We start from the raw sequence: 71,936 nt of genomic DNA, 5'->3' as shown, positions 1-71,936 counted from the left end.
ATGAGCATATATCCATCCATTTTTAATACATAAAAAAAAAAGCTTATAGATAATCTAGAAGGCAAACAAAAAAGCTATGCATCACCATTATATTAAGTTAAAAAAAAACAAACCAGTCTACAGAGGCAAAATCTCGTTCCTCTCTGCCAAATTGATACATACTTTCTGGATCTGAAAACTGGTGGAAAGAACTCCTGTTGGCTGCTGGACCGTATAATTGGTCGAGTGTCTGCTTGTAGATGGAGCACTGCTGTACAGTCAACATTATGGTCTACGAGGAACTCCAGCTCAGTGAAAAACCCAGGCGAAGAGGAGGGTGAAGAGGAACAGTGCTGCTGGCAGAAGTAGTGGGTTTCCTTTGGACAGAAAGGTGCTGAAAAAGCAGGTGTTCCACTTTCTTGATGTACATGATTTACATTATTACGAATCTGTTTCTTATTGAAGAAATGACAGAATAGAATATAGAGACAGATTTTGTATTGCTGATACTTTCTGGAGGGAAATGCTAGCAGTGGCAACAGATGCTTCTGAATGTATTTGGATTTAAGCAAATTAAAGGGGAGAGGGTTCCATGAAGGCAGAGGACAGTCCAGAGATACACTGCACTGCATAGAAATCAAAGCAGCTTTGTTAAACTGTAGTATACAGTGCAAATATAGTTGCTGGGCCACATCACAGCAGAGCGTGTGCTGCTGTCCTGCTCTGGTGCTTCGTGTGAGGGAGGTATGTGATGTATCTTTTTTGACCCAAATAAGAAAGCCGTAACTTTCTAAGGTTCTATTGTTCTGATGGCACAAAGAAGGTAAAAAAGCTGTCAAGCTTCTTAGCAGCTGGTAGTGGCCATACAGATGACACTTTTGTTTCCTTTAATCCAGACTGTTGTGCCCCCCATTGGCACAGCAGATAGATAGGGACTGGGGTGGAGGGAGTGTGTAGTGCTTGGACCATTTGAGCTGTTGGAAAGGCTTCCGTGACCCATGACCAGCACACTCTGGGGTTTCTGCCACAGGGCTGGCCTCAAATCAGCAAGCCCTGGTGGAAGCTAAATACTAAACCTGAGCATTCCGTCTTTTCCTTCCTGCTTGCCTTGTTCGGACTTGCACAAATAAATGGATCTTTACAGTTTAGATCCAACAGTGCCTACAATCTAACTGCAGTATCCCACCCTTGCATTTCATTTAAGTGCATTCCTTTTTTAGTTAAGATGAATATAAATAGTCAACAGGTATACCAAGCTTTCCATGGTTGGAGACAATCTGCTTGAAACTATCAATCAGGTATGTTACCAATCTCTTTTTTGTTTGTAGAACCCTTGAAAATTTCCAGTGGAGGTGCACGCAATTCTGGGAATTTTTTTTACAATGTAATTGTGGAATATATATGATTGATAGTGATTTTCTTCATCATTCTTTATAGTGAAGTAGTCGACAGACCCACAGTGTAGACTTCAGGTTGAAAGTGACTGAGCTAGACTTTGCATGTTTCAAAAAAAGAGTTGTTCTTCCTACTTTTACTAAGCTAAGTGGACTTTTTTTAAAAGTTGGTGTAAATACATCTTTGTAACCTTAACTCTAAGCTGAAGATGTTTTTAAGGCTTGTTCTGGCTGTGGCAAAATTCTCACTGATTGAGAGTGTTGTGTGGACTTTACGAGTGCAGTCAGGGGCTTAAAAGTGCACCTGATGTGAATCAGTCTTTGCTCATTGTGAACCAGCTTATTGGGAAGCTGCTTTTCTGTCTGCTTCCTGCTTGCATTTTAAACACATGTGTTTACTTGGAAGGCATCCCCTCTGTATTATCAGGTTGCCTCTTAGGCAGTTCTGGTTCTTGACTATTGGAAGAATTTCTTGCCTAGGAAGAAAACTTGAGTAGGTTAGCTGTGGATAACATAAAACTTGCTTTTCTCTTCAGCAGGTTCCTGTTACAGCCTGTAAACAGAGGTATTCTTAGAGTTCTAAATTCACATCTTGCCAAGGGGTAAATATATTATATTAATGAAATTGCAAAATCAAAGATAATTCTCATTAATCTCCATTCCTCACAACTGCATGTAATTCTAAAAAGACACAGTCCAGTCAGTGAATTAGTCTAAAAGCAGTTAGCTCTACATTGTATAAAACCCCAATATTCAGACTTACTCTGTATGATATTCTCAGCCAGTTCACCATTCTTACCTGTCTTGTATCTTGCAGAAAGATCAGGAGAATCCTATAGAGGAGCTGTGGTTTAAGAATATCGGAATGAAAATTCTGTGATGCAGGAGAATGAAACTCAAATGATGCGATGGAAGAGTTGCTTAGATACTACAGTGATGACAGTGGCACAGAACCTTATATAGAAATAGAAATGAAATAGAAATAGAAATGGTTTTCCTGCAGGCATTCTGCTATACAGAATTCCTACCAGTGTGAACATGAATTTTGCATACCAGCCAGCAATGAGATAGCACCTTATAGTTTTAGAAACTATATGAGGGAAAATGAAAGAGAAATTAGGGTTGGCTTGTGTAAAATTGTCAAAGCTGGAGTGATCTGGGACGATGCCTGATGGTTCATTGATTTGGTTGAATGTGGCTGAACAAATAAGGTCAATTAAATTTCAGAACAACGTGACTGCGTTTGGTTTCCAGCCGTTTCTTTATCCAGTGTCAAAAAACGGAGGAAATTGGTTGACCATCTTCAGTATTTTCCACTCTTCCTGGGTTGTTTGTTAGAGTCATCTCCTAACTGGTACATCTGGTCTTAGAGAAACAGCCTAAGTAATGGCAGGGCCTTCAGTTTCCTTAGGTGAATGGTTGAACAGGCTGCAGGATTACAAAATGCATTTTTACTTGATATCCTTGCCACATTTTTCACTTCTCAGCTTCATGCAGCTGCTCCTCACTCTGCGTTTCTGGGCTGTGCAGAACAACTCCTTTCCACGCTCAGTCATTATTTGCTTTAAATAAAGGCTTTGCAGACCTAGATAGAGACAGGGAACTGAAAAGCAGCACTTAAGTCCTTGAATCTGGTCTTTTGTTAGCATACTCTCTTTTGGCTTCATTATTATCATTATTATTGCAGCAATTACCATTGTTAGAATTCTTCTGTAGCATGGTGGTATCCTGGTGCCTCAGCCCTGGGTGATGGAGCACCTGGTACCAGGCACAGAACAAAGAAGTCAGCCTGCCCTGAGTGGCAGACAGCCTGTGGTAGTTCTTCTGTCTTTATCATTCATGTATCTTACATGGACGTCTCTTGAAAACTTACATTAAAGCATTTCTTAAATCAAAAATATTGTGTTAGTGATTCTTAACAACATGTACCAAATAGATATTTTTCCCTCTCTTTAATTTTTCCCTTGTCTTTAGGAATTGCAGTTCTTTGTGTTTCATGGCTGTTAAGTGACATGTATCCCACTCCACATGCCTTGATCTCCACTTCTTTGCATCTTCCTTGGTTAGATATGCCTTTGCAAAGAAGATATAAAATGTTACTATTCTAACTTCTGCTGATACTGTAAAGGCCTGAAGGTTGTGAAAGATGTCAGATAGTAAATAATCAAGCCCTGCTCCTTTTCAGTCCTGTCCATCAGATTAAATGCCTGATTCATTTGAAAATTTGAACATAATAATGACCCTGTATTTCTTTTCTTCAGAAATGCAAACAAAAAAGTCAAGGAGAACAGAAACAGGGCAATCGAGAACAACGACAGATGCCATTCTGGTCTTTTGCCTGGCAACTGGAATCATTGTGACTGTTGGTGTGATCTTTGCCATGATCTTTATGATTCTTCACTGGTAGGTGGACAGCATACAATGTGATTTACATTTTATTTGATGAAAATATGGTATTACTGATGACAAACAAGACCTGGGGTGAACTATTTAAGTTTCTCTGTAGTTTAATATTTGTGTTGCCAGCAGAGAAAACAGGAACAACCTTCTGGAGATTGGAAAGAAGTACATTACAAAGCAGTTGCAGTGATTGTGGATGGGAAGAGAATGATTCAGAGCAATTTATGTAAACCTACTTAAAGGTATGTTTTTGTTTAATTCTTTTGTCCATTTCAGGGCTGCTATAAAAGCTATTTGGAAATCAAAATCCAGGCAAGACAACCAAGACAAGAAGCTGGTGAACAAAAGATCACTGTGTAACATGGAATAAATAGTGCCCCCCCCTCAGGGTCCACACTGGCCTTTCAAGGAATTGGAGTCTCCACCTGCAGCTGCAGTGTTCTCACCATCTGCATTAGCCATAATACAAGAAGTGGCAGAGCCCTCACTCACAGAAGATGAAGTATATAAGTCCTTCCAGGACTTGCTTAATGAACAGAATTAGAAAAAAAAAAAATTGGATTACCTAGAAATATGATATAAAGAAGATTAAAATATGTTTGAAATACTGGTTTTAAGAAGTACTTTTTAGAGTTCATTCGCTGTCTTGGATTACTGGACTTTAAGTGAAATGGGTAAGAATACTATTTTAAGGTGGATATCAATCCCCAGGTAGTTTAATAGTCTGAGCACTTCTGAACTGGAGAACCAAAGCCAGGTCTTTGTGAGGATGTTAAAAATTATATACTTAATATGTCTTAATTTTGTGAAGATGTTAATCTAGACTAGATGAAACTAGGCATATAGTCTAGGCAGAGACCATTTTTTGTAAAGTGCTCCTTATCTCCTTGATGATCCTCAAGCACAGCACCTACTATGTAATCACTATAATCCAGTTTCTGCTTGACACATGGAAGGATGTGTAATGGTAGGGAAGATCATTAAAAGTTGCTTCATAAGATTCATTAAATTTTTACCTGCCCATTTGCACACGTAACCATTTCTGCTATCAAGGGGACCAAAATATGTGAACAGAAGAGCAGCTGCATAGGGTCAGGCCAAGGATTCATCTACCTCTGTAACCAAATCAATAGACAAAAAAAGGATGTCTAGGGAAGAGTACAAAACCAAGACAAGGCTGTATGATGTTTTCCACGTATTCCTCCAGCTTCCAGGCATTTGCAGGTTTTCTAAACCAGATGCAATTTCTAAGCAGTTAGCAATCTTGAATGGATTTCTTTTCCATGGCTTTGTTCAGTGTCCCCTTGTTCCTGTGTAAGCTTCTGTCATGTAAAACATCCTATGGCAAGATCCACAGCGCAACCACATCTTTTGTCCAGCTTGAACCCACTTCCCGCTAGCTTTGTTTGTCACACCTTACTTCTTGAAAAGGCAGTGAGCTGTCTATCCACACTATCCTCTCCCTGAAAGGGACTGTCTTTTAGACCTCTAACATATTCCCTGGTTATTTTCTTTCTGGACTGAAAAGTGCAATATTACTTAGTGATTCTTCATCCTGAAACCGTACCATACCTCTGACCATCCTTGCTGACTTTCTCTAACCCTCCTCCATTACATGACTATCTTGTTTATGAAGGTGCTTTCTGTTTCTATAAATAAACATTGTTTGATGCAAATAAAAAACCTGAGCTGATGACATGTTGAAAAATGGACTGTGGACTGATTAAAATGTTTAATAGATTTTATGATTAAGATTTTCTCTTGAGTATAATAGAAGCTCTGAAAAGAGGCCAAATATTGAGCACTCCAAGGTAGAAAGTGCTTCTCAGTGAAGAACATTGCGAAAAAATTGCAAAAAAATAGATTGGAGGTAGTAACTCATCCTCTCAAAGAATTCCTGTTCTCTTCAGATCCTCTGTTGCTGCAGATGTTCTAACTGCACCATCTGCACATCCTTAAAAAAGCATTATCATATTTTTCAGAGATACATCATTTTGTTTGCTGTTTAGTGAAAAGATCATTTACATTTTTGCAAATAAAACATCATATTCAAAAATGACGTGCACTTAATTCTATAAAAATATCTTTTTTTTTTAAAAGGAAATGATATTTTTGGTAACACTGTCATTAGCTATGTCATTTTATGTCATTGGGTGGACAAACTTAAAAGTCTTGCAACATTAGGAAAAAAGTGCATCGAGAAGGAAAAAGCAGACAATAACAATTCTGCAGTTCACAAAACTAGCTTACATGTTTGAGGTGAGGTTTTGATCCTATGCAATCAAAGATAGCATTTTGTGGTGAGTCTGGGATTAGGTCTGGAATGCTGGTCTTAAAAATATACCAAAACCAGTTGTTATTACTCAGGAAAATGTTTCCACTGAAAGTATGGTAAATATGAAGCCCTGCCATCAGGTCTGCGATTGACTTTTGAACTCTTGCTTTCATGTTGTGATTAGGGTGTAGCAGAACTGAAAGAGAGAGGGAACTAGAATATTCTTTTCCATAATGATGGAAAGGTGTACTGTTATACAACCGTTTTGTATTTTAATAACATTTGCAAAGAACCTCCAGTCTTATTTGGGTTGATATTTTGAAGGTTTTAAATTTCCATGGTCTGCTGGCAAATCCACCAAAAAGTAATAGATACATAAGCACAGTAGTGCAGAAAATGAAATTCAGAAACAGCTGAACTAATCCTTACTGGTGTGTGGGGCGGTCCTTAGGGTAGATCAAGGAGGTTTTGTTCTTTTTTGGCTTATATTTTGTGAAATATGATTATCTTCTGCTTTTTTTGTTCTCTTATAACTCCTTAAAGCCACCTACAAAATAGGAAAAAAGATTGCTAGAAAATTTGATGCAAAAACTGTAGCATAAAATACAGAAGAGTGCCTTGCTGCTCAACAGATGGGGTAAACAGGCTGTTCTGTTTTTGAAGCCGCAATCAGAAACTCCCAAGAAGTGAGGAAATTCCTGAAGTTAAGATTCCTCTGACCAAGCAGCCATCACACAACCACTATATTATCATGCTCTCACCCTAAATATAAACTTGAATGAATTGCTCTTTGTACTGGATGCAGTATAAAACACATAGGAAGAGCAAAATTATTATCTTAGCACAACCCATAACAACCTTCCCTGACTTTTGATGCCATAATCTGAATAATATACTTATTAGTTTGGTAACAGGGTGGACAGCCATGACAGATAAAGGACATCCAGAAATAAGTGTTTTAACTTAAGTATTTTTAAAGAGATAAAGAACGTGTTACAATCTGCTTGATCACTTCTGGCAAGAAGTATTCACCTTCTAGGATATACAGCTGTACTTGTACTTTTATCTGCAGTGCCTGAGAAATGTAAAGAATGTTTCCACTGTTACTTTCTGGTAGTGAGTTAATGAAGAGAACCAACAAGAGTTTCTCCTTTTCCACAGATTTAAGTATAGTATTTCTGTCTTCTTCTGCTTGCTGACTGCAGTGGAAACATCATTACTGATCACCCCAAGGTACAAAAGTATTCTTATTCTCAGACCTTAGGCATGTGCCCGACTCCTGTTTAAGCCAGTGGTATTTAAGCTCTTGAAGTAAGAATCTGCTGCATTTCTAAGGGGAGAAGCACAGAAGAACTAGAAGAAGGGACAAAGGTCACCTAAAAATATCTTCATGATCTTGGGAGCCTACAAGAGCTTTTGGCCAATGCAGATTAGGCAGCCTCCCTAGTCTGCTCTATAAAGTGCGATCTGTACAGAACTCCCAGCGCTCTGGGAGCTCGTAGGTTTGCCCTCATTCAGACACCCTCCTACACCACTTCTTGGAGGGCCATCAAGCTCAGTTCGTCTGCCAGGAGACCTTTTCACCTGCCTTTGCTGTACAGAGGATTTCTAGTATCTCCTCCCACTACTCCAGCTGCTGAATCCAGGATACAGGGGCAGAGTGAAGGTGAAAATCTCATCATGCTTAAATTTAAGCTTGTACTTACATTCTTTCCTGAACTAAGATGTCCTCATACATGTGTTTAAGCAATTTCCTGAATCAGGGCCAAAATGACTGTGTCATCCCTTGCTTTCATTTGCTTTGCATTGTCTAATATTGCAGCATAATCTTGTGGGTTTTGTTTTAATTTAATAGCATTTTAAACATTTCCCCACTATTCTTTCATCCTCCCTTTCTTATTCTTCTTAAAGAAAAATCTTTTCGGAATGCATATCTTGTCTGTATATGATCCACCATCTGTCTCAGGAAATTTAGGATGCATTTATATAGTTATTTAAGTCTTGATGTATGTGCAGTTTCATTTATGTATGGTCTAATAGTACATACCATGGAAATGAATTTTTTTCTCTGACAGCTTTACTGGCTCTTTTTGCAAATGAATTTTTTATGGTGAATTGCAGAGATTTTCATTATTTTTTTATAACTTCATTTAGTCAAACACACTTAACAAAATAATAAGTACTCCTGTTTTTTCTTTCTTTGCTGCTATCCACACAGGAAAGAGATTGCCACAGAAATATGGGTCGTTTTTTAACCTGATGCTCTATAAAATAAAATAAAGAAATGCTAGTTGAAAACCGATTCAGTGCTCCATGATTGGTGGCAAAATTGTGCGGCTATTACAGGGAGCAAATAAGCAAATAATTTGATTTATGATTCTATGAATCATAAAGCTACAGCTAAATGTTAAGTCAAATGTACAGCATTTTATATGGGTTTTGGAAATAGAGCTGTGCAGTTTCCAGTTGTTTATCTGTAAAGTGTAGAAATGGATTTTTCAGGAGCTGAGCATTCAGCTTCTACTTCATTATGAGAATCTCATTATATTAGGCCAATATTGTTCACCTATGATTTAGTAAGTTTTGTACTTAGCTGCATAGAAAAACTTTTGACTCAGGACTGGGTCAGAGTGCTCAGACTGGAAAATTCATTATGGTGAATTTTCAGGACAATGCTACTTTAATAGGAAATTGTGTTTGTGGGCTGTGAAAAGATAACTGGAGAAGAAGCTTGCATGTCTGAAGCAATTAAACCCCAAATCCAGCATGGCTGGATATGAATAATTGATTATTTAAAATTACTTAACCTACATGTGTTTTGGACTCTATCCTCATGTTCTTATAATCAGAAAGTTACTGGGCAAAATGGGAAGACTTGAGCTGATTAAATCTTCATTTTGGACTGTAAGCCCTTTCCCAAAGGGATGGTTTTGTAGTATATGTGCCTACAAAGTCTTATAACATGATGTCCTGATCCTTATTGAGGGTATCACATGTTATCACAACATAAGAACTAAATAATAGTATGAAGTTGTCATGCAGATGAAGCGGTTACTATTTTGGGATAAGATTATGTTGTATTACACCTAGAATAATGGCAAATTGTTAATTAAGATCCCTTGATATTTGCAATGATCCAATTTTCTGCTACTTATAACTGCCAAATTTTAGTCTTTAAGGCAGAAATATTCCACAATGAATATGCGATCCTCAGGCTACTATCTTTCTTTCTGGGTATGCAGAAAGTGCAGTCAAATGTTTTATTTTTTCTGGGGACCCACTCAATGGAAAAATAGGCTGCTAATCCCATCCTGTCCCTTTCTTTCGCATTCCTAGTTTCTGCTCCCATCCCAGTTTCCCCCCTCCCAGCCAGCTCTCCCATCAGCAGCTCTTCATTAGTGTGGAAAGACTAAGACTGAACAGGAAAGGAATGACACTATGACTTGGAGATGGTGGAGGAGAAGTAGGAAAGAGCAAGATTAAGACAGGCTGGGTGAGTATTTTGAGAGGGGCTGGTGAGAGCAGGCTGGGAGGGGGGGAAACTGGGAAGGGAGCAGAGACTGGGAGTGGTAGAGAAGTGGTCATGGAAGGAAGGCTGAGAAGAAAAAAGCAATTAAGCAGCATCCTGCAATTAGTAGGACAAAGAGGCTGTGCTTAGAAACCTTATGGGAGCAGGGAGAAGGAGCAGATACTGTGAAAAGAGAGATGCCTGTGAGCAGGACCGTCACTGAGGGGAAGAACTGGCTGGATAGAAAGCCAGACAGGAATTGTGAGGAACATGGGGAAGGAGACTGGGATTGTGAGACCCTGGGAGGCAGAGAGAGAGATCAAACAGGGAGCCAAGCATGCTGAACATGAATATGGAGAGAAGAAAGGCAGGATGAAAACATTGAAACTGGGGAAGCAACCTGGGTCTAAATGCTGGGATGGGAGGGCTGGGGGACTGGACTGATGAAGAAGAAGGGAAGAGGGGAAGACTAGGACTGAATGGATAAGAAAACAGAAACTGGGGTGAGAAACCTGAAGAGTAGAGACTGGAAGTCACTGGCAAGAGACTGGAAGAATGAGGAAGGGAGACATGGGACTACAGCAGGCACAGTTTTTGAAGGGACAAGACAGCAGAGGTCAAAACAGAGGATTTGGTTGGAGATACCTGTGTCCACTTGAATACTCTTCCATCATGAGCCTGGATTAGGAGCACTTTTTCTGAGCTGCTTTGTACCTCTGCTGCTAGCAAACATCTATAAAACCCATTAGCAAACTATGTCTCTTGCCTCCTGCGTTTGCAGTTAACTTGAAGAGTGAATGTTACTGCATTAGCTCAAGTATCCAGAGCCCCGTCCTGTAGCTGAAAGTCCTAACCCTGTCGATGGTGTATGTTGTTAAGAGGATGGTGCCACCTGGCAGAACACCTGAATTGTTAGTACAGTTTAAGAAATCACAGAAAACTTTAAATGAACTGCAAGTTTGAGTGTTAAGAGGTGTCAGTGTGTATGTGGGCTGTACAGCACTGGTCCAGCCCCTGTCTCTGGTGTGCCCTTGAAGACAGAGCGGGGTGCAGGCTTGTTCCTGCAATACACTCATACAGAAGGGGCAGAAGAGCTGGGGAGCAGAGGACCTGCCAAAGCTGTCAGGATTGGCAGGGCTGGTTAAGCAAACCTAGGGAACCCAAGCAGATTAGCAGGAAGGCATTTCAAAGGCAAAACAGAGGCTGAAAGACTTGCTCCCTTCTGCCCTGTTAAGTTTGGCCATAGACTGATGTGGGGCTAGGACTTCAAAAAAACTGGAAAGGACAAAGAGAAGGCCAGTGAGGAATTTAATGGGGCAGGATGCTGAGAGACAAACCTTATAAACTGGTAGATTAGTGTGTGTATTTACTTCATTGTAAATGGTCCTGAAAAGGCAGTCAGGTTTTTTACCTGTTTTTCACTTTTAAAGCCTGCAGACTTTTATCTTTGTAGATAAATGGATAAAGGTAAATTCCTTGTCTCATAAAAAGTTCATCAGATGAATGGTGTAGTTCTTTCAAAATGTCATCAGTCTTCCTGGTCCAAGTGGTATTCACAGCAGGTTCTTGGCCAGTGGAAGTCAAAATGCCAGTTCCCTTTGGATGGCGTAGAGGCAAGTCATGTATAGTTGAATCTCTTATTTTTATTGTTGAAGCACTGATTTTATCCAGGCTGCCCATGTGCTGCACTTGCTAATCTCAAGGGAAGATATTTGTGATTTTCTAAGAAAGCTTTAAAGACCTTAAGTTCATATGTTCACAGAGCACACATCCAGAAGGACCCACTGGATCATCTGGTCTGATCTTGTGTCTGTAAAAGGCTCTTCCCTGTCTATTACTCTTGTGCTGAGGCTGGTAACTCAAATGAAGTCTGTGTTTAAACAATACCTGCCAGAAAAGCACCTAGCCTTGCTCTGGGGACACTGAAAGATTGGAAGTCCAGGACTTCGCTTAGTAATTTGTTCCAGAGGTTCATTGCCTTTGGTGCTAAATAAGAATAAAGAAAGGATAAAGAATAAGAAAAGAATAAGAAAAGAAAAGAATAAAGAAGAATAAAGAAAAAAATATGAACACATCTGGCTTCATCTTTCAGCAACTGTTTTTTGGTTCTGCTATGATTCTATGATTCTATGATTCTAAAATCAGCAGTCTTTTAGTGCTTTATATTTTTCCTTCATGGAAAAATTTTTCTGCACCAACACACACTAATCAATCATTTTTCAGTCTTCTTTTATGACTAAGTTTCTTAAGGGTCTTCTCAAAAGCTTTTCTCTCTCATGTTAGGGTAATTCTTCTGACTCTTTTTGACAGCTTCTAATTTTTCAGCATTATCTGCTCAATGAAGAACCATATATGCCCTATGACACTGATGCCTGTGTTCAGCTGCTTGCTATGCCTACATTCTAAATCCTTTGGAGAGTCACATCTTTACAAAACACAGTTCCTCATTCAGTAGCTACAAACTACATTCCTTGTTCTTGAACCAACTTGTCATTTGGCCCTGGTAAATCACATGGGGATAAGATTTGTTCCTATATGTTCCTGATTGTTCCATATGCTTCTCCCAACTTCATTTACTGCTTCATCCATCTTCATGTCCTCCACCCATTTCATCTTCACCAGGAGCGGCTGTTGGAGCACAGCCACTATTCAGAGAAGGATTCAAGATTTGTTGGCCTGGATGTACAAAGGTGCTGGTAGGAACACAACCCTGAATCCTGTTCAGTTTGAAGGGGATGCCTGTGTCTGCACTTTACATTAAACAGTTGTATGATAAGAAGCACAGACTGCTGTTTCACCACTCATAGCCTCTTAGCAGTGAGGCTGCATAAGGGCAGGTCCCTGATTCCCTTCATGCTGTACCCCAGGAATATCTTCTGTTTCTACACACTGGTACAACTTGAGTAGAGAGGGTGGAGTGTGGAATGCAGGGAGAAATCCTGCATGTTAACCCCTAGCCTGGTAGCTGAAGTGCTTTCCTGGGAGATGTAAGTCTGCCTTTCCTTCAGCTGAGAAAATGGATCTGGGATGGGGTCTTCAGTCGCTGCACAATTGAGCAGAACAGGAGGTTAGTTTATAAAGAGGACAGTCCATTAAATTGCACACAAAAGTGCTTTTGGATGCTTTGTCATTGCCTCTTCTCCTTGGTGGTTTTTTTTCCTAACTTTTAACCCTCGTGATAAAACTTCCTTGCAAATCCTGGAAAGGACTTACCATACCCTTCAGTGATGTCTTAAAATTTCAACTTGTGTTTGGCAAGATTGGTTCATCAAGCAGTGACACGTCAGACCTTAGCAGAGAAAGAACTATATCTATCTGTCTCTGGCAGACTGATTCACAGTGTTGCTTGAAATGCGAATTGTATTGCTAGACTTTTTCCAATGGGAATGAAAACACATTAAATAGGAAGCAAAATGGGAGGATCAGAACACAGTGTAGAACTCTTCTTTTCAGGTGTCACCTGTAAATGCAAGAATAATTCACCTAACCTTGCTGCTGGTTACAGAGCATATTTCCTTCCTTCCTTCCTTCCTTCCTCCCTTCCTTCCTTCCTTCCTTCCTTCCTTCCTTCCTTCCTTCCTTCCTTCCTTCCTTCCCCTTCTCTTGTTTTTTCTTTTTTCTCTTCCTTTCTTTGTCTTTTTCTTTCTCTCTCCCCTTCCCTTTCCCCCTCCTCCTTTCTTCTCCTTTCTTCCCTGCTTCCTCTTTTCCTCCCTTCCTGCACTTCTCTGTCTCTCCCTCCTTCCCTCCCTCCCTTGTTCCTTTCAAAAACTATTGACTTTGGGTAAAAAGAGGCAGTTTTTAAAATTAAAAATGGCATAGGGAAAAGTACAATGTCCTGCCACCTCTCAGCCTCAGTTCTGAGGATTCCAGGACTGTCAAAAAATAGTTTTTGAAAGCACAGAATTAGCTCAGAAGTTTGGGTCAACTCTCATAGGTATCAGTTAAAAGTCAGGTCATGATGACTAAAACTGCTCCCTAACAATAATCTCAAAGTAATAATCAAAGTCGAACTCTTTGCTTTGAAAACCGTGGCTGAGCTCCTGGGCTGTGTTTTGGGACCTGTGTGCCGCTGGCTGCTGGCAGAGCGCGGGCGCTGGCGGAGGGCGCAGGACACAGCCAGCGGGAACCAGGCATCATCTGCTGCTCCCGTGGGCTCTGCAACACCTCCTCGCTTCTGTTTGCCTTCGGGCCAGTAATGGACTTCACTCAAAAAACAAAAAAAAGGGCTTGTATCAGAGTCAGCATTAATGCAGGGGGAAGCACTTGAGGAAAGCAAGCCATCAAGCTTGAGGCTGCTGAGCTGCCCGAGCTCATAGGGGCAAAACCTTGTTGTTAATAAGGTTTGCATCCAAACTATTTCCTGATGAGGAGGCTACTGGAAGGTTGTGCTGAGCCTCAGTGGCTGGGAGGACTCTGGCTGCAGAGAGGAGAGTAGGGTAGGACCAGTGCCAGCCTATGGCTGGACACATTTTGGTGCCTGTGCCAAGCCTGTGCTGACCAGCATCTGGCCAGCTGGAGGGCTGTAATCCACACAGGTGGCTTTAAAATCCCCTTTGCCTGGGGAATAAGCTGCATTGGCACCAACTCACGCCCAGTTGTCCCCCACATGCTGATCTTACGGCTGAGCTTTGCAGGCAACAGCGACAGACCAGGCGTAGTCCCTCCTCGGGCTCTTCACCCCATGCTGAGGATGAGCCTGAAAAAGGCCCAAGTTTCCTTGCACCACAGTTTGGGGTCATGGGTGTCACCTCCTCACCCCAGGAGTTCCTGCTGCCAGTCCAGGGACATCACTGGCAGTGTCCGTGGACTTACCCGTCTCTGCCAGAGAAACAGCACCTTTCTTGAGATTGCAGTGAGATACCATGCTGCCCTGCATACCCTGCTAATAAGGGCTGGGGACAGGTATCACCTATGTGGGATGAACTCTTTGTTTTGTGTGGTTGTCCAAGGTATGCCTTCTGCTTTGGCTTTCTATTTCTGATGGGTGGGTGTGCTCCTAGGGCTTTGCACATGGGCAGCCATGGGGGACTAATGCCTTCTGGCTGGAGGGGAGCTGGCCGGGCCTCATTTCACCACCCCACACGTCCCACTGCCCCACTGGGTGTGTTTCCCCAGATGAACCTCCCTGCACAGGAACTACCCACGGGGTTGGAAACATCCTGTTGCTCAGATCATCGTCTTGTGCCTCAGATGATCTCTCCATGCAGCAGGGCATGCTGAGAGCTTCAGGTAGCCAGCAGCCCTGGTGAGCTGGTGGGTGCAAAGGACTGCAGGGTCAGTTCATGAAGTTTTCCTCCTGCCTTTCATAGTCAACTCACAGGAATTAATGCACTGCAGAAGATGGCAGCTGTGTCGGAGCAGCACCAAAGAGCTACACGATTTAAATTCTGGTAGGGTAAACACTTGTCAGATAGCTCACACTAATCAATAAATGTCATCTAATAACAACACAATCTGCTATCAGACATGAACTCCATCCATGAGACATTCACCTTGGATTTACAAAAAACCTTGTGGGACCAGCAGTTGGGTTTGGTACATTTCTTGTGAACTACAGCTCTGAAATTCTTGGTTACCTCTCTCTGCATGTCAAGGCAATTAATGTTTTTTTTTTTTTTTAATTTCAGAGGGGGCCAGCCTACATATACATAGCAACGAAAATGATGCCAGTAGAGTCACATGGGAGGAAATATAATGTTAACTTGATCCTGGATGTACTTTTTATGCTTAACAAGAGAAAATCAGGAAATAAGGAGAGTGTTGGATTTAATTTTGAATTTCCTGGCCCCTTGCTGTTTGTTGTCTTGAAGATAACACCATCTAAACATACAGGGTCTTAAAAATTCAATTTCCTTTTTCTATTTCCTAGTTCCTATTGCTCAGGCTTTCAGGCTTCTGTTGTGGCTCCTCTTGAAGTAGAGACTTCTTATAATTCTGAGTGTGTTTTCTCTTTCACACTGCATTTACATTCCTCTTGTTCCTTTCCACTTTTCTCCCAAGCAAAAGCTCTCCATTCCTGCACGTGGAGTCAGCCTGTGGTGCTAGAGGGAAGGCACAGAAAGAAGAATTTGTTGATACTGCCAGACCTTTTGTATTTTCCTTTTCATTCTTCTCTCCCTGTCACCAAATATGACTGTTGTCACACCTTACGTAGGGTGTGTTTGATCTCGGTGTCCAATATGCTCTTCAAGAGGAAGAAATCCTCTTTCTAGAGGCCAAAAATAAACCCCATCTTGTCATTGCACCTTGACACCAATAGGCACAAGCACAGATGCTTTCCTGTGATGTGACTGAACTCACTGGTGTCATTTCCAGCTGCTGCCACCTCAGTGGAGGAGGGACCTCTGTCAGGATTTTGGCCACAGTTGTGTCCTTGCTGCCCTTGCTATCTGGGGGCTCCCATGGGCCAGGGAGCTCACTTCCCATCTTGCAGTGGTTTCTCTGCAAAGAAGGACCAGCAAATTCAGAGGGATTCTGGCAAGGGACATGGTCACCCCATCCAGGGCTCTTTGAAGTTTTGGTGTTTACCCTTGCTTGGTTAAAATACAGGGTCCACATATAGAAAAGTGTCTGCTGTCCCCACACATTTGTCTCACAGTCTGTGCTTTTTTGTGCTGACTCCTTTAGTGATTTAAACGTGCACAATGTTTCTCATCATTAGATTTTTCACACAAGCCATTCTTTTTATCGATGCTAAAAGGGCATCACCTATTCTTTTAGTGTGGCCTGGCAAGCAGCCCTCTGCAGAGAAGGAAAGCAAGCTACATTTTCATAAGAGAGGATCTTTTGCTAACTCTAGCCAGGCACTTTACTTCCCACTAAAAATCTAAAACAAATTAAAGTAAATGGCTTGGTATATGTGGAAATTATTTTCTAATAATGAGTAGGTATTCTTGTTTATTATTTATGTGCATATAATTCCGGTAGCAATTAACATCTTAATGAAATCTTTATATAGAATAATTTTTTTAATGAAAACACAATTGTGAATATGATCTGCTGCTCCTAGCAAACCAAGCATAATTAGATCCAGTTTAATAATGTGCAAAACTATTAACATATGAAGAATGTACTCTGAAAACATTCCTGTGATGACACAGGATCATCAGAAGAAGCTGAACTTACTTTTCACAAGGTCCTGCAGCACAGATGAGGCTGAGATGCTGTTGCAGTTGCATCATCATGCTGATCCCTTTGGTGAGATACTCAGACATTTATTTGCAGAAAGCCTGTGCACTGTGAACCTTTATTTTCCTTTTCTTGCCAGATGATTTTACCCCTTGAGCAAGGGATGAAACCTCTTTCAAGTTTAGATTTCAGGAAACTCAAAACTCAATGAGAAATTAAGGTCTTGTTTGGTTTGGGGATTTTGCCATATTATATCCACTGGTGACAGCCGCTGATGGGGCTTTGTCAGTGTTGTCCCCAAGTGCACACAGGCAAAGATGCTATTTGCACTGGTGGAGATTAGCCGGCCCCCAAACAGGAATAAATTGCACAAATGCAAATCGCAGCTTGCTGTGCCTTGCTGACTTATGTCCCTGCCCATGGCAGGGGGAGTTGGACTAGATGATCTTTAAGGTCCCTTCCAAACCAAACCATTCTGTGATTCTGTGATTCTGTGACTTGCATAAAGGGCTTTGCCAGTGTCAATATGTTGGCTCTGCAAGTGGAGTATTTCTCCAGGGCAACTAAAGGCTAGTGGCTAGCACGTATTTGGATGCAACATATCACACCTAAAGCAGAGCAGTGGAGAGGACAGGCAAGCCATGAAATGTGCTTTGGGGTGGCTTGATGTACACACAGGCCAGGCAACTCATGGTCCACTACCTTCCCTCCCAGATTACACAGAAGCCTCTGCAAAACTTCTGATAAGCCTGTGCCCAAGATCTGAGCTTATAGCAAAGCTTTCATGACTTCTGTCCAGGTTTTTCTTTGATTTTTTTTCAGTGAAATAATCATCCTGTTCTGCTCAAACTCACATTGGGCAGACCAGGAAAGGAGTGAGTTGGGAATCCTCTCTGGACGTCTTAAGAATTTAGAGGCCATTACAGGCACTTTAGCAGGCTTTGGCCAAGGTTAAATCCAGATGGGCTTTCTCTTGCTGAGATCCATTTTGCCATGGCCTCACAATTATTTATACATCAGGACTCACATTTTCCAGTGTGGCTATGTACAGCGGTTTTTACACACCTAATTAAGCCCAGAAATGCATGTTTAGTGTTCTAGCGATGACAGAACCACCCAATAATCTTTAGCACTTATGTACATATGAAATGGTGCATACAACATCAAAGCTGTGTACACACATTAAATAATTCATCCTTATAATAACTGCCGGAGGCAGGGGGAGAGGAATTAGCTAAATAGCTCATCCTCGTTCTTGCAGCAAGCCACTGGCAGAATCAGGGTTAAGTGCTGCGAGGCTTCGGTGCCGAGCTTTGTGCTTCATCTATTAGCTCTCACTTCTCTGCAGTGAATGTACGTAGCAGCTCATATGTTATTTGGAACATTTCCTACTCCAAGACATTCTCCTGTGGGAAGCAGCTACGAGTCCACATGAACAAAATATTCCATAAAAATAAACTAGCGATCCCCGGGTTGGAGTGGCTGGTGCTGTTGAGGAGAGGCAACACTACACAGATTAACAATGCTGCTTGAGTTGCTCATGACGCTAACACCGACAAATGTGTTGTGATGCTGGGAGGCCACGCACCCACCCGCTCCAGCGGTGGGCAGGGGCACCCGGGTGCAGGAGCATCGGGGAGCATGGCGCAGAGGAGGGTTGGGTGCTGGGCAATGTAGAAAAACCCAAAATAAGATGAGCGTGGCAGCTGTGTCAGTGGCTTTCTGCTCTGCCATGCTCATGACCAAAGAGTACAGCCCTACCTTGGTCACCCTCCTACTCGCTGTTGTGATCAAATTCAATCAGCTGTCACCAAAAATGACATAAAAAGCGACCCCAAAATCCCTTTCAAAACATTAGGGTTTTGAGACTAGTGGGGGGCTCCCTTCCCCCTCCCTCAGCCTTCAGCCAAAGTGAGCAAATGAAGCACTACTGGAAAACTGAATTTCTCTGCAGACATCCTGTAGCTTTACGATCGAGATGCATCCTCTCGCATGATATTATTTGCACGGTTCAGTTCTGTGTCACATGCGTTGGCTTTTGTTTGTCTCTTCCCCTGAGCAGTGAGGTGTACGACACCTCTGAAAAAGCCCATCTGCAGAAGGCAGCTTTCTGAGGCTGGTAGAGACAGTATCCAATGCTCTGGGAAAGAGCCAGCTCAGATGCAGTAATAATTTGATGTTTCACTGGCCAAGGACGGTAACTCTTGCTATTCTGCTGGCAATTTGCAGGGGTATGGTTCTCTACATCGTGCATTTCTGGCAGACATGGCTATTTTTCCAAGAAGCCTTTGGACTTCAGACATTATAAATGTGTTGCTGTTTTATTTTAATCTAGGTTGCCATTTGGTGTAGTTATCTTTCTGCTCAATACTAGTTTACTTGTGAAGTTTATATTGCCCCTTTGGGATGTTAGCACCAAGTCCACATATTCTTTAAAAAGCCACTTTATCTTCAAAGAAAACACCCTAAGATTCCTGTACATATTCCAGAGCTTTGCACAACATATGAGAGGCTCTGGAGAGACCTAGATAACAGGGACCATTTTCTATTTAGATATGTTTGGACATTCCTTTATAGAGCACGTGGAAATATATTCCATTTTCAAATAGATACACCCTCCTCCTGTAACATGAGTCAAGAGGAGAAAGCCCACACAGTTGTTTTGGTTACTTAGGAACTTCCATGCCTGATTAATCAGTTTCTCTCCTCTGTTTCGAGGAACCTAATTGAACTTGTCATTTTATTCCTCTGAAATGTACTCATAGATTCAAAAAATTCTGGCATTTCTAATATTTATATTCCACACTGCGGTTGCCAAATGTACCTCCCTTGGGGTTAATATAGATTGGCTTCCATATTAGTGAAGATCATCCTGTACATTTTCTGGTCCTTGCCTATGGGGAATGGAGCATCTTCTGCTCTTCTGGTGCAGTTTGGCAGGAACTGAGCCCATGCCTATACCATGGGGTCTTCCGTATCAGCAGTGCACTTCCTTCTCTTGCTCCCACCATATCTTTTCCCTCCAGCATCTTCCAATTACAGTATTCCTTCCATTACCATTAAATTTAATATAATCCATCAAGTTGTCCCAGAGGGGATATCTTTCACTTTGGATTTATCTGCTAATAGACACATGGTAGCAGATGATCTCTCTCTCTCTCTCTTTTCTGGGAGATTATTAATTACTAACGCAATTTTATCACAGAAACCTGACAGTGTCCAAACATAGTCTTGTATCTTCCCATTTCATTAGAATTTCTCCAGTGTAAATTACTGCCTCACAGTCCTGGTTTCTATAGGTGCTCATTGCATTCCAGTAAAATTAATAAAAAAACAGAAATAAATTATTTTATGGGTGTGTTTCTTCATCCTTAGCCCCCCATTCATCGTTTGACTCTATTCTCTTCAGTGCATTTACACACTCATTTTTCACAGGTTTATAAATGTTGCAGTGGGGGCCTTGGATCAAATTCTCAGCTATAGGCTCAGGGCTCCCATCTAGATGAACAGCTTCTTAGGTTTAAGGCCAGAAAGAAACATTAGATCATCTGTTCTTACTTCCTGTATATCACAGGCCATTACATTTCACACAATTACCCATGTATTGAACCTAATAGCTTCTTTGGCTAAAGTACATCTTCTAGAAAGGCATCCAGCCATGATTTGAAACTCTCCAGAGATAAGAATCCACAGCCTCCCTTGAAGATTTGTTCCAGTGGTTAATTACCCCCACTCTTAAAAATATATGCCTTATTTCCCATTTTAATTTGTCTGGCTTCAGCTTCCAGCCACTGGCTCTTGTTACGCATTTTTCTGCTAGTTAAAAAGCCTTTTAGTAGCTGGTATTTCCTCCCATGGAAATGCTTCACATGCTACAAGAGAGTCATCTTTCAGTCTTCTCTTTGATAAAAAAACAAATGTTACGAGCTAGGTCTCTCACAGAAAAATGTATTCTCAAGCCATTAAATCATTTCTATGGCTTTTTTGGCACCTTTTCCAATTTTGCCTCACAAGAAATGACATTCATGTGTCTGACTGATCTGCAGGAGGAAGCCCTGCTGCCTTCTCCTCCATCCATTTAGGATATAGTCCAGGTGCCATCAAGACATGGTCACACATAAACACAATGCTTGGGTCCAGTCCTGGGAGGTGATAAGCTTTTTCAACCAGTTCAGCACACCCTGAAAACTCAGTCTTGTCCTTCCCAGGACAAGGAGGCTCAGGACAGTAATAGTCTTTGTCCAGATGTGTATGCTCCCTCCTGCCCTCCCAGCTCATCGTGAGATTGGTAAGAAGTGCCATGCTGCCATGTGTTCCCTTGGCCGAGCTGGCTGAAAAACCTGTTGCACCTGGCAGCGTGTCTTTTCAGGGGCCAGGTACGCATCAGGGGACTCTCCTGGCCTCTGCTGCTCTCCTTCTGCAACAAACCTCCTGTAATGGGGTACAAAGTGTGGGGTGATGGATGAGCAACCACACTGTGGTGTGGTAGATGGGCTTCCTGGGCACGGTCCATCGGGGATCTGACATGGAGAATCTCTTTTGGGTTTTTGTGTTGTTTTGCTTCCCCAAGAACTGGCAACTTCTCTGCAAATAATGGTACTTCCAGAGAAAAGGCTTTTGAGTGGTCATTCCCATCTGGTACTCAGGCAAGGAACAAGCAGCTATTGAACAAGTGTACTGATGTACCTAGCCTGTCCAGGTCTAATGTTTATTTTTATTAGCGATAAGTAGCTGTGAGTGTCTCTGAATGTCTATTCTGGATAACGAAAGCTTTGTTTCAAAAAACAAACAACAAATAGCTTTAAGGAAGTTTTATGCCTGAACTGGAAAGCACTGCTGGTTTTGTGGCTTGCGGACCCTAAGGAGAAGTGAGGACTGGAAGCACCTTGCATCAGGCTCAGGCTGCCTCAGTTCCATTTGTGTTCAATTAAATCCTGGCCAGCTAGCAATACCCATCATCATGCCTGCTGCTGAACCCGGCGCTGCTGCTGCAAGAGGTTAGATGTGGCTGGAGTGTAAGGCAAAGGGTAGATGACCGAGGCAGCCATCCCTTGCCCATCTATTCAGACCAGGACGAGGGTGCTGCCCCAAAGCCCCAATTTACGTGCATATAAACCTTTATGCTCCAGAATGAAGGTACTAATGGTGGTTGCAAAAGATTTTAAGTGCCTTTAGATATTAGACGTTGCCAATCTATGCTGAATTAACGAGGCTTAGGGTGCCTGAAGTTGGCAGATGGTGGGATTTAGGTCTGCTTATGGCTCGTGGCAGTACAGGACAGGGAAGGCATCAGGCAGAGTTGCCTGTGCAGGGATACACAGCCCCAGCCCTGTGCCTGGCCTTAATGTGCGGTGTTTCATGGCATTGTCTTCTAGCACACATGCGAGGATGGCAACTTGTGCCAGGTAGTTTCCTTCCACCTGTGCCAGCCAGCATTCAGAAAGTGCTTCGACTCTGCTCTTTGAGCTTCATTAGCAGGCTCCAAGCACACATCCCCAGCCAGGAAATCAAAGGCAGTAAATACATACAGACTTTCAAAGCAAAGTCAGATACTGTGAGAAGCACTGGAAAAGACTGTGTTTACAGGCTGCTGAAGGCAGTGGGGAAGGAGGAGGCGATGCTGAGTGCTTTGCAAGACCTCACCCTAGCTGACAAGCCATCAGCCTCAAGGTTTGGTTTTTATCTTGGACCCCCACCAGAGGGGTTGAGATGTGGTTTGCTGTGTCACTCCCAAGTCTCCCCTGGATCCCTGAGCTCATGGATGTATTAGAGAGAAAATACCTGTACTAATGCATAGTCCTTAGATCTTGGTCTTCTGCAGACCTCGTGGCCATGGCGTAAGGTCCTTCCTTTGGGCATGTGGAGAGGAAAAGATCAGGCAGGGAAGAACCCTTCTTTGATATTGAAACATTTTATTTTTCAGGGAGGGGGGATAGCTATTTATTTACTTTTGATGGAGCCAGGGCAAACCATTTGTTTGATGGATTAGGCAGTTAGTTTTAATTTGTCAGGTTGCCTAGGGTACAGGACAGGCAGGTTAGCTGGAGCAATTGTCTCTATACAAATGGAAAGAATAATGTCCTGAAAAGACAGCATTAAGGGGACTGCTCTCTCCTCTGCAGACCATTCCACAATACTTACCCTTTAAATCCCAGTAGTCAGGTCTCTTGCGGAGACCTGAGTTAGCAGTTAGAAGTAAAGGTTTGGGTGGCCTTTTAGCTGCAGACTAAATACTGCTCTAATAATGCAGCCTTTGACATATGCAATGCTGTTTTTTTCCCTCATAGGAATCGTTTGATAAAGGCTATTTTTTTTTTTTTTGTGCTGTTGCTAATACCTCAAGCCTCTATTATCATGAGTTGCCAGGTGTAACAGCAATATATGTAAAACCAGGCCATTAACTCAGTGACTTGCAAAGGAGAATATTATGAGTCTACTCCTCTTTGGCCAGACAGCTTACACATTACTGGTAATGCCTGGCTCGTTTGGTCCCCAGTTTAGGTTAGGATGGCTTAAGGGTACACGAGGTACACACGTATGTTAGTGTGAGGAGAGGTACAGTCTGGACTGCCAGGAAGATGATGACTACCAGCTTCCCATGTGCATCTTTGCACCCCAGGGAAAATGTGGGGTACTTTGCCCTCCTGTGAAAGGATATGGTTGCAATTACTTTTGTGGAGTAAACACATCCACAGCTCCGCAGTGTGACTGACTGATGTATGACTGGCCTCTGTCGCTCTGCTTGTGAATGTGGTAGAGCTCTTGTAATTTAGAGCAGCTTCTCCTCCGGATTTATTTACCAACCCAGCCTCTAGAGAAGATTGATTTTTTTTGATACAGAACTAGACAGTTTCTTTTTTTAACAATACAGGCCTGTAAAATCAAAGTTTGACTTGTTTTTTCTACAAGTTGAACATTTCCCAAGTGCTCATGTTGTCATTGGTAGGGATTCAAATAAAATTTGAGGAGCAAAAAGGCACCAAGTGCTCATGCTGCTGAAGAGGTTGTAGTGGTTGTCCTGCCTGAGTGCTGCGGATGCACCCGAGATGTAGTTTGCTTCCACAATTGCCCACCAGTTGGTCAGCAGCTCCTTCTGCAAAGCATCTCCTCTCTGCAGCGATGAGAAACTAACTGCTTCAATTCCCAGTAACTTATCACTTTGATTCCCAGTTAGTAACAACACAGAAACAGATAAGGCAGCACAGACGGGGGCAACATGAAGCAGGCAGTGAGAGGAGTTTGCCCCAGAGGTGATGGGCACCTGTGCCAAGGGGTGCTCACACCGCGATACGAGGGTTGCTGCAGCACCAAGCTCGCCCTGCCTGCCCTGGGACTTCGTGTACCGCTGTGGAGATATGTTCACCATGGCATGCCCAGAGCAAGGTGCGCCCACAGCGAGTTGGCCACGTGGCTGGTAGCTGGAGGGATGATTTGCGTGTTCTGTCCATCCACCTGAGCACGGGCATTTCCAAAGACTCAACAGGAGCACAGGTATCTTTCAAGAGAAGCAAAAGGCAAAGGGAATTTTCCAACCCAATGGTTACTTTTGTTGTTGGAAAAAAAAAAGTGTATTCATGCCAGCAAAGTCACTGGCACTGAGAATGGGGAGAGTTTTCTTAGCTCTGGTGAGGACTTAGCCTTTGAAGGGCACAGATGCAGCCCCTGCAGCTTTGGTGCTTCAATGGGCTCTGAAACTCAAGTTTCCCTCAGCACTCCTGTTTGGAAGCGCAGAACACTTTTAGACTGTTCTGGTAATAAACAACAACACCCTGAAAGTCCCATTACACTCTTGGCACGGCAGGAACCCGGTTCGATGGAACTGTTGAGTTGCCTGTGTGACAAATCCTGCACCACTTCCCAGCTCTAAAACCCAGGTCATGCAGTCTGGAAAGGATCTGGCAGGCATAACATGTCCGAAAAAGAGAATACATAATGTTATTTTTTAGCTGGATCATTTCAGCTGGATCTGACTCACCAGGCAGCCATGCAAGTGCTTGTGTTGGCACTATGGAGGAGGCAGCATAGAGAGGAGAAGGAACAAACTGCCAGAGGGCAAGGGACCACAGAAAATGTACATGAGACCATGTTCTCATGCTTTGCCATTGTTCACTTTCCTGCAAGAAACACTTTCCTATTCATCCCCACCTCCACACTCTGCTCTCTAGAAGGCAAGTGCCCTGTTCCTTTTTGAGACTTCAGTCTACGCTTTCATAGTCAGCAGAAGGATTTAAGCCTCAGCAGGGGCCAGCTGACACAGCAGCTAAGATTAGATCCCAAACAACTATTTAAAAACCTCCTGTAATCAGCAAGAAAGGGCAAAGAGCAAAAGTGTAAGAATAGAGCGGCACTGAGTTTGAAGGCCCCCTCTGTCCTTTCTTATGATAGCCAGTAGCTTCACCATGTCTGCAATAATAAAATAAAGCATCTGCAGGGCCCAGCGGTATTTGGAATGGGATTAAAAAGAAATGAAATGATGGACACTCTCACTTCAAATCAGGGCTGAATGTCTTGAATGAGAGAACCCAAAAGGTCTCAGCTTAGATATCTGTTTAGGAGGTCAGCTGTCGGTCACTATAGGAGTGGTTCTTTCCAGCACCAGATGCAACTGCTGTCTGCATTGCCATTGAGTGAGACAACTCAGTCTTTTAAGTAAGCTAAACTAGATCCTCAGCTTTCCCAGGGGAAAATGAGGTTAAATGGTTTACCTGCATGTATTGCTTGCACAGAAAACTATCTTGGCTAAACGCCCAATTTGTAGGTGGATGATGTGTTCTTTTTTGAGTCTTTTATGACATTTTGCTGTTAAGCTACTCTTCCTGTAATCTATCTATAAGGACCGTAGACGTGTGAGGTTTTTTATCATCTGCACATAGCCGCATTTTGGTCAGCTCCAGGATCCTGAGTGAGGAACACCAAAGCTGAAAGTGGAAGCTTTTCTTAAAGAACAGTTTGGGGTAAAAAAGCAGATGTTCAAGCTATGCACAATTCACACTCATGGCTGATGAAGCACAGGCAGGAAGAAGCCAGCTCCCTCTGCAAGTGCCTCGCCATGGCCACTGACTCTTGGGTGCAACAATTTTGGCTGTGTCCCTGCCAAAGAGCCCATCATCAGTTGCCAAGGTGGGAGTGGGGAGGTTTGAACCTCAAGCTTTCCTTCCCCTGTGGCATTGTCCACCCAGCACCTCCCAAGCTGTAAAGGGATGTAGGACGTGCCTGGGGAAGGAGCGGCACCCTGGAAGGCTTTGCTCTTTTCTCCATCTGCTACTAGGAGTGGCAAACCCTCTCTCTTCTCCTTGTCCAGATCAGTGTTTTGCAGTGCCTGGGCACCCTGGCCCTGCTGCTGCAGGCAACTCAGAAACACCACCGGCCACATGCGGAGAGACTGTCCCTCCCTCTGCCAGAGCTGTCAGGTTTTGCTAGTGCTACAATGAGAATAAATAAAAACTCTCAAATAAGTAGGAAAAGATAAGGAGGCAGATAACTGTAATTCTCATGACTGATAGTATTACTCAATTTAGACATTAACATTCTAGCTAAAGCTTTAAACCTTGGATTTACTGAGCATGCCTGTTATTAATTTTGCCCACTCAGACTGCATTGGTAGCAGGTAGGTGTATAATTTAAAAATTACTTTGAATTAGGTTACAAGTTAAGCACTGCAGAGACAATGATTATATTTTTTTTTCCCAGGCTGCTGCTGAAAGGCCTTATAGGATTTATTATTACCCTTGTGAAGGTTTGGGATGACTGTTTACTGGATGGATCCATAGCCTGTATAATTCCCCACATTCCTCTGTTAAAATGACACCCCTAATCCTTGTTCCGTAACTAAGAAATGATGCATAGTAGGCCCCCACCTCTGCATCATTACCCTGTTAGCTTTAGAACCTTTCTTTTCAGAGTTTCAACCACACATGATTATTCTTTACGCCTCTTGATGAGGTTTCTGCTCTCGGCCAGGTTACAGCAACCACCAAGCCCTGCCCCGGAGGACAAGGACACCGTGGGGGAGTCCCCAGAGACCCTCACAGCATTACACACACAGTGGCTTCAGGAACAGCCTGCCATGAACAAGAACTGGGGAGTTCCCAGCTCCCTTCCCTTCTCCCTCTCTTCAGCTCAGTGGAAAGTGGGGTATCCCTCTGATGCTGAGCCCTCGGGGGACTTTCAGTGAGGTCCATGGGGAAAAAGAAGAAAGGGTTCAGATAGCAATGGTAAGGCTTGATCCATCCAGATATGGCTACAAATGGCAGAAGATATTTCCCCTTCGTGAAATCAGTGGCTGTGAAGTTGTTTCACTTTATTTATTTATTTATTTATTTATTTATTATACAAATTGAGATACTTCTTTATTTTGGGGAAGGATTTTGAATATGTGTGTGGCCCGTTTTTACCACGCACACACATAAATGCATATATATGGAGAGAAGGAAAGAAAGCAGCATCAAAACAGCATCAGTGGAAGCGGTCAGGAAGCGACTCTGTCAGCATTACAGAGAGCAGTTTTGTTCATGATGTTCTCTACCCCATCTGCACACATATGGATAAATAAATTGCTTCACTCCCATGACAAGTCCATTGAACTCCTGCCAGACTTTATGATTCTGCATTGACCCACCAGAATTCAAAATAGATTATTTTGGAGGTAAAAAACCCCCAATGAATATAAAGGCTGTTACTCATTCTGTCTAATCATTGTTTTAATGTCAGTGAAAATGCAAATACAATGGAATATAAAATTGCACTTTCCAAATGCAGACTCATAGTTTGAAAACCTGGGGTAAGATATCATTTCTGCTGAAGTCAATAAAAAATTCTTAGTGACTTTATTGAGACAGGTTTCCATACCTTAATATGCTTTAACATTAAACTGAGTGCTGCTCTGAATACCAAAGATGATTTATTGGAAAGCAATACCAGGGCATGTCATACCGAGTCATTAAGATTACCTTGGCCTTATCACTTTTTCTCCTAAATGAATTTTAAAGATTAGTATTAGATGACCGTTCGTATTAAGGAGCCCTGTTAAAGGCAATCATGTGTTTCATACATTGTGCTGCCATTTAAAGAAAACTCTTTATATCCATTACCTAAAAAGACCAATGGACAAAGGCAGAATGGAGGAAGACATGTATTCTAAACTGTCAAATAACCCCCCCCATTCTTTCTTAAACACAGGCAAAATGATGTTTTTCTCTTCTTTTATAATCTGTTCCCAGATACTATAATTTTTAAATCAAGCCAAAGCTGGACTTTCACTGAGGACAAAACATTTTTTTTTTATTAAAAGAACAGAATGCAGATGTTTTATTGATGATGTGCATGCATGATGATATTGCGACTTCTTGAAACAACTGTCAGAAGAGCGGAAACAGTAATGGATGTTAACGTGAAAGGCTGAAATCATGACAGTATATTTGCCCGCACACTTCCTGAGCTGGTATAGTGTGGGAAAGCAGTTGCTTGGAAAGTTGTCATTATTTCCTCTTGTGTTGTTTAGAATAGACTTACACACACAGTCAGGTGTTACCATCAAGAGGAACTGTCGGTTTGTGGCAGTATAGCCCTTATTTTCTAGTGAGCATGCAAATAGAGTGGGAATTGTCTCCTGGCTGCTTTGGAAGTGACAGCTTTCAGCAGAAATGTTCAGACTTCGTCCTTTAAATGTAGTATGCAGTTAAAGATTAAGAGCTAATCTTTCATTTCTAGTTGCTTTTGTTTTGCCAAGACTTTCTCAATTCATCAGTGACCTAATTTTTAAAAATATATTGTGGCCCAGCCATGATCCAAGGCCCCAGGACATGCTCACTTCATCCCCTAAGGACCTCCCCATTTTCAAACCATGAATGTGGAGAAGGAAAATTGCCCAAGTAACATGAATCTGAGATTAAGTCATATGGAAAACTGATCCTTTGAAATGGGCAGGGACCTTTCTACAGCATTGAGTGGGCTTTGGGTTGGGCATGTGGGACCACAAAGAGATTCTAAGTGTTTTTTCAACCTTTCCTTTCAGTTGTGGATGTGCAGCGGTGGGAGCACTTTACTGTGCCCCGTAGGCAGTGGCATGGCTGAGCTTGCTCTCCCTGCACAGCTTTCGTGCATCCCTGTTGGACCACTTCATCATGTCTCCCCCCCCCCCCAACTCTGCCCCCACTGACACTGGCCAAAACTAGACTAACTTTTTGTTTGTCTCAAGCCCTTGATTACATTTACAACCACAAATAACTAATTTAGGTCATCGTTGCTGTTGGCAGCACTATTTTAGTTTGTATTCCTTTCTTCTGCTCTTTTGTGTTTTGTTTTCCTGAAATATATGGGTTTGTCTTAATGTAACATCTCTGTGCAAACATATGCATCTGAGGAAGGCAAAAGAGATTTATTGCATTTTTGGCTAATACAGAGGAAAGGGGAAATTGCCTACATAACGAAACAGGCGATTCAGTTTTAACTATGTCATTTCTCCCTTGCCTCCATAGTACTGAATACACAAATATAAAATATATAATCTACCTCCTCCTTCAAACATATCAACGTACAATTAAAACCCACAAAGCTTGACAACCTGTTGTCAAGTTGTTTAAGCAGTTTTTTCAGAATCTGACAGACAAACTTATAAACAAAACGTAGAGCACCAGATTGTGGGATGAGGCAGCATCATCACGTGGCTTCCTCAGTTATCTCAAAATTTGGAAAACAAAAAAGTAGAGGAATACTTTTTCTCCTTGAATAAATAACAGTTTAATTACATTATAGAAATAAAATATGATATGGTAGGAATACACTGGAAATCTTACAGAAATACTATTCTGCTACTGGTAGGTAAATGGTCAAAGCTACTTTTCATGACAATCTGAACAGTACTTGTGTACAAACTATTATACAGATTGCTAATGAAAAATATTGCAGCAGTTGCAAGGATGTTACCAGCTCAAACAAACATCTAATGATACAATATTCTTCTAAGAGGAAGTAATAATGTTAGATTTACAGACAATAAAGAGTTATGTTCTCCACTTTGAAACACTGGAAATAAAAAGCTCAGGTAATCCAATTTTTTTACCTCATATTATCACAAGGAAAGATTTTCCTTTCACTATAAAACAGCATCCCAAGAGACCCTGTAAACAGTTTATTCAAAGGTAGCATTTGAGATGTCACAGCAACTTCAACAATTGTCCTAGTCTACAATTACAGACTTTTTAGGCCACTGCTTGTACAGATGACTTTTTTTATTTTTCACTTATTTACATACATTCAGCCCAATAACAGCAGGTAAAATGCGCTGTCTATCTCACAATAGACACACTAAAATTTTTATCGAAAGGCCAGTGCAAGTGGATCGTGATTGCACAGCATCGAGGAGATTATATTACACAAATATACAATTAGACTGTTGAGAATCTAACTCTGCACACATATGACATAGATGGTCTTCTCGGTAGATACGCAACACTTGGAGTTGGTACGTATATGTAACTGCAACTATTGTTGGTTGGTTGATGATGACGGTGTGGGTGGCCGTGGAACACAAGTTATCGTTTGGCTGTGCTATCACTAAGTAAAGGTAGGCAACTGCAAACTGGGAATACCTAAAGCTGAAGTGTGAGTACAGCTTATCTTGGAACGGCAGATTTTTCTAATGAAAGAGTAGTTCTACTTAGTGTGCAACGTGTAGGGAAATTGTTGCCACCTCTTTAATAAATGGTTCCAAGTGAACCGACAGAGTTCCCAGAGCTTTAGAAAAACTCATTATGCAAATGAAGATACTGATGACAGACAGTAACATTTCACAGGATGCTATTTCTTATTATATCAGTAAGCACCAAGTTAAGTGCCAAGACAGCCCCATTGTCCCATGATTTATCATGTAAAATTTAGAACTTGAATGCACAACGAAAGTCCACGAAGTTTGCATTTAATTCACAAGAAGACAGTTTCAAAAATGGCTCTTAAAACACCTTTACACTTCACATGGGCTTTCCCTGCCTCCTCCAAGAGGACTGCTTTAGGACGGACTAGACCTAGACAGGAGAAAGATCTTTCAGAAGGAGGACTCGCACGTCCCCCGGGAATCCTCTGCAACCCACTGGTTTCGGCCGACTGCCGCGGCCCCCTCGAGAGCGTGGTGCCCCATCCTACCACCCAGGTAAGCTGGGGGGGGAGGAGGAAAGTACCCCTGCGTCCTCCCGGCCCTGCTCAGCACCTCACCCCACCGGATCTTTAAGACGTGCCACCCCTCGCCGAGCCTGACCTCGGAGCCGCTTACAGCCCCGCTGAGCCACTGGCTGAAACGGGCCGGGCCGCTCGTGCTACCGGCTGCTCTGGCCCGCGCTGAGGTATCATCAGAAACGCCACGGGGACACCGCGGCGGCCGGAGACCCAGGGCTGCTGCCCCCCCGCCTCCCTGCGTACCCCCCCGAGGACGGGCGGCAGGGCAGCACGGATCTGGCTCCACTCGCCCAGTGCCACAGAGGGGGTCACCCCTCTCGCGGCAAGCATCGGGCAGCTAACAGGCTAAGCCGCCTTGGCAGGTGTTTTTTGGCAGAAATCAGCCAGAAGAAGGGTGAGGAAATGGCCCAAAAAAGCAAGGCAGCAGGGGAGAGGACCCCAGACCTTCTGCTGCGGAACAGAATTACAGAATATCCATGCCTCAAAGACTATCCAGTAACATGCTCCTTGTGAAAGTCCCAGGCTGCAGAAACAATCCCGCCACGGAACAGTCACCATTTTCCTTCAATAACCTCTTCCTCAAAGCTGATAGTGTCAAACCTTGTCATCTGTATTCTGGTTTCACAGTGAGACTCAACCTCATTTCAAGCAATCAGATTTGAATACTGATGGCCTTAAAACAGATTATCATTTATTTCTGGCTTTCTCTGTTTTCAGGAACACCATTGACAGCCACTGCAGTTGTCAGTGCGGGCTCATGCCACGCTCTGCCTCTTGTTCCCCTTATGCTCAAGTACAACTGAAAGGTTGCTTTCTCTAGTACGTGGATACACCTCTCAGAGTGGATGCGGATGTTCTTAATACGGTACTTTCATGAGTAATCAGTTGGAAGAACTCAATTTTAGAAACAAAATTCGTGTGCAAAGCGTGCAACAAGAAATACAGTTTACATTTGGTCATAGTGTCCTATCTTAGTTATGCTACCATGACTCACACTGATTAGTATACTTACACACACACACACACACGCACACACACATACACACACATAGATATTTATTTATATACACGCTCACACAATAAGAAAATGTCTACGTCTGACAATATTTCCTCCTCTTTTAGTGAAGACGGGAGTTTGGCATCTCAGGCTCTGAATCTGCTTAAACCTGGGATACAGGAATGCAACACACTTCAAGTATACATTGACTGCACAGTGATAACATCGCACATTGAGTCTGACACATGCTGTCTTCAGTGGTCCAGCACCAGCACGTGGCTTCAAACCAGTTGCCTGTTAAAGGAGCCAATATCCGGGACCTTCGCTTTTCAGTGTTCGTATTCACGCGACGCCCGAGAGCAGGGCGATAGTCTGTACAACCATAAACGTCCTTCTGTATAAACGCAGTGGTATTTAAAAGTCTGAACCAATGCATTCCTCTCTTACTTTCCTCCTCTATTCCTTTGTTGCTGTTACTCTCGTATGCATGTGAAAGTATAAAGGTAGTGGGGAAATAATTTTAGTAGAACACAAAGCCTCTCCTCTAAGTCCACAGAAGACCACTAAAAGTGTAAAATTTCCAAAATAGCTCATAGGAATTCTTCAAATACAGTAAGTGTTTTCAATGGGGTTTACATATCACATTTCACATTACTTCCACGGAAGTCTACCTTATCACTTTGTTTAATCAGACAAATATCAATAACACATAATAAAACAGCATACAATTCACAGGACACGACACGTTTTACAAAACCTCTAAAACTCAGCACTGCCGCTTTTGGAAAAAATCAAAAACTCTTATTACTTACAGACGTGAAATACACTTCACATTGAAATGAACAGCATGATTACAAGGCTTTTTTTCTTATTTCACGGTATTGGTTTAGGATGCGTTAGTTTTCAATTAGGTTTCACAATTTTTCTTCACAACCCCAAAAGGAACCATTGCTAACCTGGTATTTTCTCTGTGCTCTTTCAGGAAACTTACTATTATTCAGGAAACACTGTTTGAGAAAAAAACTTTTGAAAATTTAGCTTGAATCCCTAATTGTAAAACCTGAAGAACTGGCTGATGGTAATGCTCTTAACACAATCATTGCTCAGCTTACAATGACAAACCAAAAAAATATTACAGGAGGGTACAAACACGTTAAGCCACGGGTTTGGTTTTCTCTGTTGTTGATTTTTTTTTCTTTTTTTTTTTTTTTTTTTTTAAACTAACTCCTTTTCTCGCAACGCTGAGAAGTCTGTGACTTACAACGCTTCAGCAGTCGTGTCCGTGGAGACAGACATGGTAACTTTGGCAATCTTAACTGTGCTCTTAATGCAGCTCTCGGCAGCCCTGTGCACGTTCCCCGCGTTGTTGGCGTGTTTGTGCTGGCAGTCAGACTCCATGCTGTTATCGAGGGGCTGCGCGGTTCCTTCGCAGGTGGGGAACATGCTGCGGAAGGCGTGTCGCAAGTCCTTGCTCCTCAGAGCGTAGATGATGGGATTCACTGTTGAATTCAGCAAACAGAGCATGCTACAGAAGGCAAAGACAGTCTTGATGAGCTTGTTCATTTTCCCAAAGACATCGTACACCATGATGGCGAGGAGAGGGCCCCAGCATATGATTAAAACGACTAGGATAAGGACCAAGGTTTTGGCTAACCTGATGTCCATTCGAGTTTGATCGGGCCTAGTGATCTGTACCTTACCATCCTCCGTCGACTGGATGATTATGCTTTTCTGTGTGCCCCGCTGAATCATGCGAACAGCGTGGCTGTGAGCCTTCCACAGTATGTACATGTAGGCATAGACAATGAACAGCAAGAGGACGCTGGTGACCCCGATCCAGAACATCAGGTACGTCTCATCGATGAGAGGGAATATGTCCGAACAAACAGAATTGAGCTTTTTGCAGTTCCAGCCGAGCAGAGGAAGAACAGCTATTACAATAGCGATGGTCCACATCACACAAAACGCTACGACAGCCTTTGGTCGGGTAACAATCCTTTTGTAAGCTAGTGGCCTGTGTATAGATATGTACCGGTCTATTGCCGTGAGGAAAAGGCTACCTACGGAGGCGGTGAAGGAGGCTGTAACTCCACCCAGTTTGAACAAGAAGACGTTGGGGCTGTCCTTCCGGTGGAAAACATGGAAATCCACAAAACTGTAGACAAAAATCACGCTGCCCAGGAGGTCGGCCACAGCCAGGCTGCCGATGAAATGGTAGGAGGGTCTACACCGGAGGCTTTGGGAGTGGAGGATGACGCACAGGACGAGGAGGTTCTCCAGGACGGTGAAGGTGCCCAGGGTGAGCGACAGCACAGCGATGGCCAGCTGCTGGCTGGGGTTCAGGATCATAAAGCACTCCATATCCATGAAGTTCTCCCCACACTGTATGTTCTCCTCATTATCCTTAAACGTGGACAGGGACTTGTTGTAAAACTCTGTGATGTTGACCTGATCAGAGGGAATAATGCTCAACAGGGGATCATCTCCCGCAGTCATTTTTTCTTGGAAAGGATCACCCCTGAAGGAAGAGAGAGGGAACTTCTGGGGGTAGTATCCCAGCTTGGATGCCATGTCGCCTTTCATGTCTTCGTACTGGATATCGTTGGAGCCCACGTAAAGGAGATCTGTCGTGATTGTTCGGAAAGTTGTATCTGCGAGGCCATCTAGGATTGACTTCATAACCCCAGTCTTGTTGGTTTCAGAAGGACTTGGGGGAGGGAAAAATGCATTGGAGGAAATCCTAGAAGGGGAAAAGATCAGACTTCATTAAGATAAACAGGGAGACAAACTCCACAAACAACTTAGTTCGACTGTGTCAAACAAAATCAACCTTTTGCTTGTATTCAGTGCAGGCCTAGCCCTTGCCATCTGTGGGAATCTGGGTGAGTCGAGCACTTAGAAAGAAATCACCTGGATTTCACTAAAACTGAGTTACACTAAGAAGCGACGTGAAAAACGGAGGCCCAGGGAACTGAGTATTCCACAGGAAAGTAATTTTCATTTCTCATCAAAACCTTCTGAGCCACTCCACCAGAAAGGTATTTTTCTCTAGATCTGAACTTGGCTTCTGATTGCAAAGTACCTTGCTGACCAATATTCCTTGGGCTTGCTTCATTTAGATAATACCAAGTGCCACTGCAAGAGCAGCATTAAACTGAATCAACACCTTCATTGCTTTTCTTTCAAAAGGCACCAAGGGTTTTGAAAACCTGACAACAGAGAGAGAACAGGGAAAGAGCCATGCACTCTTAAGTTTCACAGTTCGCCCCGTATGCCTGTATATTCAGATTACCCTGTTACAGCAATCTGAGGTCTACTAACATCCTGCATTTGTTATTGCAAATTTATTAGCAAGGTATTTCATCCACAAATATAGGGATCTAGATATAGCTTCATTACTCTACTCCTTCCTTCTGCTAAGCAAACCAAGGTAAATGGGATGTTTGGGCTATATGGGGGAGGCGGGTTGTTACCCAGCCTTGTCCAGAGTTTCAGGAAAGGTGACCGGCACTGCTAAGTCAGCGAGTGCACCAGTGATCCATTCTGCATAGATCAGAAGTCTCAATCAGGGCAGTTCATGCTTGCCTAGAAAAACATGGTGCCAAGTTTGGGTCAGAGTGCAGCTCTGGCCAAAACTCCAGGCAAAAGGGACCAGGAGCCACTGCTCATGTGAGAAGCATGGAAATGTAACTCGTCCCACTGGGGACACCCTCAAAAATATTCTGTCCCCTCAGAAAGGGGGAGCCCAGCAGAAGGTCCTTGGGTAGCCAGTGGTCTCTGAGTCCCATCATGCCCAGCCTTTGCTCATGGATGGTGATTAACTGCAGGCTGCAATTCCCAGTCAGGGTACCCTTGAGAGAGCACCCTCATCAGCATCTGAGCATCTTACATGCATCAACATGTAAGACAGGTCTTACAGCTCTTCTTATGCTGTGCTCCTTTATATAACTTTGCCCATATAACATGTCTTGAATATGCACTGAACATCTGCTTTAGGGCCCCCTTCCACTGCCAGAGTGGCTGAGAGTGGTCTGAATGTAAAGAAGACCCAGAATCACTGCTTTGGTATGCTACAGCTATTCTGCATCTGCTATGGGACACCTTGAAGATTACATCAGCAACAGGAGCAAACCCAAGCTTCTTCATGCTTTGAGAATGGAGAAAATTGTTTGTGACACTCAGGAAATCCCAGATGCCACATATAGGCTTGTACTGACTTAACCTGTTCACTTTCCACAACTGACAATAAACGGCCAGAAAGGCCACGAAGGATTATCTGCCAAAACCCAGAGTACTGATCACCCCAACTCCTAAAGAGGAAACTTGCACAGTAGGTACCACAGCTGTTTTCCCATAAAAACTGAAAGAAAGAAGAAAAGGGTTCCTCCCTACAACAATACCAACACTTAAAAACAGAAGGAATCATGCGCATTTCCAAAACAAGCAGAGATCATTTGGCTGATGAGATATTTATACTGCACTTACACATAGCATCTGAACACTCACGACTTTTTCCACAGTTCTTTAAAGTTTTGCATTTGATTCAGCAGGTCTGGACATTGAGTGTTAAAGGGAATATATGAACCTAGACGTCCAGAAGACACTGCAACTCCAGTGCTGCAAACAAGGATGAGTACGAACAAGCCTTATCGGGATAGTCTAACACACAATACACACTGGCTGTGTCAGCTTTTGCAGACATCGTTTGCTCAGCAAATAACAACATAATTATTAGTGAGACAGACAGTATTAAGGAATTTAATTTTGAGGGTGTGAGCAGTCAGGGAGGGAAATGTGACTGAAGCACACATTAAAAATGAACAGCAATAATCCAATACGTAAGGTACTTTTCTTCCAGAAGGTGCTTTACAGCTGTTTCTAGGAGAATTTGCAGATGTTACATGTTGCAAAGATGACCCTGCTGACAACTGACAAATCTGCTTTGGGTGAAGTCTGGCAACTTTAAACTTGGCATTGTAACACCAATTTAAAACCAGAAGTGACGAATGTGTTATTCATTTGAAAACTACCCAAAAAAATATTAAATAAATCAAGTAGTTCTAAAAACACGTAAAGATGGCTGTGGTATTCTCTGTTATTCCAGCTTATTTCTGACAGAAGAAAGACAACCATTTCAATGATTAAAGCCACAGCCCCATGTCAAGATTACGTTCGAGTAAAACTTCAAAAATTGTATGCAACTGAGCACTTCTGCTAGACAGACAAACAAATTGTTAGGAGGTGGCTGGTTCCTGCCGGAGTCATGTTAAGTATAGACTTCCTCAGAATAAGGTGCAAGCCGCCATGCAACCCCTACCTTTGTTTGAAATACAAATGAAAGAACACAAATTCCTGCGTGCTCTTTTGAAGGTGGCAGTGAGTTATGTGACAATATCACTATGCATGCATATGCTATGCTAACAACACAGTTAATGGGATCAGGAGAGGCAAGTCCTACTCTGAATTTCAATGATTTTTTTTCCCTCTGTATTTTTACATTGAGATTATTACAGTAATTTCCACCTTATTTTCTCTGCAAAGAGAGTTTTGTTTGAGAGTACTTGGGAGTTCATTAGTGGTGTAGTTTAGGCTTTGGGGGATGCAGCTGACATTAATTTTGTTTTTGTTTGCTGCTGGGAATATCATAATTGGAAATTTCCAGCAGTATGTGTGCATGCACCTATTCAAGTAGCAGTTGATTTTTATTAAAGTTGCAGTAAAACAGCCATTTGCCCTATCTGGAATTGCACTTTACTGGAATTTTGTTTATTTTAATTTAGATACCGGCTTGTCCCGGTATAAGCTACAATACTGAAAGGCACTGAAGCGATCAGTGAGGTTTTCCACAGCTGTCTAGTGAAAACAAGACTGGGCTTTTGGCACTGCAGTCGTCAGGAGAGTCCAGGTCACAGTGTGAGGTGTTGCACGATTTGACATAGACTGAAAAGCCAATGGCAGAACCAGCGGTCTAGTTCTCGGACTTTTCGTTTGGTCAGGTGCACGTGCCAGTGCCGTACAAATTTTGGCTCTGAGCTCTTCTGTCCGAACCCAGCGTGGCGAGCAGGCAATGCCCGCGAAAACGGGACACCCCACGCCACGTGGCCACACTGCTCTTTGCAATTGGCTTCAACCCAACCCAACCCGATCCTGCTCAAGACCCATGACCATCTCTACATGAAATACCCTGGGAGCCTCTGTGGCTTCTCACAGCCTCCCTCAAGGACAAGGGTCCCCTGCACAGATCCCTCCTCTCTGGACGGGGCCGGGGAGACGGCCGTGTGCTGCAGCCAGGTCCCCTACGCGAAGGGCGGCAGCGAGGGAGGAGAGCCTTTCAGTCCACTCTTCCAACAGAGCCTTTGAGCCTCCAAAGCTTTCCACTTCATCCCTTCCTTAAATGAGCTCTATTACCTCACTCACTTTAAAACAGCTTTAAAAAGAACTGAAGCATTGATTAAAGATGAGGAAGAGCCCGCGCTGATGCCGGCACTCAAAATTTTCGATATATTCCCATGACTGCATGCAGCAATTCACAGCAAGTAATGAATTCTGATTACGGGTAAGGATTAAACAATGGATACAACATTTCAGGCATCTTTTATCTTGAAGACCAAAACCAGAAAACCTGTAGCTGAACACCATTTTAGACTTTTCTCCCATCAGCGGGCAGCTGTTGATGGGCACCGCCGGACCAGCTGTGCAAAGGGACTGCCACTAGATGGAGTGGCTTTTACAAACACACCGCTTAGCTGTCTGCAGAGACCTGCATTTAACCTCCTCTAGCCCTTTCTTCCAACCTGCTTTACCGGGGTTCAAACACAGGAGGTGTTAAACATCAGCTGAAGGTTGAAGACACAACTTTGTAAGGCTCTGCCCTCAAAGCAAAAGAATTAGTGAAGAGGTGAGGGGGCAAGTCTTAGTACTGCCCTCCGCTGTGTGGTTACATATAGCCTTAAAAAAGCTTGGATGCTATCAGAATATGAAGACCCCTTAGGTAAAATCTAAAATATGTGATACGTAAAAGGCTGCTAACTCGGCTCGGACAACAGGGGGAATTATACCTCCCCTGGACTTCTCGTTGGTCCACAGGACCAGTTCACTCGAGGAACAAGAACGCAACTTCATTAAAATGCTATTACCTACCTTCTCCTGTTGTTCTGGGGGAGAGGGAGGGCTGGAAAGTTTTTATTGTTGTCTAAAGAAAGGGCCGAATTTATTATCATTTTCCAACCAGGATGATTGATAGAGCAATTTTAATAGCCTGAATAGAAATAGTGAATATTTGCGTTCTTCCTTGGAAAGTAATTATGAGCAATACAATGATGCTACCGATAACTGCAAAAATGTTGACGTGGCAAGAAAAGGAATCAAAACAACAAAGGGAAATCTGCAATCAAACCCTTCTAGCTTCTATTTTAGAAAATATTTTGATCTCCATGTCTATACATTTCTTCTATGATACCCACAGCTAATTAAGAACAGGCTAAAGGACAAGTAGGTATAATTGAAACATAGTTTTTGAATGCATAAAAATATGTAAATGCATTCTCTTTGCTTACATGTTATAAGGCTTGTAAGTCCTTCAGAGAAGAGCTTTATCTTCTAAGTTCGCATAGTGCCCAGTACACTGGGACTCCTACCAAACTGGCTCTGCAAAGTACTACCACAGGAGAAACAGCAGTAATTTATACTCCTGGGTAGTCAGCTGAGAGAAATGAGATCTACCATAGTAACTGTTGGCCTCCAGGAATTAGAACTGTCCTATAAAATGAAAATTTATATGGCTAATAATTACCTTATCCCATATGGCGATGAACGATACTGCTTCGAGGACAGAACAAGGTTTCTAAGCCTTGGAGAAAGAAATGTGCAGTCTGAGAAACGGCACTCGAAGGCTCGGGAACACCGAGCAAGGAAAAAACACATGTTGAGAAGAATGTGAAAGCAATGCTACCCCTATCCTATTTACTGTTTTACTACTCCATCTCCAACACTGTGCTACTCCTAGGCTATAAACAGCAAATACGCTGTCACTCCTAATTCAGGAAAACTTGCATTCACTTCAGTGGGAATTTTCTCTGCGTGAGGGATCGGGAAGGACCACAGACACTAGGAGAGGAGCAAATGAGGGATGCTGTCTTCCAGTTACAGCAAGGCACTATTGGCTATGGGGTAAACTAGGGCATGCAAGTACTGAACCAAATTTTGTTCTTATGTAACGTGATGATATCTTTGGCAAGTTGAACCTTAATTAGCAAGCAACAACAGCTACATAGTTATTTATGTTAATTAACATAGCGTTTGCACGCTAGCAGGATAGGGACTGGATTGTTCTAATTTGGGGGCAAACTGCCCCTACGTGACACCCGCCAGCATCCAGCAGCTGACAATCTGAACGGCAAAAACAAAACAAGGGGGAAAACAGAGCGTTAATCAGTGACCAACAATGTTTTTAAAAGAAATAACATTATTTCCTCCCTCCAAAGTTTTGTTGGCAAGATGTGTGTACCAGTTTTACCACAGGTGACTTGCAGGCACAGAGAAAAAAAGGCTGTGCCTTACCTCCCAAACAGCCGGGGCATATGCGTCTGTCTAAGATCAGAGAGGTTCGAAAGCGAGGTTGAAGTCCTGGTTTGGTGCGGGTGAAGGACCCGAACTTTGCTCTCCTGCAAGCCAGGTGAGCGTGCTGGCAGCCTCTCTGTTCTGCCGCCCGTCTCTAAATTGCTCCAGTTGTTCCACGTGGGATCAAGAGTCAAACATCCAGAAATAAAGCTACTAACTGATATTCCAGCAGGCAGGGTGCACGCGTTGTGACTGAGAGGCTTAGATTGAAGCCCCTTCTCTGAATTAAGCAAACCAAGGATGTGTCTCCCACATCCCACCCAGCCGCAGGGGGAAGAGCAGGGACAGCTGCCCCATCTGCCTGTGAAAAACCCCCAAAGCTCCTGAGTTCGCTCGAAACCCCTCAGCTTGTGAAATACAGCCCCCTACAAACATTTCCTACCAAGTCGGAGACAAGATGCAGTACTGAAGTCACAAACCAGCAAGGGGACCATCAGGGTCACGTTAATGGGAAACTACAGCTAGCTGGTCTGCCTGGCTTTTGGGAGAAAGGAAGGAAGGAGGAGGTGGCTATCTTAAAACAACACGGGATTTTAAGATCTTTCACGGTTTACTTTATACATCTTAATTTCATGTAAAGACAGAGTTTTGGGAGAGGATGAAGAGGCTTGCTGAAGTATGAAAGGCTCAGACGAAAGGGAAGCAGTGAAGCAAGGGTGACCTGGTATTTGCTTAAAATCAGCTCCAGTTTAGGGACCCATTTCCCAATAAAGCAGAAGGAACAGGTAATACGAAAAGTTTGATACAATGTTATGGTATTTACATTTTAAAGAAAATGGAAGAGAACTCATTAACCTGGTCAATTTTGAACTCTCAAACTTTTTCACAAAAGGGCTTATCTTGGATTTCAATATTCCAACAGAAATTGCTTCATTTCCAGCCTCTTTTCTAGCGATTCTCTAATGCCAAAAGGTGCAGGAGCTTACTGCTGCTGAGCAGAATTGACATAAATGTTAAACGGAGACAGAGAAGCCCAGCCAGGTGCAAAAGAGATGGGGACTGAACAGTCAGTCTCCTGGAAGTACCTAGAAGAGACAGCAGCTTAGCACACAACGTGTAGTTGAAGGGAGAGAAGTCATTTGAAAGAGCAGAGCAGGACATAAAAGACCCAGGCTCCACTGGAGGCTAAACGCTAAAGGTCCCCAGAAGAATGTAACGTCTAGAGGATGAAACTGGGGAAAAAACACATTTGGGGGGGGGGGGGGGGGAAGAGATAAACACTCCAAGAAAACAGCTTTCATGTAATGGCCAGAGCAGAACAAAAAAAGGCACGAATTTTTTGCAGCAGAAAATATAAGTGAACTTTATTAGAAGAGTAGGGATGAGAGACAGAAAGGTAGCAAAAACATCGGGCTCCAGGGAGAACTCTCATAAACTGCACAGAGTGCCTGTCTGCCTCCGCCCCCGCAACAAACTGTGGCTGTAACAAGTTTTAATCAAGGACTTTGTGAGATAGCAAGGTAGCAAGGAGATGCTGAGAGAAAAGGTAATGCGGGTTAAGTGATCGGTGTGAAGGGGATTGGGAGGAGAGAGATAACTACTTTCCTCATACAGGGAATAAGACGTCTCCAGGTGAGATGGGAGCAAACTGGGGAAAGGTAAGAGAGGAAGACCCAAGTGGAAGGAGCCACCAGGAGTTAGGCATCCAGATTTTAGGGAAAGAGAAGAATTGCCTTTGTGTTCGGCATGGGGAAAGCAGATCAGGCGAAGGAGAAAACTCACAAGAGAAAACCTCCCTCCTCTTCCGAGCTATCCAAACTTCAGAGACACCTCCGTAAGCTGAAGGATATAGCTAGTGGGATTTTCAGATCTCACTGTAAAGAAAGAACAGACCCACTGTTCTGCAGGCAAGGACTTGCTCTTTTGAAAGTCCATTTCTGATGTGTATTCAAACAGCGAAGGAAGACGCACAGGGCTCTGAGAAGCCATCCTCGGTAAGGTCACAGAAAAGGACAGCGCTGTACGCGCTGGCACATGGGACTGAGCTGGGGACACTCAGGAGAGATCAGCTGAGCAAATGTGGCCAGGGACATTAATAAAAATCAAACTGCTTAAAGAAAATGAAGTACAGGATACAGCCCTCAGAGGTGGAAAGGAAGAGAAAGGGCTCAAATAGAGCCAGTGGGTGACCCATCCAGGGGGTAAACACACCAAAAGGGGAAAAGGGAAGAGGGGTTTGCAAGCAATGACTGAAAGTTAGTGCACAGAAAGTCAGCAACACATTGCAAAGCAACATCCCTTCTACCTCAGTCCTCAGGAGTATGCTTCTCCCGAAAATTGTTATTAGGCCACTACGTACTGGCAGTGCTCAGAAGCTAGGACAGAAAGGCTTTTGGTAAAGGCAATGTCCCACACCATCAGCATTAGCAAAGGATGAAAATATGCACTCCAATTAAAAAATGTAAAACATTCTTTCATTTCTGGAGCTGTCTGGCCTTTCATAAAATTTAAATAAGCTCAGATAACTCTTCATAGCTACATTCAGAATATAATGATATTCAAATATACTGCCTTCACACACACAAACAACTTGTGAAATTATTTGCCAGCATATTAAGCCACTACACCAGATTGCTTGGCAATGGTGCGTGTCTTCGAAATATGCAGATGCTTTTCTTTTTTAAAAAAAGAAGAGAGGGAGACAAGAGGAGAAGTGAGAAAGAATTACAGTAGAATCCGATATCCAAGTAGCCAGAACAACAAATTGCGGAGAGACTCCAGCCAAAATTACACCAGATTTTGAGAAATAGTTAAACGATACCGAGGGATGAGTTATGACTTTTTCTTTGTGTGTGTGTGTGTATATATATTTCTATGCATAAACTCACAGATAGACATACACAAACACATACACATGCCTAGAGAAACAACTAAAGTCTCACAAACACTGCAGTAGTGTTTGTCATGCGTAAACTCAAATTCCTGGTACCAGAGGACAAGGAGACAAGACAAGCTAGAAGTGTAGGTACAGAAAATATAGGCAAGATGACTGCTGAGTATCTTTTTGAATTCCCTTATACACAGCCTTCCAGGGGAAAAGCAAGAATCTAAACCGAATACATCTATCACCAAGATCCTGTAAAAATTATTTTGCATGTATATATACATATAGGTAACCTATATACATGCTCCAAACCTATGCCACCTAAATTTCCAGGCACACGCGTAGTCTGGACTCCAGTACTGCATTGTTTAAAACAGAGAAAGAACTGACTAAAACCAGTGGTTTCTGAGAGCATGTTTCACATTCACCAAAAAGGGAAGGTGGGAGCCCGCTAAGCCCCGAAGCACAAACTTTTAAATGTTTCCTAAAATGCAGAAATATGAAAATTACTCCAGTGAGGTCTGAAAGGGAACTGACAGTAATCCCTACAGAACTGCTCCTGCTCAGTACTTTGTAGTGAGTAAACACGCCTTTCTTAAGAATATACAACTGCCATAAAACTGGTTAACACAGGATGAGGTATTCTTTGATACCATCTAGTCTCTATCTACACAAACAAAACAACATCTGAAATGTGTAGCACATCCAGTTTCACCAATAGTCCAGCCAAAGTATAAGGAGTGACATTATACTAACACACACAGTAGTGAAGTATCTATTTTATCTGTAATTTGGATGTGGGTAGCTTGATCAAAAAAAGATGTTCCTACTGAAGAGAGGCAGAACCAGGCTTGGTGTATGCATCACCATAATGCCCCTGCATGAGGCACAAATGGCAGAATAAAATGTGCTCCAACCTTATGTTGCAAACCCAATCATTTTTCATGGGCAACAATGGCACCTTCGGGAAAAAGAAAAAAAAAAAGTTCTTTCTAACGAGAAATTGATTTATAAGTCATTATAACCATTTCAAAAGGACAGGTTGTGGCTGGTTTCAGCAATCATTAACAAAGCCCTGCACTTTCAAAGAGCCTGAGTTCTGGGGAGGAAATTCTTATCCCACCGACAGCGATCGGATGTGCACTTTTTGCAGCAGTACAGCGTCAGTCTAGAAATGGAGATGTAAAGAGCAGTACTGAGAAGACAGGTTGTCACATTTTTAAGTTTGCATTAACAACAAATGCTGTTGCTGTCTATTCTGGCACATTTGCAAGCTTGCTTTTAAGTATGAGGGGCTGGCATGCATTTCTACTATAGATAGGAAAACAAGAGCAGCCTTGTTATGATTAAAAGGGTCTATTTCCCTCTGCCTTCTGTCTTCTGTGTCCATCTGCACAGCTGCTTTGAACTTGGCCAAATCCCAGTGTTAGGGTCGTCCGCAGTACATATTTTAAATCAGCAGCAGACTGTGCAAATTTGCTGCTAGAGAAGAAAAAAATCTCCAAATTCTCACTTACGTGGTTGATGTGTGGTTTTGTAGAGCATTCATCATTATACACAGCCTAAACTATTTGGGAAATTGCAGGAAACATACCTAAAATCATTTACTGTTTCAGGAGGAGACTCGGATAAAGCCAATATAGACATCTGCGAAGAAATGGAAGAGCAATCACCGTCGAGAAAAATTAATTCTGCGGATGCCTAGGTAGCCGATGGCATGACTAGTAAGAGGTCACAAAGTTTGCGTCAGAGAAGTTGCAGTAATTTCTCTTAAAATGTGCAGAAGTAGAGAAACTAGGTGAGTGGAAGACACCGCATGAGACCTGCAGAACCAGGAATGGCAATGTATTTGTAAAATTACTGGGCAATACTAAGCGATTACATGCGTTTGGGTTCTCCCTTGCCTCTTAATCTCCTCACCTACCTCTACTCAACAGAAAGGAAAGCCATCCCAGCTCTCCCTCTCTAGCACGTAACACTTTCAGCACCAAAATTCACAGCAGGATGACAGTCTGCAAGCATTTTGGGATAGCCACGTTAAAGGCTGAAAGTCAGAAATGACTTAAAAAGAAAAAAAAAGTTATTTCATTTCTAAACTTCTGTTGCCCAATCAGAAACCTGTGAACAGAGAAAGGGAAAGAAAGGCTTGCATTGGCTAAGACCTGCCATTCCTTCAGCAGAGCATGAAAGCCCTTAATGGGGTCCTTTATGCAACTGAGCTAACATAATTCACCAAAGAACAACAGCCAGGATCAAAGGCGCCCACCGGCTCATCCCCACAACACTATAACCTGCTTCCACCTTCACATTGAGTTTTATAGGTATTTTGATTTGATTACTGTGGGCTTAGGTGTTATCGAATGGTTGACGAGGTAAATTCAGAGCAAATAGTCGATTTCTTTACCTAGCCAACTTTTTTTTTTCCCCTGGCAATAGATGCCTGCTGGCTCAGTCAAACAGTTATTGCTTTTATCAATTCTGCTTTAAAATGTTTTTTTTTTTTTAAATGGTTCTGCCTCTCATTCCAAAGACCAACAGATAATAAAGCAAAGCTGTTCCTGACTGCTACAAAACTAATTTTAACCTCAAGCAAATCAGGAATTACACATTCATCTTCTAAACTGTTTAAAGATGTTACGTTCATTTCTTTTACGGCTGATTTAATAAACTCTGCCTGCATGATAAATATTCCTACTATAGTCACAGGGTTTTTTTCCTTTCTTGAGAAGGGAAAAGCCATGCTAGCAGTTGATATGAGGTGTAATCCGAAAAGAATTAAGCACACCCATGTAATTTCTGCAATGTTGTACATTTTGTTATTAAATATCATATTAAATATCACTCGGATTCTTTGCATGATCTTGGTACATGTGAACAGCAATGCCACCCCCAGCAGAGAATGCAATATTCCTTTAAGAAAAGGTGAACAATAACAATGAGAAAACAAGATGATACAGCTAAGGAACAATAACAAAACCCCAAACATTACTACACCTTTAACAGGTTAAAAAAGCCACACCACGTTTGTTTTTTTTTTTAAAAACTTGTAGGTACTCAAGAAGGAGTATTTTGTTATCTGGCTTTATGTTATATATGTCCCTTTATCTTCTGAAAGAAGACAACATATGCCGAAACTGTTAATATGAACATTTGCTGCCACACAGAGAATAACACTGATGATCATTTTAGAGAAAGAAGGAAAACTATGGACTTCATCTTCTGACACCATTTTACTTAATCAAACTGAAATCACAGTAACGAGCTCTCTCCTACCAAAGGCTCTGTACATACCTCATCCAGGGGTGTTCTCAATGGAGATTTGCAGGCGTCTTTGAGACAAAAAGATGCCCATTTAAAATAAGCCCATCTGGTTACCCAGAATTATTTCTCAACAGCTGAAGATTTCACATGACAAACACTGCGTGAAGTTTAAAAAGCTCACTCTTTTTCTGGCTGTTTTCCCCCTAGACCTCCGAATTTCAGACAAAAACGCACCAACCCACCAAAAACCCTACCGGGATATTCTGAAGATGCTGGATGCCTAAGTGACATCTAACGGAACATCACTGCGCACACCACCACGGACCGCCTTTTATTTCGGTCACAGCCTCAACGGCAAGAGTTTCGGGAGGAAAAGCGCCCAGGGAAACCGGCCTGAACGCCACCCGCCGTCAATCCCCGCTGGGTTCGGACGAGAGGAGAAACCTCCGATGTCAGAGAAGGTCCTGCGGGAACCCGGGCGGCTGCCGGCTCCGCGCACAGAAGAATAGACGCGTGTTCACCAGAACCGCCACCAGCCTTCCGCACCTCCGCCCGCCCTTCCGCCGCCGGGCCCCCCCCGGCAACCGGGGTCCCCCCGTCCTCCGGCCGGGCTCGCGAAAGCAAACCACGTACCTCGGGCCACCGGCTTTTTCTCCCGGGTGGCCGCGGGCCACCCTCCAACTCTCCCCAGCCGCCCGAGGCGGCGGCGGCGCGGGGCCGTGCCCGGGGCAGGGGCGAGATCCGCGCTCCTCCCCGGTGTCCTCGTCCGTCCCCGTCCCCGTCGTCTGTCCCCCCCGCAGCGCGGGGATCCCGGGGAGGGATGCTCCCGCAGGCAGCCGCCTCTCCGCCGTCGGGGCAGGCGGTGTCACCCCCCGCACCACCACCCACCCCCCCCCACACACACACCCACGCCGCCAACAAACTTTGAGGGGGACGACGGCTACCCGGCCCCCGGCCGGCGGGGCATCCGCCGCACACCACCCCCCCCCCCCCTCCCCGCCCCGCGGCGTCCTTACCCTCCGCACGGCACCGGCCGCGTCCCCCGCCTGCTCCGGCCGCGCCGACCCCCGGCAGGGAGCGGGAGCGCCGCCCCGCCCGGGCACCCCGGCACTGGGGAGCGCCGAGGAGGCGGTGCCGGCGAGGGGAAGGAGGAGGTGGGAGACTTCTCCCCCCCCCCCCCCCCGCGGCTGCCTCCCCTTCTTCCCTTCCCTCCCCTCGGCGCCTCCTCTCCGACCACCGCCGCCCTCGCTCGCCGGGCTCAGGCGGCGCGCCGGGCTCCGCCGCCCCGCCGCCGCCGCCGCCGCCGCTCCATGTGCCGCCTGCCCCCCCAGGCCGCCGCCGCCGCCCCCGGCCGCCCTCCTCCTCCTCCGCCGCCGCTGCCGCTGCCGCCTCGGCGCTGGGAGGCAGCGCGGGAGCCGGCGGGCGCCCGGCGCGGCTCCGGCACACGCCGCCGCCGCCACCGCCACCGCGTCCCCCCCCCCCCCCGCCTTCCGCCCCGCTCCGGTCCCATTTATGAAGCCCGGCTCCCATCACGTGTCAGTGTGCCTTTTGTCCCGGCCCTGGCAGCGCCGGGGAAAGACGGGCGGCGGCGGCGGCCAAACTTCGCCCCGGGGGAGGGACGCGGGGACACGGGGGGGGGGGGGACACCGCGGGGTGGGTGGAGGCGGGCGACAGCGGAGAGCGGGCCCCGACCGCCCCGTCCGGTCCGGCCCGGCCCGGGCCGTGCCCCGCGCCCCCGGCCCGGCGGCCGCCCGCCGTTCGCCCCGCGGTGGGGCCGGGGATGACTAATGGTGATTAGCCCCGTCGTGCCGGCGCTCCGCCGCGGCGCCCCGCCGAGCGCGGGGGAACCGGGCCGGGGTAGGCGGCGCGCCGGGCCTCCAGCCAATGTGGAAGGCAGCGCCTCCTCCGGCCCGCGGGGGCGGACGGCGCCTCCCCGCCGGGGACGGGGCGGGGGGAGCAGCGGTGCCTCGCCGCGGGGCCCGGCCCGGCCTCCCGCCCTCTCCGCCCCGCCGGGGGCTGAGGTGGGCGGCCCCGGGCTCCCGCCGGCGTGGCGTGGGGGAGAGCGGGGAGAGGCCCTGCACTCGCCCCGGGGCCTCGGGGTTGGGGCGGCCGGGGGGCTGGGTGCGTTGGGTTGGGTTGGGTTGGCGGCCGTTGGGCCTGAGGCCGTGGCTGCCCTGGCGGGGCGTCCTTCAAGGCCGAGCCCCTTCCCTGCGCCCGTGTTTCCTGTGAAAGGACGGAGTTTTGCCGTCGTTTGTTGCCCTCTCCCTCGCCATCCTTGAGTCCTGCCTTGGGTGTTTGGGGGCTTACACCACAGCCGTCACGGCAGCCCTCAGAAGCGCTGGGGAATCCCTCGGCTCTGAGGGACGAAACGGCTCCGGAGGCGGACGGGCAATGGGCAAAACCGGAAAGCTGGGCTTTATTCGACAGCCGGTTCCTAAAGACTGTTAATATCCAGCTGGCTGTGCTCCGCGTGCTTCTGCCTCTGCAGTGTCATAAATATGTATTTGCCTTCACACGTATTAATACAGAAACTTGATAAATATTTATCATTTGACATAGTGTCTGAAGACATTAACTGGTCCATCTACCACATCCACCCGTGGTGGAGTAATATGCTGTATTCCTCGTTTCTCAGGAAAAACACTCAACTCTTCATGAGTGAGGGTTCAAGATTTTGGGTGGCTCTACTTTTTAGGGGTGCCTGACTTGCCATGTGCCTGCCATCCGACAGTGAGTCTTCCTCTCGAAGGTTTCTCGAGCTGGGCCCCCAAGGCCTGAGGCACCCACAACCTCAGGGCTCCCTCCGGGGAAACGCACCTGCCGAGGAGCACTGACCCATTCTCACAATCTGGTGTTTTCCTGGCATCTAGTCCCACAGCGAGTCTGCAAGATCATAATTACTGCCTATATTTTTTCCACTGCTGGCTCTTTCCAATGGTAATCGTTAAATTAACAAGAAAGGAGATAATTTCAAACAGCATTCCTGTGAGAAAAGTGGAAAAGAAAAAAAGGCTAACTCACTTGGGCCCGGCTTGAGTTTCTGAAATTAGTCAGTCTGTCTGTTTGGTCATTCGGAAGTGGTGGTGTGTGAAAAGAACTTTATTTAACACTGCAGTAAATCGGAACAGATTTCTCTTTGGCTGTACATTTCAGAAAGTACTGACTTCTCCTCCTCAGAGGGCTAAGACTTTTTTTTAATTCTTTGAAAGAATTGGCTACTTTTGCTTTTAATGTGGACCTACCAGGTTAAGCTTCTCTTCCATGTTCATGGAGGAACAGATCCCCTTGGCAAAGGCAAGTCACATCCAGTGGACATTGCTGGACTAAAATCAACCCACAGAGAGAATTTAAGGGCACGTGTTACTGCTGCATCCCACCTCCACATTCATAGCTTGCTAAAGATCCCCATCCTGAACTGGGAGCTACTCCAATCTCAGGGGTAATCCTTCTTTCTGTCACTTCTAAACTCGGATGGTAGAGAGGGAAATTGCAGTGTTGAGCATGTAGCCGTGCCCACACACCGAGGGGTTTTTTTCCCCCTAAAATCCCCCACAGTTGCTACTGCCAGTTCAGCCCACAAGCGCAGCAGTTCCACGGGAGACAAGACGTATGGGTATGGGTAGCCAGAGGTGACTCAAGCACCAAGTTCTCAACCTTCTTCACAGCGGGGCATCCTGTGACTCCTTATGCCTTGCACGCCCCAGCCACTTTTCCAGGATCTTGCTTTTAATTTAGCAATTTGGCAAAGGGAAGGTTGCTGCAATCCTGTGACACCTGTTCCTAGTGGAGCTGGTTGGAAAACCTCTGAAAGAACAGCTTTCCACTGGAAAATGCAACCCTGTCAAAATCGAAACGCTTTGCAAACTTGTGTCGGTTGCACTGAAAATGTCATTTAAAAAAGAGTAAGTGGTGAAGGGATGTTCCAACAGTGTGGGAACATCTCGTTTTGACATTTCCAAGCTAAATGTTTCAATTTCTTCCTTCAAAATGAGTTTTGGTTTCAAAATATTTCCTTTTATATTATATATTACAAAATAATACAAAATTTGAAAAGCTGAATCGCATATTTCCATCGATCTGAAATTAACATTCTCCACAACTTTCTCAAGATAAAGAATGCTGCTATTCTGATTTGGAGCAAAATTTTAAACCCCAAGCACCTAGGGAAACTAGAATATCTGAATTTCCTTGGGCTCTCAACCACATGATGTAACTCCGGAACATGTCAACGACTGCCTTTTTAAAGTGCGCGATTAGAAAATACTTAAAATAGCGGAGGGCTACTTGCAGTCTTGTCTTTACTCACACTTTAAGCCTTGCTGCCAGTCGAGAGAAAAATCATTCAATAACAAAGATGAGGTCTGAAGGAAAAGATGGGGGTGGACATAGACCCTGAGACCAGAAGTTCTCACTTTTCCTTTGGTTGCTCCCAGTTAACATATTTCAAAGCAGTGCATCAGTCACGTGTCTGCTGGCCACCCCCTGTACTATTGCAACTGGAATTTCCTTTGGTTCTTATTTCAGGAAGAAGAGGAAAGGGGGTAACAGATGCGGTAATCCAGCTGATCATATGCTCTTTCTAAATCACAAATTCCACCAATTCTTGCCCTCTCAGTCAGATTTTTTTTCAAATACCTGTATTTCATTTTTTTATGAAAAATAAACTTTGTCTGCCACTTCGTGAATGTTGTCTTCCATTCATGAAGCACTTTATTTATCTGTTTAGGTTGATCAGAGGTGCCTAATGAGTGAGCCTGATGATTTACGTAGCAAAAATCCATACAACAATCAGGTTAGATGCTTTGGTTATCTGAAGAAGATCACTTGCTTTCTCATTTTACAGACCCTGGAGTTCCATGGCTGCTTTTTAAGATTTCTCCATCTCTTCTTTTCAAGAGTGTTTCCTGCTGTTGCCTCATGTAAGCTTGGAGGTTTTGCTCCTTCATCCCTTCATCCTTATCCCTTCATTTGTAGGCAGATACAACTGTCAAACGAGACATAACTGATCTCCCGAGAGGCACTTGGAAGTACACTGCTTCTAACACTCTTATCCTATGTCCTGCCCATAGGTAAATGGGTTTTCACAAGGTTTATGTGGCAGTTTCTTAAATCATCTTCAAATGAGAGACAAGATTTGGTCTTGTGTCCAGTTCCTAATTTAGAAGACTGGCTGCTTTCCCGAAGGCTCGTCTTTATCTGTTCGGTTTAGGAGGCTTTGCTGCTAGGATAGCAATGAGCACCATGGCTGTACACAAGCCCTTCCACCATTTCACAGGCATAAAACCTCTGGAAAAAGTTGAAGAGGGTCTTCACCGCAAATGCAGTTCTGCCCCTGCATATCTTGAGGGCCATGATAGAAATTCCTCTGGACAAGGAGAAGAAAAGGTTGAAAAACAAGACCTTAAACCTCGACCATTTCCTGTGCTAGCCTTCTCTTCCCAAACCACAGAGCCTGAGGACCTGACATGTCCAGGTGCTGCTGCAGCACAGACAAGTACTCTTAGGGCAACAAGATTTTTCAGCTTTTCTACGTTTTCTCCGCAAGCTATCAAACAAGCAAGGTCAGGTTGCGACCCACCAAGTCCTGATTCTGCTCCTCACTTGTTATGTGATGTTGGCCCCCTTTTTTCAGTAGTATGGAACACCCACAACTTTCACTGAGTTCAGCAAGAGCTCCATGAGCTCAGCACCTCAGGACGTCCTGCTGTTTGTCTTTCTGTGCTGGTGCTCCCCAGCTGTAAAATGAGGATAATAGCATCTCTTTTCTTTCACCACTCTCCGGCTTTTTTATTTGAACTATAAGGTCAGCAGAGCGAGAACCGTCTCTTACTAGTAGTTGGTGAGCACCTATCACAACAAAGTCATAATCCTGTCTGTGACCTGCAGGCACTAACACATTGCAAATAATAACAATAAAAACCCAATCAGAAATGTTATTGTCCAGGAGTAGCTTTACTGCCGTCCAGCAAATGAAAAGAAAACCAGCCCAGGGAATGACAGAACCCATGAAAGTGAGTGGGTTAGCCGGCGGCTGTGCTAATTAGCCAGCTCCGTATTTAGTCAAACGTTGGTCTCTCGTGAAAGAGTTGAGCTGCCAGCGGGCAGTCGCTGTTTGTGTCACTGGCCAGGCATGGCGGTGTCCTTGTTTTGAGCTGTCCCCGCAGAGAGCTTCAGCCTGTTGCTCAGGTGGCACGGTAGCCCTGCTCCTTCCTCAAGCCTGACCTTGGCTTTTCACCTCTGCCAGCTGCTGAGAGTGGGAGATGTGCTGCTGGCTTTTGTAACGCAGATGTCCACCAGCTAGGAACAGACCGAGACCACCAACTCATCTCACGCAGGAAAACAAACAGCTCTCATACAGTAATGACTTTGTGTCACTACTGCCCCCGAACCAAATTAAAACCAGTGATGCAGGCATTCAAGTCTCTCTGTCCCGTCATTAACTATCCCCCGAAGCTATCCAGTTCCCCAAATATTATTCTCTTCGGCTTCTTGCTTTGTCCTTTTAAATTGGAGTTGAGCGATGATGAACCAATTTAGCCACTGTTCTACGTAATTTAGGTTATGAACTCAATGAATTAAGAAGAGGAGAGAGACATGTAACAGTTAAGATTGCATACATTTTTAAAAAATTCTCGGTTTCCTACTGATGGGTGTTAGTAGCCATACCAGACAGAATGCATTTGAGCTTAATCTTCTGCTATATTGATTTTTTTGTAATGTTTTGTCTATTCTGTTGTGGGTGGCACTGCAGGGTACTAACAAGGTTTTTTCTTTTGCTCTGATGGCAGTGATACTGTGCTGCATCACGTTCCTTCCACCAGCTCCTGACAAAGATGACAGAAAAGAAGAAGAGCCAAAAGATTAGTGAGCACTTGCTATGGAGAAACCTCTGTTTTAAAACAAAGGCTTTCCCAGATTCAGAGGCGGGGAATTGCTTATCTGACATCTGTTGCCTGTCACACGTTTGCTGATGCCTGGGAAAGGACTCTTAGAAATGTTCCTTTGGGCTGAAGTCTACCGTTCCCTCCTCCTTCCTTTCTCATCTCGCTCTGATGCTCAAGTCTCGGCTCCGGCACACTGGAAAGAAGCTGCCGCGTTCAGTGCGAAGCCATGACACGGTGCTCCCGTTCGGAGCAGTGCCTTCTGGCTTCAGCGACTCTAATTGGCTCTGTGCTTTGAACCATTCGGCACTGTGTGCTCTGCTCAGCGTGGCTTGGTATTGACTCGCTCTTCATCACGAGTCTCCAGAGCAAATGGCAGTAATCTCATGAGCTTAAAGATCATGCATTTGGAGTCTCTTTTTCTGCAGAGTTTGAATCTGTGGCTGCAGCTCTAGGTAAGGGTTCATGAGCTGCTCCTTTAATGGTGCATGCAGCTTCGAGCGCCTGCTATGGCAGTTTTGCATGTTCCTTCAGAGCTAAAAGCTGGCTGAGGCACATGGGTTTCTTTTCTCTCCACCATCTGAAAATTACAAAGTGCTGGTCCAGGTGGAAAAAGGAGGTTGTCGGGGAGGAGAGTAAGTACACTGTGTTAGAGAGGATGGGCCTCTTTGACCTTGGGGATGCTGCTTTTGAACCTTATTTTTTATATTTTTCTAACACAAAGGAAATCACTGCTGCTCGTAAGTGATCTTTCAATGCAGAGAAACACCCTCATTAGGTTTTTTTTTCACCTTCTCACCTTCTTTCATTAAACCGTACTCTTTACGGTCCCAGTTGAACAGCAGGGAACATTATGAGCTGACTGAAAAGCATTTTCCTTTGTTAACATGTTTTTTCATCATCGAGCAATAGAGCAGTAATGAGGACACAGATCATCTTTTCATTATAAATATGCATAGCAAAGTATTAAAAAAAAAGAAGTGGGTTCCTAAAATAAATAAATAAACAAAACAACTGTGTGGTGAAGGGGAGGAATTGAGAAAAACAAGATGACAAAGCTTTTTCCTGATGCTTTACCTTTGCTAGTGTACAGAGGCATCAAAGTCAGGAAAGTCTCCAAGTGGTGTGGGGTGCTCTGTTGCATTTAATGGAAATAGGCATAGGTTTGTATCTGCAACTTCTGTGCGATGCAAATCGATATCATTCATCAGTATGGCAAAAGAAACCAACAAATAAACAAACAAAACCCAACTGAAAACGCAGCCTAAGATGACTCTAAATAGATTGGTTCTTTCATGGAAATATACAGATTTGTTTTCTCTCCTGACTTTTGTTTGCATTTTCCTTGTTCCTGCTAGATACGTAAACAACCCATCATGTCAGTTTTTAAATAGGGACAGTACATATCAGTCTGTGTGGCATACATGTTCAGTTCCAGAAAAGAGAAACAATTACGAGTTTGGATGAGAACTACACATTTTCTCGCTCAAGTTCGTTTGGAGATGTAGCTGTGCGGAGGAGGCACTGTTTCTGTGTATGTGTTTGTACGGCACTTAATAAAATGAGGCCATTATTGGAGGGTGAGGGAAAGAGCTCAACTGCTATCGCAATGACTATAAAACCCAGCTATGATAAAACACACTGAAAGTAGCAGTGCGTAAGTGCTATCCCAGGGAAAAGCGCACCACTCTGTCACTGCTGCAGAAAGAAAAGGGACTCAATAGCTCATAATCTACTCTCCTCATCCCTCCCCGCAGGTTGCAGAGGACTGCAGTGGGTCTTTTCCCTGTCGTAGCACACTCTGCTCGGTGCACTGGTACGGCTGTGCTCCTGGGTAGCCCGGGGTGTGCGTGCTTAAGGCTCCCCTCAGCCTCTGCTCCCTCCCCAGGCTGGGTCTTCCCATCAGTTTGCCTGGCACCGGGAGTAGTGAGTCTGGAGAACCCGCTTCCCCCTGCATTTCAGGGGAAACATGCAGCGACTCCAAAGGAGAAAGAAACACCAACTTCCCTCTCTTCTATTGTGCCAGCCCTAAGGCTGTATCACAGTCTGGTCCTCAAGAGACAGTCTGGCTACATCTTTTTTGCCTCTGCCAGCTTTTCTATGCCTTTTCCACAATTATTACAATTATTGTGGCTACATTTGTTCATATGGTCAAAGATTGCTAACACTATCCCTTCCTGCCCCACAAATTATTCATTATAGTGTCATAGAGTACTCAGCATAAAATGTACACTTGCGTGCTTGTTTTCATTTAATAACACACTTTGGTCATGGAAGCACTGTCAACTCAGGTTTTGTTATTTCAGGATATTCACCTTAAATCTTGTGGCACCTGTGTGACGGAGAGGTCACCTAGCACTTTCAGCTCTGTAAAGCAGAGGGGGGGGGGTGTGTGCGCGCTTTACAACTGCAGCTTTAAATAACAAAACCCAAATCACAAAGCTCAAGCCCCCTCAACATTTTCTCTACTAGTGCAAGGGGGAACTGGATGCTGACAGCTGATTGCTTCGCAGCCCCACACTGTCCCTGGACCACTGGAAAATAAATCCACCTTAATGGCAGTGAGGTTCTGGACACAGATCAGCCTGGGATCAGCCCGGGATCAGCCCATGCAGCCCACCTTGCAGCATTAACTTAAGGAAGAGAATGGGACAAACAGCTGGTGGGACAGGGGTTCTTCAGAGGAAGCCCTCCTGTGATTGTATTTTGGCACGACCCCATATTGAAGCCCTGTTGAGAAGAGTTAGATTTTCTCGCATCATTTTGTGGTTGGGAAAGGGTTTTTGGCTTCCAGAATCAATCCACTTTTTAAAGAAAACACTAGAAAAATTAAGGGCCAGAAGATGTGTTTTATCTCAAGGAAAATCAACAACATGATGTCTCCCTGAGAGAGCACTGTCTTGAAAACATCCTTTATCGTTGGCTAGGGAAAGCTGGTTTCTGAACTCCAACCTGGGGAGAAGATTCAGAAATAAAATGTGCTCTTTGCATAGCTACTGAATGTTTAGATTCACAGCTCATATTGCAGAATATTAAAAAACAACAGGATCATTTAAGGACTAGAAGATGGACTAGATTATTTTATTACCTACGTTCCAATGCTCTTTTCCTGTTTCTGAGGCCTGAGCTTATCTTCTGCTTCTCTATATTGGCTGCAGCTCAAAGAGTCATATAACCGGCTGAGTCAATAGCAGAGCTTTTAGCACTAGCAGCAGGAGCCATCTTGGACAAATGGAATCATGGATAAATTCTTCAATTTCCCCCCTCCCTCAGTCATTTATAAAAGCTATTTTTATTAAAACCTTCTTGGGTACTTCTCCTGCTGCAGCTGGGAGACCATGTGATGAGCATTTTCTATTAAACCCTAGAAGAAAAAGGCAGAAGTGCTTTGTTTACTTCAGTGTTGGCTTTCCTTTGTTTCTGCAATGCTTGGTTTTTTTAGGGTGACCAAGAATAATAGAATGCAGCAGAAAAGCCCTGACAGGTGCTACAGCAGCAGAATTTCTCTGTTCAGAGGGTATTTTTAGACGAAAAGGTGTAAGACACATTTAGCCTGTTTGTCAGGAAATTGTTATTTGGTTAACTCTTTTTAAGAGCAACACAGAGACACCATCTATTTTAGACCATTAGATTATTCAGGAGGCTAGCCCGCTGGACCACGCTTGTCTATTGTACCGAGTAAGAAATGAAATATTATGGTGAGGTGTACTATTCTGTCACCACAAACTAGAGATGTCTTCTCTCATTAACAGTGGTGCAGTTGTGGTTAAGTTGTTCAAGACAGAAGAGTGGCAAAAGACATAAAGCTTTCCCACATATTTACATTGTCTAAAATGTGAAAGAGTCTTAGCCTGCGCACTTGCCTAAGTCAGTTTTCTGCTGGATTCAGTGCAGTAGGATGACCTTAAAAGAGGAATTTCTATAGCAAGGATCACAGAATCAAATTCTGTTGTGCCTGATTTTTGTCCTTTATGCAAGTCTGTGTAACTGTGCCTCCCACTTGCTTTGTACTCTCCCCCCAACACACACACCTTCACCCCTTTGGAATGGGCATTACTATGGAAACAATTGTGTCCTTGCTATTGTTAAGGGCAGCTGAGTGACATCCAGAAATCCCATATACCCGCAGAAAATTGTAATAGTAAATCATCTGACCAGCTATTCTTAGCCATTCTCTTTCTCATGTAAGAGAAGGATGATATATAAAGGGAGATTATATGAAGGAGCTTTTTTGCTCATAGAAATTTATGACCGCTCAGCTGAAGCATAAGAGTAAAGGTAAAAAAACCAAAGCATTTCATGAGCAGCAGAACTAATGAAGCTTAGTTCCCTATGGGTTTGTATCCTGTGGTTGGATTCTCTGATGACTAATACAACGCTAGCCATCTGATCACATCTTTTCTTTTAGCTGGGGCATTCAGAATGCCTTTGTGCCATGTGGATCCTCAGGTATCTAATAACAATTGAGTTCAAATTGCAGCTTTTTGTCAATGAGGGTACTGACAATGGTCTATGTCATCTACCCACACACTGGTTTTCATCAAAGTTGTAGAAATCTAACATCTGAGATGATTGCTATACTTCCATCATACTTGGTTGAAACAAACTATCAAGTTCAGGAAGTATTAGCGGGGAAGAGACAGACACAAAGACATTGAATATGTGATCTTGTAAACCTCTTTTACTTGGGAAATCAGCCTAAAATTTTGCTTGAATTCTTGTTCCTTGTCATAATGTTTCTGTACCCAGGTTCTTCAGGCTAGCAGGTGGGTGGATAATACTTCTCTACCTCATAAGAGATGACGTGAAGACTTTCAGTCTTTTTTAACAAATAGTTACAAAAGGCAAAGTTGCAGCAAGGGAAATTCACATGAAATATTAGGATATTTTTTTCCACGGTGAAGGTGGTGAGGCTGTGGAGCAGGCTGCCCAGAGAGCATGTAGAGTCTCTGTCCTTGGATATACTCAAAAGTCAGCTAGGGAAGGCGCAGAACTACCCTCTGTGAGTTCTGCTTTGAGTGGGGACTGGGGTAGATGACCTCTAGAGATCCCTTCCAATCTAGAGTTTCTGTGCTTCTGTATTACTTATTTATATTTCATTTCTGTAGGCCCCTGTTACCCAGGAAGAGCCACAGTCAAGGTCAAATTCTACAGGAACATGATATTCTGATAAACAATGTGTGCACTCTGGCATGAGCAAACCCTCCATGGAAAGGTTCCGATTTTTACTGACTGAGACAAACTAGAGCTTTTCTATTGAGTCTTCAGTATTTTCTGAATATGAGTTTCCTCATTGGTTCATTTAAACTGTGTGTAAAGTCACTGTGAAGCTTCATATTATATAAAAAGCTCCAGCTTCTGACACTTCCCTCTATGATAAACTGGAGAATGCAATGCAGGCAGCAAGACCACTGGAGTCAGTGGCTCTTGCAGATAACATATACCTTGTAAATTCACTACTTTTCTTGTATAATTTTGGATAGTATGCTCTGGAAAACTTGGCTGAAGTGGGAGAAAAAAAGGGTAGTATTATTTTTATGAAATGCAACATTTTATAATGTGATTGCCTGTCCCAAGTGCAATCAATCTGTCCATTGAGCTGGCAGTGTTCAGAAGCAGACGAAAGTCTGTACAGATCTGAAGATTCCAAATGCTCCAGAGCCCCATATTGGGAATATATGGACACAGGAACTTAAAAAAACCCATACAAAACCATTGTAAATGTATTTTTTCTTTCCATTGACATAAGCGCAGTGAGACATGGTGAAACAGTGCATTAGTAATGACCCAAATGGCCATAATAAAACATCTCGTGACAAATCTTTCCACCAGAAATACAACTTTACTTAGCTTAAACCTTTACACCAACTCCTGCAGCACTGTTCCTAAAATAATTGGATGCTTCATTATTTATTGCTCACCTTGTGGTAGCACACAGGGGCCCATGGCAGGGTTGGAGACAGCACACTGGAAAGCAACAGCCCTTGTAACGCAGGGTTTAGGAGCTCAGACCAAACGCAACAGGCGGGTACAACAGCCAGAAGCAGCGCAAGGTATCAATGGGGCGATTATGAACGGCATGACAAGCAGCTGTCACAGCACACCAGCTGCCTAGCCACCGACGTCTCGCCTTGAAAAGAGGAAAGAAAGAAACCAAGCCACCAATAACTGACCCCCCTCCCCGAGCCTCACTGACAAAGACCAGTCTAATTGGAGCTGCTACATCATTGTTTTTTGGTTACTCACGTCCTTTTTCACCCCTACTCACTTCCCGGTGGATGTTGTACCCTCATTTGCCTGTCATCTCTTGTATTTAGGGCTAGGCTGTTCCACATGAAGGGCATGAAGCAAAACTTTCCTGACCCCATCAGGAAGGAAGGGGAGATTTTAGATACTGGGAGGTGGGGGATGGGACATGACACGTTAAGGGCAGGAATAGGGGAGTAATTTTTTTCTGTAGTACAGCCTGGAACTATGTAAGCATTTGCAGATGTGAGGTTGGTAAAGATTTTGGGAACCTGAGGGGCAAGGAAGGCAGAAGAGTGGAGTACCCTTATTTGTGTACTGAGACTCTGCTGTGCACCAGAATGGGAAGTCACTGTGGTCTGGTCCCTCAGTACAGGCTAAAGCCTACATCCATCCTTTAGGGTTATCACAGCAGCAAACTTGCTCATCAGTATGATGTACTCCAGAATCACACACTGGGTGTGGCGGCCACCTCCGTACTGAGACACCTAAATGTTAAGTGACTACTTGTAGGTGTCTGCATGTGGGGTGTCCGAGCTCCCATGGTAGTCTGTGAAGACCCAGTCAATACAGTCAAGAGATCCTGGCAAAGGACTCAGGTGACCCACTACTAAACATACATAACAACACACCTCAGGTGCAATCCAGTCCTCTTTAGAGCATCCCATTTTGCCTACAGTCACCTTTCAGAAGTGCATGGATCTTCTGTAGGTCCTGATCATACCTGCTGCTCCAGGGTAGACATCTCAGATATCCAGGCACTTCAGATGCACCTCATTTTGGAAACCTGGTCAAGTTCTAGGTTTGTAAGTTGGAGCTAATTGAATTACTCTGCGAATTCCACTGACTACCCCTCTGCTGACTTACCCTGGGGGGTTGGACAGCTATGGTTAACACCTAAACACCTGTAGGTACATACCAAAATGTAGCTGTCTTAATCTAGAGTTGATTCCTCTTTGGCCTCTCTTGTAGCGAGACCGTAGAAAACAACAGATAGAAGTCATAGCAATTACTGCAAGGACACAGCTGTTGGTTGAGAAGCAACTTAAATTAGCATATGTAGAGCTCTGTGCCACTGCAGTAAATCAGCTTCCAGTACCTGAGCTAATCTGTTTTAAACCTGTCTGATATCCTCATGCTGCATTGCTGCCTGCAACGGAAGTGCACTTGGAGATTGCTGGTCCTTGGGCCAATGTTGCTGTTGAATCACCTTCTCCAGGATCATGAGGTTATTGCACTTTGCAGGAGAAGTGAAGGTTAACTTGGTGATGTAACCTTGAGGTTTTTTAACTGGTACTGAAACTATCAAACATGTAAGTCAGGATTCAAAACAAAACGACCTGTGTTTTTCCTGCAGTTTTTCTTGGGGAGAAGGAAGGGAGAAAAAAAAAGGGAAAGTGCCAAATTAGTAATGTTAACAGTCACTTGACCAGCACTGCTACTAGCATGGAAGGTGTCCCCAGACAGAGGCTGATACCACCTTTAAGATTAGCTTCAAGCTTAAACTAGCTTCAAAAATATATGCAAAAGTACAGAAGATGAGCATTTGATGGTGCTGGGGGAGAGGTTAGTTCAGAACTGAAGAGTTGGGGAAAAGTAGGAAGCTAGGTCTTTAATGTTGTGCTTTTTAATAAGACTTATGGTTCTCTTGCTTTTTCTTGCAGCAGAAATAAGGTAGCAAATCCTTCAGCACTGCCTGTAGATTAATGAAGGACAAGCCTACCCCTGTAAAGGAGTGTGGTATGATCTGCCCGTACTAATACTTGCACCGGATCTAGAAGCAGTACAGTGTATCAATAAAGCACAAGCTAGAACTCAGTGCACGTGGGCTTTATTAGGCACAATGGTGCCCAGGGTGGCTACTTAGTGTTTTTGACCCCAGCTAGTGTCTTTGCTGTCTAGGAAGAGCTTTTTCAAGTATCTTCATCACTGATTTTGAAGGAGTCTCCGTTGTGGGCTCCATTGTAGACATAGCCAAAACTCTTACATGTGAATAATTATTAATATGTGGCACGCATACTGACCAGCAGCAATATATCATGTTTTCTTGATGTATCTCAAAGAATACACCCAACACACAATCAATCACACAGAGACACGAGTAAATGTGGTTTTGGAAGAGGAAAGAGTCATGATTACAGGCTATGAGGGCATTTGCAAATGACTTGCAAATGTCAGCTAGGCTTTATTTGCATTAACTAATTTTCAAATCAGAAATAAATGGATTTTTGATTGGTTAAATTAAACAAGACTTGGGAAAAGAGTAAGAGAAAGGAGAAGTGTTTGAAAAATGTAATTGCACTGTACAAAATCCATGCCCATTATGTAAGGATTTACAAATCAGCCTTGAATTACTGGGTAGTGGAGACAAGCATTTTGAATTGTTTTGCTGAAACCCTCATAGATCTTGAAAATAATTTAAAAAGGATAAAGGTGGTCCCAGAAATGATGTTAGAAATGCACCCTCGTATTTCAGTTTATAAGGAGCCTCTTAAAAATAATTCCCAGTCATTATTATTATTTGAAATAGAGGAAACAGAAGGAAATCTCTCTCGGAATTCAGGTAGGTGAAATTACAAGCAGAACTTTACAGTTTGAAGATCAGGCCCTCAAAATGTCTGTCTTAGCAACTGAACTCTCATCAAAACTCCTGCTACCTGCTGAAGGAGGTTTGGCAGATGGAAAAAACCCACCCAACTCTGAGGAATTTCTGTTTTGTAGTTAAAGGTCCAGATAACCTTCTGATTGTCTGAAATAGATGCAGTCTCAAAAATTGTACTCTCTTGTTAAGCCGTGGATCTTTCACTTTGAAACACAGGCTCTTTGTATTCAGTTCATAGCTTTCCTTTGGCTGCTTCCTCCGATCTCCTTTTGTACGTATCACATTGAAATCTCCCTTCTTGTAACTGGATGTAATCCCAGTCCCAGTTCATAATAACAGTGGTCACTGGTGGTGAGCAGTTTTCCAGGGGGAATCCATTATCTGAGGCATTTATAACTGGGCTGGATAAATAGTCAAAAATGTATAGGAGGGAGTGGGAACAGTTCTGCATGGCTGAGGGTTGGACTGGATGACCGAAGGGGTCTTTTCTATCTTGGATTTCTATGCTGATCATGGAAGCACACAGTCTAATGAGCCAGATATTCAAACATCTTCAGGCAAACCGTTTTGGCCAGGAAGAATGTACATTGGATGCCCGACTTGATGCATCTGAAAGAAAATCAATAGTTTTCCAAAGGCCATAATAGGACAGAAATAGTGCTGGCAGTTCTGGATATTTCTCTGTGAAAATTTGTACCATCAGTTATATAAGCAACCAAGTATTTTTTGCATCAAAGGCTGTACTGAGCAATTTTAGTTACTCCTCCCTTCAGATCTTAGTCTTGCTGTCTTTATATGGATGTCATTAGCATACCAGCACTCCAAAGTCTTTTTTTTTTTTAAAGTCACATGGTTTCCCACCCAATGGACTGCACTGTGAATTCCCTGTATTGCAGAATGTCAAACAAAGGACCTCCAGTACTGGAAACAATCATCATGTGTATATGGGAAATGGGGAACAATCTGTTTGATGACCCAGCTTCTTTTACCATATCGGACTTCATACCGCATTAAATATCCTGGTTGAAGAGCAATCTTGGGGAAAATTCTGCCCTATCTGCAGGGAGACATGATGTTCAGATGACAGTTCAGGAGGGGATGTTTCAAAGCAGGATAATGAGGAAATGCTCCTCTGGGGACCAGGAGGTGTGCAGGTGGGTACTGTTGGGGCTGGGTTTCAGCAGGACCAGCTCAGCCATGGGGCTGATCCCCTGCCATGAGATCCTGCACATGCCAAGTCATCTTCATAAGAGGAGAGGAGACCCCTCACCCATTGCCCCTGTAAATTCACCCTTGGTTCAGTAACATTTAGGACTTTCTTCAGAGGCAGCTGTGCTGATGCCATGGGGATGCGAGTGATGTAAGTGGCTGCAAAACTGCCTATGTACCTGCAGAGATGCTTCACCCTGCTATGTTTTCCCACAAGGGTAGCAGGCGGGTGACAGACCAGCTCTGTAGCAGTTCTGGGTGTTGACGCCATAGGATGGTACGGTTAAGCCAGTCAAAAATTCTCCAGGAGAATACTTATTTAGTGGAAAATAACTATTTGCTGAAACTGAAACACTGAAAGGATCAAATTTCCATTTTTAAAAAGAAGTCCTTAAAATTAGGTATTTTTCTTCAAATTAGACATTTTAGTAAGAATTTTTTTGGTTTGGAAACATTTGATTATCAGTTTCCTAAACTAGCTTTCATTTCAAAAGGTGGTATATTTTATATTATTAATAAATGAGTGTGTTTTGATCACTTATTTTGTACTTGCTACAATACCAATACTAAATCAATTACCAAACCAATTATCTATTACAAATGACCACTGTGCTCTGTTACCAATGAGAAAACCAAATATGAATTACCAAACCAATTAGAATACCAATTAACAATTTCCATTGTAATTACCAGTTACTAGTAAGAATTACCCCAATGGCCATTTGGAACAGCAATTGCCGATTAAAATACCAATTACCAAAGCAAATACCAGTTACAGTAACACTTAACAACTAGAATACTAATGAATTATTGCATTACCATATCTGATATTGTTTATAATTAAAGTAATTATTATGCTCTATTCATATATAAAAATTAAATTACAAAATTGAAAAAGCTCTCCAAATCAAAACAGAAGCAAAACCTTTCAGCTGACGGCAATTATATTTCCTCACAAAAAATCTGCAGTATGGGACGTTTAAACCTGGGGGCTTTTTATGACAACAATGAATGAAAAATGTTGGAATTCCCCATAGAACGGAAATTTGTGGTTACCATTTGTAGAAGCAAACTCCGGATCCGTCGGAAAGCCCACCTGCTCCTAGGTGCTACGGCATCGGACCTTGGCTTTCCTAGTCCTGAATCCCTGGGGTAGGAACCAGGGCTACTTACTCGTGCTCCACGGGAGATCCGGACGGTTGGTCACAGCTGTCACGCTGTCCATGCGTGACGCAGAGGTGCGTGTCTTGTCCTCAGCACGAGCAACCCGCAGAGAAACACTCCCCCTTCTAGGAAAACAGCTGACGAAGACATTGCTGCTCATTGCCCCTGCTTTTCTGTACCAAGACGGGGCTGCAGACTCAGGGTTAGGCCAGATTTAGCTGGTGGTGTGTGTGCCTGAGCCCAGAAATGCCCATTTCTGGGAGAATTTTGTGGCCCCTGGGATGTTATCAAGGTGAGGCAACGCCTTCAGCGCTGCCGGTGGAGCAGCCTGCCCTGGGGAGGCACGGCTGGGGATGGAGGAGCTCCAGGGCTGAGCTGAGCTGATAGTGTGTTGAATGCCAGGTGCATAAGCCGGAGTAATGAAATCCTGTCCCCTCGCGGTGCCCAGCTACGAGAGCTCTCTGGCCTGTGGCAGTCCCTGACCCTGGCCGCTGTCTGGAGGAGCACTATTCGAACCACACCAAAACCTTTCCAGTGCCCATACTAACCATTGGACGGTGCCGAGAAGAGCGTGCAACAGCTTGTGCCTGTGCCCTGGGCCTGTTTCACTAGAGGAGACGTAACCTATGCCAGTTTTTGGTTAGGCACCCTGTGGAGCTGGGGTTTAGCACTGCCATTTCTAGAATGGGCTCAGGGACTTGGTGCACATAGACTTAAAACTGGTGGTTTCCTTCAGTTGTCCATTTCTCACCAGTCTTACATCCAGCAGCATCACTGCAGGGCTGCGGCAGGTCCTCTATTTTTGTGGAGACATATAAGCTGAAGAACTGCCACGTCACACTACATGAATATATAACCTACTCCCCAAGCTGTATGAGATCCCAGAAATACACGGGCTATTGCTCATTACATGGAATCTGTGAGTCTGTATGTTCAAATGATGATGTGTGATACATTATTCACCCTTGCACTTAACTTTATAATTACATGTATTTGACTTGTTGGGGCACGTAACAGCTCCTAGGTACCAGTCAGTGTGTTGGAAACTAGTGGTTTTTTACGTAGCCGAGCAGCTCCAGTGGGATATTCAGTACAGAACATAAGCCCTGGCAAAAGTCTCTTGGTGCCCCTGTCTCAGGGGGGCTTCTTGGCAGATGCCAGAACTGACAATTGTAACCATCCGTGGCAGAGCTTAGGAAATTACAGCCAAGTCTGTCTGTCTGACTCGGGGATTCAGGTATTCAAAAAGTGCCCGAGCCCAATGCCGCTTCGCATGAACAGAGATCACAGTGGGGTGTGCGTGGGAGGCGAGAGGGTGGCGTGGGAGGGGAGCGACCAATATGGTTATGGATTACGCTTGTGCCCTTTGGGTCCTCGGCTGCTCTGGAGAGCATTAAGGTCCTTGGCAGTGTTTTAGCACACCTGGGGGGCGACGGGACATCTCCTCCAGGCTCTGCTGTGGCCTCAGCCCTGCCCTGAAGGAGCACAGCATCGCAGCAGAGGCCTTCGGTGGTGACCTCCGCAGCGCTTGAACCTGGCGACTGCTCCAAGGGGAGGGTAAGGGACGTCTGGAGGCCTGCAGCACCTCTGTAAAAAAGAGAGGGAAAGGGCAGGAGCAGAGCAGCCACCTTCCCTCAGAGCGTCACAATGTTCGGTAACTCCTGAGAGAAAAATGTCTGAGAAGGGAAATATTTATTTGGATTAGGAGTGAATGTGTGGCACAAAAAAAGAAAAAAAGCAAGCAAGAAAAGAAAATTATCAATTTTCTACTGCAGTTCTGGCTTCCCAACAAGTACTTAATCTCTTTCCCAGACAGGGTTTAAATGATCTTTGTCTCTTCCAAAAAATGCAAGTGTTATTCTCTTTTTTCACATTTCCTCCTACAAAATCTGAAGTTTAAGACTAAATGTTGGGACTCCTGAAGTTCAGCAGAACTTTGATTTTCCCCATGCGAGTTCTATTTGTGGCCAGCAAGCCAGCAAAGGACTTTCCTGTAAGCATTCGACCAGGGAGAAACATACCATCACTTTTTGCTCCCATAGTAACTTTCATTCAACACCGACGACTTACAGTACTAAGCTGGTAATATTACCCACATCATCAATAAAGACAGAGATTAATTGTCTGGTCCAAGCTCTCGTTAAAGATTAAAATGTATCCCTATGCAATTTCTGTTTAACAGAGCTAAACCAGAATGGACTTTCCTATGACTCCTTAAACTGAGGGATGAATGATCATATTTTACCTTTGCAATATCAGAGCATAGTCAATTAATAGACATGTTTGCAGTGCTCTATTATTTCCTTTCCAGTTTAAGAAAAGGTGCATTTGGGAATTACAGAGCAGTTGGCTAGCTCAACAAAGTCATTCTACCGGATTTTTTGGTGCCTATCGGTCTGCTTCCACTCTCAGTTCTTTTAGAAATATTTAGGCAAGTGTAATGGGTTCATGCTGCTAATGGGTCCATTCTGGTCTGCTCGTTGTTACCGCATCTCTGAAAGATTGATCTTCTTTGTCATATTTGCAACTAGAGTGCTGCCTAAGTTCTTTCTGAGGTCTGTAATCGGGCATCTTTTTCATCAGAGAACCAAAAAACCCCCCCTTGCCCATCTTTTGTTTGTGGAAATATGGGATTGCCCTCTATATTTATAGACTTCCAGATGAGTTAGGCTGAAAAGAAAGTCTTTTGCTCTTGGAAGGACCACACACTGTGGGCTTACTAGCTTACAACATAAGCATTCATTATAACATAGTGGCTTTGGAGGCAAAATTTAATTCAGCAGCTTCATGAGACTTAATAAAACTGATCGGTGGTGAAACCCTATTACTGTGCTATGAATAGGGCAAGGCTCAAGTCTGGAAAAGGGTATGGGCAAATTCTGGTAACCCAGTACAGGAGTAAGAGCCTATAAACCTGTGCTTGCTCCTGCAGATGTTTCAAATCTTTAGCTACATTTCTGACAGCTATATTCTCTAGGATCCTTAAGTACCTGAGTACCTTATCAAAGCTTAGCAACTTGGCCCTTATCGCATGCTTAAGCCCAGTGACACCCACAAACTATGTATTTTCCAGGTGGGCCAGACTGGAGAATGGATTCTTAGCACAAAGCGGGGATAGAGAAAGCAGGAATGTATTATTTACCTCCTAGCAGTATGGTGAAGGCGCTCACCCTAGCTGTGGCAAATACAGGTTCACTTTCCTCTCCTGCCTGCAGAAGTTCAAATCCACATTTTCCCACCTTCCTGGGGACTACCCTGCTCTTGAATCTTGCCTAAAAAAAGAGCCTCTTGAAGCAAGGACTGGCACCCAGGTGTTCCTGTGCTAGGAAAAAGTAAAATTTAACAAATTTCATATCTGGTTCTGAAGAATGACTGGTTTTAAGAGGAGGGAAGGGAGATTCAGTGAAAAGGGATTTTTGCTTGGGATCTCCACCATCCCAAGTCCTTGTCGTGAGGATACTGTGCAAAAGGGGAGGAGGTAGGAAGAAAGGGACCCCAAATGCATTCAGCTCTGTGAGCATCAATTGGAAGTCAGCTCTTTCGTGCAGCATGCATGCATCCACGTCCTACGAGGGCGGGGAAGTGGTGCTGTTATGTTATACAGCCAGTGTCAGCATTTCATATGGAGTAACCTACACGGAGCTGTATACTCAGCCCACTGGCTCTTCTGGCTTTTATTTGGAGATGCAGGGAACTCAGCACCTCGTCTCTGGCTCTGGACTCCACCTCAAGGACCAGGCACCTCAAAATCCAGCATCAGGATGCATAAATCATCTGCGGTCCTAAATACGTGACCTATCTCTAGCAGAGCACACAGCCTTTAAAATCAGTGCCCAGGTTCATGCCTGCGAGGGGCTCTGGCTTGCAAGAGTCACGGCAGAAGAGAAACCGAACATGGGGCTCAGCCCCAGCGCCTCCAGGATCTGCACTGTCCCTTACATTTCCCTTGCCTGCTCCTAGCGCCTGGTTCTCCTCCCGGATAACTAATTCTGCTTCCCCAGCTACCCAAGGAGGATTTAACGAGCTGAACCTGGAGCAGCTGTCGGCAGGGTTTGAACCTGCGCTAAGAATATGGGTCAGCAGAAAAGCATGATTACACAAATGCTATTTAAGGCGTTTCACTAAAATACAAAGGCCGTGGAAGAAAGGAAAGGGAACTGCCAGGTCAAGTCGAGAGCTGTCTGTCCATCCACGGAATAAACAAATGTGTTAAGAGTTTGCAGCCAGTGTCAGCAGCCGACAGGCGAGGTGCCAGGTGGGAGTGGTGTGCGTGGCCCAGTCCTGTGTGGGTCTGAGCACTTCCCGGGAGGTGACGAGAGCTGTCAGCACCCCGGAGCTCCCGCAGCGCTTCGCAGGTTTGGGTGTAGGGTGCCTGGTGCCATAAACTCCCACTGATGGCAGCTGCAATTGAGGAGCTGTGAAGCGTGGGACTGACTGTGCCACACATCCACCCCCTCGTTTCGCCACTACCCACCAGGCACCCTGCACCCAAACCTGCGGAGCGCTGCGGGATCGCAGGCAGGATCTCCGGGATTGGGCCCTGCGTCAGCAGGCTGCTTCTCCCTCTGCCTGCGTTTGCCTTCGTGGCTGACGGCCTTTCAGAACAACAAATGCCACTAATTTTGTGCGAATTTCTTACGGGGACCCTGCCAAGGTCAACAAGCCTAAAATTTCACACACGTGTGCTACCCTACAAACATTTAATTTGGTGTTGGTTCTTTTTTTCACGTCTCTATTATTAAGGGGGAAAAATGCCACTTTCCAAAAGGAGGGATGTAGCCGTATTAAAATCCCAGCTGGGTGAACTGCTCACAACAGATTCAGCAGATGCGGGCATGCTGATGGCAGGGTTTTGCATGCCAGCTGTGCTCTCTCTTGCCTCTCCATGTCAGCTCTGTCACTGATAGCTGGCAAGGGACGCGCACCGTTAGGATCCTGTGTGCGGAGTTTGGGAGACTCATCTCCAGGCAAGTTTCTGCTGGCTTGCATTGGGTACCAGGGAGGAGAGGACAGCCGTGCTTATCGAGGCTTGTCGGCAGCATAACTGTGCTAACAGAAAACCCCATGTGCTGAGTTAACTCTTCGGCACCAAGCTGATGAGCTGGGTTTTTTTATCCTCCTGCAGCCTCGGTCTCGCTGCATCCTTCAGCACAAAAGGGGATTCTTTCTCCTGCTGCCTCAGCACACACTTAGAAAAACCCAGCCAGTTTAAGGAGGATCAAATTTTGGTCTTGTCAACCTTGAAAATGTTCCTTTAGCTTCTCACCACCCACACGTGCTGCATGTATTCATACACATATGCAAATAAGCAAATATAGTCATATGCAAGTACATACACACAGAAAGACATACACTTGCACCTACATGGGTTTTGCATAGTAAGCATAACATTAAAGTATAAAGGACCATAAGGATGTATAAAACAAGACAGTCTCTCGGATCAGTGCAGGAGGTTCAAACCCACCAGCCTGCTTTTTGTCAACTTAATTCTCCAAATCTTGTCAGAAACTGTGCTGCCATCTTCATTCTTTTTTTTTTTCCCAAAAAGTCCTGCGGTTACCTGTGGGATGGACAGATAATTACAAATATTGACTGACTTTAAGGTAGAGAGCAATAAAACATTGCCTAGGGGATAAAAAAAAACCTGCTCCTCAAGTTGTCATACGTTGCCTGAAGGCAAAGAGCCAGCAGAAAATACACAATCAAGAGGAACTATTTTTATCCAAAGACAATTTCATTTCCCCGCTCTTATCCTCAGAGACAGTCACTGTTTGTTGTTATTACCTGTAGGTCTGGTGTGCCCAAAGGCCCAGTCAGATCAGGGGTACACTGTGCAAGGCACTGTACAAAATATAGTAATGCTCTTGATTTTCTTTTCTCTGAAGATTACCTCCTAGAGTAGACTCCAGGGATGAGGGCAAGCCACGAGGTCTTATCCGCTGCCAGGAACATCCTGTGAGGAGGAGAGGAACAGTTGCATTTATCTAATGCTGTCCTCTCACACCTCTCCCATGTGGATGAAGAGTCTCTGAGACTGCAAGTTTCCCTGAGGAAGAGGGGGTCAGGTTTTGGATCAGTCCCAGAAGGGGCAGCTCCATCACTCCTGCTGCCACGGCTCTGTACTCCGACTCCAGGGTGAAGAGCATGAGGACAGCTGATGAGATGGCAAAGAAAACATGTCTTCAGTCATCAGCGGCTCTTTCTGTTCCCAGTTCTCGTCTCCCCAGACAGCTGATACTTTGCAGTCCCAGAGAGCTGGTATTTCTTAGCAGCATCTTCTTGCTGCTGGCACCTGCACTTTATGTTCTGAGTCAGACATCCATGCTATATTGGCACACACAGAACCATTCTCTATGGCCAATAAAAATGTGTTTGTGCCTGTGTTCTTGGAAATGAGTTCCCATGTCTCCTTGACAGCATTTAGCTTCTGAGTTAGTGTTCAGCTGGGAGGTAATTAGGTCCTACCAGGGGTCTGGATTTACCGCTAGCTCTGAAACCAAACAAATGCATGACACATAACTCATGTTCTCCATTCCTGAAAGCTGTGTCCAGCATTTACTTCTTTGGTCCCGGCTCTTCTCCCCTTGGAGCAGGTGCCACCATCCTTTGTGTCTCAGCTGTAGTTAAGGCACCTGGGAGAGCAAGTGAGGAGGATGTTGGCATAGATCTAACATGTGGTGTTAGCACAACACACAAGCATATCCCTCAGGCTACTTCATTGCCATTTCTAATGCAAGCAGTGAAGTCTTTTATAATGAAAACATCGTGCTTGTTCCCTTACCCAGACAGACAGCATGCGGGTGCATTAGCAAGGTTTGCTCTTTCATGTCCCTGTACAGATTAAACACAGACACCACCATATGCCTTTGATCCCAGAGCATGGTCTTGGGGATCAGAAAAGTAAAAATGTTATGGTAAACATTCAGGGGCTGTAAACCATACTACCGAGATATCAGTGGATGCCCGCCATGAGTTCCCAGATACCTCAGTGGTGAGTTTAAATAGCATAAGTGCTTGATAGATAGAGATCACCATCCAGGCAGCTAAACAATTAAAATCAAATGCAGAGTTATTACTGTGAGCATGTGAGAACGTTATCAGGAGTACTAGATATAAAAGAACACTCTGGTGCACTTTAATTCCTCTTACACTTGGGCTACATGCCTGTCTTAACTCACGTAATAAATTCTCATCAATTGGGGCTGAATAGGCTGTGCTGCCCCAATGATGCATATTAACATTTTTTAACCTTTCTGATTCTGCTTTTGTAATTAACCCAA

At 44.2% G+C, this 71,936-nt stretch overlaps 2 protein-coding genes across 9 annotated transcripts in view; one reads left to right on the top strand and one right to left on the bottom strand.

The window, feature by feature from the left end:
* The window catches only part of SPACA1 (sperm acrosome associated 1), a 17,222-nt gene extending 12,510 nt beyond the window's left edge, over positions 1–4,712 (top strand). The window contains exons 6-7 of the mRNA XM_052783744.1: positions 3,635–3,776; positions 4,050–4,712. Of these exons, the coding sequence (XP_052639704.1) occupies positions 3,635–3,776; positions 4,050–4,143 (236 nt within the window). The 3' untranslated portion in view covers positions 4,144–4,712. The remainder of the gene's footprint in view (positions 1–3,634; positions 3,777–4,049) is intronic.
* Positions 4,713–31,522: 26,810 nt separating this feature from the next.
* On the bottom strand, positions 31,523–47,747 carry CNR1 (cannabinoid receptor 1). 8 transcript variants are annotated; one of them, XM_052781541.1, is made up of 3 exons: positions 47,571–47,713; positions 40,147–40,238; positions 31,523–34,591 (listed from the first exon to the last, which is right to left on the bottom strand). In XM_052781541.1, exon 3 carries the CDS (start codon positions 34,527–34,529, stop codon positions 33,108–33,110), a length of 1,422 nt encoding a protein of 473 aa, XP_052637501.1. In that variant the 5' UTR covers positions 34,530–34,591; positions 40,147–40,238; positions 47,571–47,713; the 3' UTR covers positions 31,523–33,107. The 8 variants fall into 8 exon arrangements, with proteins under 8 accessions (XP_052637501.1, XP_052637503.1, XP_052637504.1 ...); XM_052781543.1 differs by lacking the exon at positions 47,571–47,713 and adding an exon at positions 46,585–46,786; XM_052781544.1 differs by lacking the exon at positions 47,571–47,713 and adding an exon at positions 40,410–41,667.
* Positions 47,748–71,936: the final 24,189 nt, after the last annotated feature.

Source organism: Harpia harpyja, chromosome 3 (assembly GCF_026419915.1).
Source record: "Harpia harpyja isolate bHarHar1 chromosome 3, bHarHar1 primary haplotype, whole genome shotgun sequence".
Taxonomy (NCBI): Eukaryota; Metazoa; Chordata; class Aves; order Accipitriformes; family Accipitridae; genus Harpia; species Harpia harpyja.
The sequence above is the reverse complement of the archived record's forward strand: the minus strand, read 5'-3'. Positions and strand labels throughout refer to the sequence as shown.

Excerpts from the sequence above, each read along its gene's own strand:
- CNR1 (XM_052781538.1), bottom strand. The coding sequence starts at position 39,773 with ATGTGTTTTTTCCTTGCTCGGTGTTCCCGAGCCTTCGAGTGCCGTTTC. Across the intron at positions 34,591-39,642 it reads TCATCGCCATATGGGATAAG|GATTTCCTCCAATGCATTTT; the intron begins GTAATTATTAGC and ends TTCCCCTTCTAG.